The sequence below is a fragment of the Herpailurus yagouaroundi genome, unplaced genomic scaffold, assembly GCF_014898765.1.
Source record: "Herpailurus yagouaroundi ecotype Mexico unplaced genomic scaffold, PumYag 161, whole genome shotgun sequence".
Taxonomy (NCBI): domain Eukaryota; kingdom Metazoa; phylum Chordata; class Mammalia; order Carnivora; family Felidae; genus Herpailurus; species Herpailurus yagouaroundi.
In genome coordinates, this window is record NW_024412402.1 from 10,788,723 (window position 1) to 10,851,109 (window position 62,387).

The 62,387-nt window shown below is 43.6% G+C and overlaps 1 protein-coding gene, 1 long non-coding RNA gene and 1 other non-coding gene across 7 annotated transcripts in view; 1 reads left to right on the top strand and 2 right to left on the bottom strand.

Moving 5' to 3' along the window:
* The window catches only part of LOC121035483 (uncharacterized), a 4,832-nt gene extending 2,813 nt beyond the window's left edge, over window positions 1-2,019 (bottom strand). The window contains exons 1-2 of the long non-coding RNA XR_005792914.1: window positions 1,912-2,019; window positions 1,615-1,668 (exon numbers count right to left, since the gene is read on the bottom strand). This is a non-coding gene — a long non-coding RNA (uncharacterized LOC121035483). The remainder of the gene's footprint in view (window positions 1-1,614; window positions 1,669-1,911) is intronic.
* A 22,111-nt stretch (window positions 2,020-24,130) lies between these two features.
* On the bottom strand, window positions 24,131-60,588 carry DDX6 (DEAD-box helicase 6). 5 transcript variants are annotated; one of them, XM_040483225.1, is made up of 14 exons: window positions 60,572-60,588; window positions 56,746-57,219; window positions 52,134-52,197; window positions 50,683-50,787; window positions 42,058-42,187; window positions 40,549-40,695; window positions 39,345-39,439; window positions 37,367-37,489; window positions 36,753-36,881; window positions 35,407-35,523; window positions 33,971-34,034; window positions 30,766-30,867; window positions 29,785-29,994; window positions 24,131-28,548 (listed from the first exon to the last, which is right to left on the bottom strand). In XM_040483225.1, exons 2-13 carry the CDS (start codon window positions 56,943-56,945, stop codon window positions 29,819-29,821), a joined length of 1,452 nt encoding a protein of 483 aa, XP_040339159.1. In that variant the 5' UTR covers window positions 56,946-57,219; window positions 60,572-60,588; the 3' UTR covers window positions 24,131-28,548; window positions 29,785-29,818. The 5 variants fall into 5 exon arrangements, with proteins under 5 accessions (XP_040339159.1, XP_040339158.1, XP_040339161.1 ...); XM_040483224.1 differs by lacking the exon at window positions 60,572-60,588 and adding an exon at window positions 60,027-60,104; XM_040483227.1 differs by lacking the exon at window positions 60,572-60,588 and adding an exon at window positions 59,808-59,917 and having other exon boundaries at window positions 29,812-29,994.
* Window positions 32,999-33,083, top strand: TRNAR-GCG (transfer RNA arginine (anticodon GCG)). Its single transcript has one exon. It is a non-coding gene; the product is annotated as a tRNA-Arg (tRNA).
* Window positions 60,589-62,387: the final 1,799 nt, after the last annotated feature.

Consider the following 62,387-nt stretch of genomic DNA (forward strand, 5'->3'; position numbering starts at 1 on the left):
AGCTGAAGTTGGACGCTCAACCGACTGAGCCACCCAGGTGCCCCATAAACATTAAAAAAATTTTTTTAAATAAAATAAAAATTTCTGAGACTTGTTTTGTGGCCTAATCCTGGAGATCTTATCCTGGAGAATGTTCTGTGTACATTTGAGAAGAATATGTTTTCTACTATTGTTGGGTACAGAGTTCTATATATCTTAGGTCTAGCTATTTTACAGTTTTGGTCTCCTATTTCCTTATTGATTTCTGTCTAGTGTTCTATCCATTAAAGGGGCACTGAAGGCTCCGGCTATTAACAGAACTATTACTCCCTTCAATTCAACTTTTACACACACCTGGGATGACAGTGGTCTTAGCAGGCCTCTCTTCCTCTCTTTCCCTGAGCACACAAAGCTGATAAAAGAAGTGCTACTATGCCTGTATTGTTTTCCAAAGTTCCCAGGGGCATAAAATGATCTAGACTAACACATTCAAATTCGGACTCCTTTGGAAAGGACAGTTCAGGAAAACAGTGTTTGATGTTTGTTCTGATCCCACCTCCGGGCCCTCCTTCATAGCACTTGGGGCCCGTGGCAGCTGGGACCCTGGGGCTGGGTGATTTTCAGTATTCGTAAGCATCTCCACGGAACAATACAGCATTTGGAATATATGTGTTTGTGAAGCCAGGTTGTGTGGGTTATGGGAGGGGGTATGAGGGTAGGAGAGCTAGGTGTCGCCACAAAACAAGATTTCCTCCTTATTGATGTTCCAGGGGGATAAGGACCCATCCCATGACTTCTAGGTCGCTACCTTGACCCCACTGCACTGTGGCCAAGGATTGGCTGGGAGGGTAGAGCAATTAAAATTGCTCAGAACAAAAATCTCTGCATCATCCCAGGTAACCCCCTTCCCTTTATATTCCATGATCATTGGCTCCACCCTCAAAATACATCCCAGACTGAACCACTTCTCACCTTTCTGGTCCTACCACTGGCGCCCAAGCCCTGGTCCTCCTCTGTTCCCACCCCTGCCCCAGCCTTCTTCCTGACCCTTGAACGTGACCTCAGAGCTTTCACACTGCCCTTTCTGTGCCTGGATGGTCTTCCAGATATGCACAGAGACGGTTCCATCTACGATTCTGTTCAAACCTCTCCTCCTCACAGACGCCTTCCCTCTGCATCCCTCTGCACTGCTGTGCCCTCCGCTGGCCCCTAGCAGCCCCCTCACCTCATTTTACTTTTAGTTGTGCTTCGATCAGCACTCTCCCTGCTAATTACGTGAGGTCCAGGAAGATGGGGCCCTGGTTTCTCTGGCTCATTGCCATAGCCAGTCGGTCGCTGTAGTGGGCCAGGAGCATCAGGACCACTCCACTGGTCCAGCCAAAGCCCTCCTGGAGAGAGGAATGGCTAGTGGGGCAGGATCTCTGGGGAAGGCCCTCAAGCCCTATTTTAGGGGGTGTGAGATCTCCACCCAGGGGCTCTAGAACTGCCTAACCCCAGGAGGACAAAGGAGCTCCAGGCAGGCTCCTCCCTGTGGACCCACACCCACAGGAGGAAACCGGCCCAGACAGCGGAGGTCATGGCCAGTTGCGGGGACAGCAGAGCCCTGTAGTTCCTATGGGATGCGGGCCCACTCACCTGAACTTCATACTCCCCTCCACCACCTGGCTGACCACCGTTGCTGATGTCATACTGGGAACAAAAGGACAGGCTCTAAGGTCAGGCACTACCCACCCCACCCCCGCGCCCCCTCACCTCAGCCCTCTAGGGAAAGCCAGAAATGGGAGCCCCTGTGGGAGAAGCTGCCCTGGCCTGCAGTGCCCAAGAATGGCCACTGGGTGTCACCACTGTCCCCGGGCCTTGCAAAGCCTGGCAATTCCCCCATCTCCCCATGGGGAGGAGGCCCAGGAGGGTCAGGGCTCAGGAGCAGCTCACCTTCTCATACATGGCTGGCTTTCTGGAGTAGACCTCAAAGTTGGTTCGGATCCAATTCTGAGCCAGCTGGAAAGCCACTTCCTGAGCCCAAGGTGAAGGACACTTGGCCAGACCTAGACCCCACCCCGCCCCAGGCAGGACCCTGAGCCACCTGAGTCCCCAACCCAGAGGGAGCATAGGCCTGAACCTTACTCTCCTCAAGGAGGGAAAGAGGCCCGAGCCTCAAGACCTCCATCTTGAAACCACGTGAACAGCTCTTTCCCCAGGGCCTGGGTTTGGAGAGAGAAAGGAGGGCTGGTTCCCTGGACAGGTGGGGGCAGGTACAAATATCTGCTGAGGGGGAAGCCATGAGAACAGAAGAGCCAGAGAAGGACCTCACATCCTCTGTTCACACCTCCCCAGTACCAGGGGGCTGACCCTCTAGATGCAAGGAGGGCGGGCCCTGGGATGTGCCCCACTGCTGCCTCCCTACCTCTGATGACCAGGTCCTGCAAGGGGGCCCAGGCACTGGGGAAGTCCCACTGCTGGCCTGTCTTCTGGAGAGAGGTCGGGATCCCATACTGGTAGGTCAAGATCTGGCTGTCCTAGAAGGTTCCAGACATTTCTCGGACCGTGGGTGGGGACTGGATGAGGAGCCAAGGGGCCGGGCCCTCCTAAAGCCAGATGGTCCCTTTCCTGGACTTTCTCTTTTTGGCTCACTGCCGCCCCCTGGTGGCTCCAGCGGGACCTGCAGGCTCAGGCACAGGGGTGGAGCAGGAGGGAGTGGAGGTCACTAGCTCAGAGTCAGGGAGAGAGCAGGTGGTTCTGCCCCCAGTATACCAGCCCGCCCTGCTGCCCCTGCCCCCCCCCCCTCACCTCCATATATTTCAGAGCCTTGCCCACGACTCCTGGGACAGAAAAGCAACTGTCTCAGAAAGCAGTGTGGCTGAATGGATAAAAGTCCAAAGTCTTTCCATGTTCAAGCTCATAGTCAAACCAGGTATCTTTTTCCTCATCTCATAGGATGGCTTTCAAAACAGCCCAGTGCTATTTCTGCAAATTTCAGTAATTCATAGCTTTGGAGGCATATTCTTGGAACTAGTTTAGATAGAAAGTGCATACCCTTGTATTCTACTGCAGTTTTCTAGAAAGAAATTGACGGGGGGGGGGGAGGCGGTAGAAGGGGAAAGTTTACTTCTAACTCCTCATTGCCTCCCTGAAGCCCTTACCAGCCTCCTCCCAGGTAAACTCACGCAGACCTGCTTCTTAAACCTCTAATTGCTCACTCCCCAGCTGGGCTCTACCTTCCCTGAGCTAATCAGCTAGGCCTCGGCTCAGAAATATTTGCCACTGCTGATTGTGGCCTGTGGTCAGCACTGTCTGTTATGTACTTTCTCTCCTTTGTCTGAGGCTCAGAGAGGGCAGAGGTTTGCCCGAGGCTGCACAGCATCTGTCCTCCCAGCCGGCCCCCGGGGCCCTGGCACCCGCTGGCACAGAGTGGTGCTCCAGGACCCTTTCCCACCCAGCCCCACAGGAGCAAACCCAGCTCTGTTCCACGACGCCCCTCAAAATAACTGACAGCCCACCGCTCTCCCACTGAAACCACACTCACTGGGACAGAACCAGGAGGCCATGAACAGAGAAAGTACCTGAAGGAGGCAGCCATCTCTACTCTGGTCCTACAGTTGCTCTCCCGAGGCCACGTTCATGTACGCCTGTCTCACTGGGAAAGCAGTTTGGGGTTTCCTTTCTCCTTACAAATAAAACTGCCAGTTACTTCACCCGCAAAAGGGGGTTCGTTTAGGAACAGCAGAGAACGGCCATCTGGGCTGAGTAAACCACAGGGAAACCGTGGGCAAGTCAGCAGAACGCAGAACAGGAACGCTGCCTTGTGGAGGAAGGGGGGCATTGGGAAGGCTGCTGCGAACAACAAGCCCTTTGCGGTAAACTGGGGCCTTCTGAGTACGGTGGCTTTTCATTGGCTGAGTTGTGACAGCCTCTCATTGGCTGGGCTGTTGCTGGGGAGGAAGAAACCTACCCCTTCGGCTGGGAGAGTAAGGCAGCATCCACTTGCTAGTTGGGATCTGCACTTGACAAAGAGTCAGGGCAGGAGGGCTTCACCTGCCAGCCTCCCGGAGGTTGTGAATGAGGTTTCCTTTCATTCATTTTCACACTCCACGCCTGGGTCAGAGGATGCGGGCCCTGAGTCTCTGGGCCTGGCTTGGTGGTGGCCCCAGAGACGAGGCCAGGGGAGTGGAGGACGTGGTCCCCCTGGCCGGTCCTGATAATGGCCATTGTTTGGTGAGCACCTGCCAGGGCCGGGCTGGGTCAGTCAGGACTCCAGAGGCCCCCACGTGGGGCCGAGCAGACCAGGCTCCCGCAGCTCAGGCCTTGACCTCAGCTGTACCCGGCTGACCAGCAGCAGAGCCAGAACTCGTGCTCTGGCTCCCTGGCTCCAAAGCCTCAGCTGCCAGACCCACCCCCCCGCCGCCCGGCCTCTTCCGGACTCCACACCGTGGGGGTCCTGGGCTCCCTGTGCCCTCTCTCCTGACTGCAGGTGAAGCCAGAGGTCCTCAGCCACCCCGAGCAGTCCTGTCTACTCAGAACACCCCTTCGTTGTGTCTGGTGGACGCTTTGTCGAATTCTACTACTGGTGAGCGGCCGGGGCTTTAGGGTGGGAGTGGGGGAGCCCGGGGCCGGCGGGCTGTCCTGAGCAGGGTAGGGCACCCTGACTGGCCTGGGTGTGCAGGGCAGGGGGTGGCGGGGTCGGGGAGGGAGGGTGGGTGCCTGAGCTGCCCCTTTCCCCAGGGACTCCTACTGGGTGATGGAGGAGCTGTTCCTCTCTGAGATGCCCGAGACCGTGAAGGGCATGCTGCAGAACTTCCTGGACCTGGTGCGACTGTAAGAGGGGACGGGCTTGGCGCTGGATTGGCCTTGGCCTTGGCCTTGGCCGCTGGGCAGATGCCCCTCAGCAGGCCTCCTTCTCGGCAGCTATGGACATGTCCCCAACGGGGCCCATGTGTACTCCCTGCAGCGGAGCCAGCGCCCCCTGCTGACTCTCATGATGCACTCCTACATGGCTCACACCAAAGATAAGGCCTTCCTGAGGAGGGCACCCCGGCCCCCTGCTGCCCTGCAGGCCCCCGTCCCTGAGACCTCCCAGGGCGGGACTGAGGGGGCGTGCCTGGGGTAAGGCGGTATCTGGCTCCGCCCCAGGGACAACATGGGGACCTTAGCTTTGGAATTGGACTTCTGGACTGAGCACAGGAACGTCTCTGTGAGCTCGGGGGGGAAGAGCTACGTCCTGAATCACTATTCTGTCTCTTATGGGGGACCCAGGTAAGGAGCTGCTCTGTCAGCCTCTCAGTCTCTCATCGTTCACTCTGGTTTGAGGGCCAGTGACTTAACCCCACGTCTCGGATGGTGATGCCGAGGGGGTGGGTGCCTGTGTTGTCAGAAAAGCAGTGCCAATGGGAGCCAGGGGAACAGCGTGGCCCCCCCACTGGCGCAGTTCTCTCCCAGCTCCTTCCTACCTGGCCAGGCTGCGTAGCGACCACACGAAGGCTGCAGAGGAAACTTGCCCCAAGGTACTGGCCATGCAGTGGCTGCGTCCCCCTCTGCTGGGCCGTCCCTGGGGAAGGAGAGGCCCCAGAGGACAGAGACAGCAGACAGGGCACCACCAGGATCGCGGGCAGTGGCACGAAGAGAGGACCGCTGTGGGTGAGCTCTGTCCAGGCCAGAGGAGAAGGAGAGTGGCAGAGTGAGGATATGGAGGACAGGACGACAGACCAGGAAGACCACGGTGGGGGCTTTTCTCCTCTGTAGCATGGCCACCAGCCTGCATTGCAGGGTCCCCCTGCCCTCCTCCCAAGGCAAGACCGACCTGCTCGCCAAGGCCTGGAGCAAGACAAGGAGCCTCTCGGCCCCTCCCTCTGCACTCCTACTCAAACCACAGCCATCTGCGGACCAAAAACACCTCTCTCTCTTTCTTTTTAACCCCGAGTTGCCTGAAACATATGCGTGGTCGGGCTGGGCCTGTGTCACGAGGGCCGCCTGCATACACGGGAGGGCGGGGGACGACTCCTGGGCACTGGCTCTCAGACACTGCACGTTTCTCTATTTCTGCACATGGCAGCAATTTTTGCAGAAAGGGTGAAAAGGGCGCATCTGGGCCCAGGCACCAGCCTGCTGCAGCTGCCTGTGGCTGCCTCTGCCCGCCTCTGCCCACCCAGGGCAACCTCTTGTTCTCACCTCAACCACTGTGACTTCCTCTCCCCGTGGGAACAAGGTCAGGGGCTCCCGCCGCACCCAGACTCCTGGGCATCTCCCTGCCCGGCCAGGAGTCTCACAACCACAGCTCAGTGTCAACAAAATTCAGTGCTCCCAACTCATGGCCCTGTAAGCAATGTGATTAGCAGTGTTTGTAAGTGTCCATGAGAGATGCTTTAAGTCAGAACCGGGTCCCAGGAGACCCTGACTGAAGACCTGACTATGCCATTACAGGCCCTGTGCCCGGGGCCACTCACTCTATCATCCTAGGCCATTGCTACATAAATTGAAGGCTTTGTTCTCCATTAGGGATTGCAAACTCCAATTCTAGTAACACAAATGTGCAGAAATATGTGGGGGCAAGGGAACTAACAGTACAAGAGCATCTTCTTGGGGAGTTAGGAGAACTAGGGTGAGAAAATGCACTTTACTCTATAAAGAAGCTCTCCGCCTCAGAAGGTGGTTGACACAAGGGAATGTGGGCTCCTTATTTGCTAGATATTCTGATTTAAAAAAAAAATTTTTTTTTTGATGTTTTTATTTATTTTTGAAGGGGAGAGAGAGAGAGACAGAGCATGAGCGGGGGAGGAGCAGAGAGAGAGGGAGACACAGAATCCAAAGCAGGCTCCAGGCTCCGAGCTATCAGCACAGAGCCCGATGTGGGGCTCGAACTCACGAACTGTGAGATCATGACCTGAGCTGAAGCCGGACGCTCAACCGGCTGAGCCACCCAGGCGCCCCTAGAACTTCTGATTTTTTGAAGTAGGGTGGGACCCGATATTTTGATGCAAAATATCCCAATTTTTAAATTTCTCAATGTCCCAAATTCTGACTGGGGATGGTTCCTTGTGGGTGTGAGGAATGGTAAGGAGGAGGTTTGACCCAACTACGGCACCCCGTTCTCCCCGAAGCATTTAGGGCCCTTTGGTCCAGTTAAACCTCAGCCTGCATTGTTGACTCTTGACCGTCAGTGCCCCTTTATATTGAGATACTCTGTATGTATTGAGATCCTTAACATGTAGAGATCTCTTACAAATCAAAAAGTAAAAGAATAATACTGTCACGGGGCACCTGGGTGACTCAGTCATTTAACCATCCGACTCTTGATTTTGGCTCAGACCATGATCTCACAGTTTGTGAGACTGAGCCCCTGATAGTGCACAGCCTGCTTGGGATTCTCTTTCCCTCTCTCTGCCCCTTCCCCACTCGTTCTCTCTCCCTCCCTCCCTCTCTCTCAAATTAAATAAATAAATAAAAACTTCAAAAAAAAAAACCCCAATACTGTCACGCTTAGGAAACATCTATAGATGGGCGCCTGGGTGGCTCAGTCGGTTGAGTGTTCAACTTCGGCTCAGGTCATGATCTTGTGGTCACGAGTTCCATCCGCACGTGGGGCTCTGTGCTGACAGCTCAGAGCCTGGAGTCTGCTTCGGATTCTGTGCCTCTCCCTCTACCCCTCCCCCCCACATGCTCGCTCTCTTTCAAAAATAAATAAGCATTAAAAAAAATAATAATAATAAAAAAGAAAACATCTATAGAATAACTATGGATAGTCGATAAACATAATGCTCTGATTGTTCTTCTCTGGGTCTGGATGGGACCTCAGCCCACAAGGATGCAGCCTCTGGCTGCCCTCGGGGTGTCTTGGCTTTGACCTTCTGGGATGCCCTCACTCAAGCTTTACCACTTAGTTCGGCTTAATGCATTTACAAGCAGCCTCATCGGTGGGGAGACAACACTTTAAAGTATTTATTCAGCTTTGATTTTGTAGTGAGGCTGCAGGCTGTGTAGGAGAAGGACCGAGAAAGGGACCCGAGAGGCAGCTTAGCCTTTTCTAAATCCTCAGTAATTCAGTTCTGGGCCCAGACTTGCACCCTCACCGATCAGAAGTCCGGCTGCTACTTACTGGACCCACCGAACCTGGGAAGCAGCTGGCGGGGGTGGGGGTGGGCGTGGGGGATGGTTCTTACTGCCTCATGGCTCCAAAGTATTTCTTTGAGGAAGCACTCCCAGCTTCCTTCTCAGTGTCTATCCTCAGGGTAGCAATGTGACCTGCCCTTTCTCAAAGTTCATTTCCCAGGCTCCCCTGCAGGTAGGGGCGGCCAAGAAGGCAGTTCTGACAAATGAGAAGTGGAGGTCACTGGAAGAGGCTTCTTGAAAGGGGAAAGACTCAGCTGCCTTTGCCCTTTGCCCTTCCCCTTCCTGCCCGCCTTCAGCACGGATGAAGTCCTAGGAATGGCAGAGGCCACCCTGCGACCACGAGACGATGAAAGCTGAAAGCCTTCGTGAGGCTCAAAACCACACACTGAAGGTGGCGGGGCAGAAAGTTGGAGACTGTTGTCAGTGGCGCCTTTGAGTCATGAGAGCCCTGGGCCCCATTATATATATGAGGAAAACAAACCCCTCAGTTGTTTAAGCCACCGGTTTTCAGTTTTTTGTCGCTTGTGGCCGAATAAAGCCTCTAACAGGTCCTTCTGCTGAGGCCTTTTGGTCACTGTAGTTTCCTTCATTCCCATCACACGTCCAACCATGTTCTGATGTCCCAGCGATATCCTGGGGCTCCTGCCTGCCTGGCCTAATCTCAGGTGGGAGGGGCAGACCGATCCATCTGTGTGTCAGTCTGTCTGTCTACCTACCCACCCGGATCCATATGTATCAGGTGAGGCCGAGCAGGTGCATGGACCACCTTCCCCACAGCCTTGTCTCGTGGCAATCAGCTCCAGGCCCCTGGACTTCTCACCAGCATGCGTGCAAACAATTCCTGGAGTCTCCAGCAGCAGGAAGGCCAACCTGGGGAGTGACTGCCAGCTGGAAAGTGACAGGTCCAGCTTCCGGGGTGCTGTGAGTTCCATTTCATGACCCGATTACCAGCTGTTTGCTTTACAACCATCTGTGCCCTGGCCAACGTGTTTTACGCACTTTCCTGTATGGTGCTTTAGTTCGTGATAAAATCAGTTGGACGTTTACGCGAGAGTCCATCAACATGCTTGGTCTGGCCCACTTGGACAGGAGGGCAAAGGGCCTGTGGCGGCCGGCGCTGGGAGCGAAGCAGCCTCCGGGCTGAGCAGGCGGCAGCTGGGTTGACTGATCCACCCCAACGCGAAGGTTGGAGCTCTTAGAATAGCGGCACACCTGCAGGTAAGCAGTTTCTATTGTGGTGAGGCGTTAAAAAAACAAAAGGGCAGGCGAGGAACAAGTTCGCCTTTAAAGCGACAGCTGTGCGTGACTGCCGCCTCGGTGGCCCGCCCACTCCCCCTGCAAGCTCGGTGCTAGCCATGAGCTGGGCCTGGGGAGAGGTGGGGGGGCGCTCCCGGCACCTGCGCCTGAGCCCCGCCCTCGCCCCCCCACCAGCCGCCTTTGACCACTGACAGAGGCTGCCTCTGAGTGGGGGTCTCGGAGATCCTGACCTTGGTTCTGCCACATTTGTGGCATGAGTGCAGGCGAGCCGATGGTCCCTCTTTGAGCCTCAGTATCTTCATTTGTGAAGTGCGGATGGTATCTCTTCTAGAGGTCGTTGTAAGAATTAGAGAGGACGCGTTTCAGGCACGCAGGGAGCCAGCCAAGGGTAGTGCCTATTTGGTAATGGGTGGAGACGCCCCAGTTAACTCCATCCCAGCAGCCCAAGGCCGGGGGCGGTGACCGTGCTCTCCACTCCACCAGGCAGGTCTGACGTTGCACAAGCATTTTCCAGGCGTCCGAGAAGGTGCATTTAAGGCCAGGCCTCCACTGGAGGACCTCCTAGTCAGCCAGTCACCGCAGAGCTGCTCCTTCGGGACCCTTCATGCTCTGAGCCTCGTATGACACAAATCTGTGGCCTGAGGTAGGGCGCCAGCAACCACCTGAGCCTTACAGACGAGGACCACTGGTGCTCAGAGAGGCAAAGACCAGCGTCAAGGCAGGCCTCACGGCAACAAAGTCAGACTGTCCTTGGGCCGGAGTCCAGGTGAGCCTCTTGGCACAGCCATCTGCATGGCAGTGAGGAGGGACAAGAGGGGCTCCTCAGAGCCAGCCCCCCTGCAGAGACCTTCAGCTCGACGCACGAGGTGGAAACCCTTGTCGGAAACATGGGGATTCATCGTAGTCAACACCTCTGTCTCAGGCTGAGGCTCACGTGGGAAGGTTCTCATCATTCCTCATGGGGAAGGCTAAGCCCTGACATCGACCACCTTCCTCACAGCCTCATCAGTGTGGAAATCGACTCCAGACCCCCTGACCCAGTCCCTATAAGCTCTCATGAGGTGAGGCTTGCATGCTGTGAGGCCGCCCACTGGCAAGTAACATTTCCGCATTTCCCCACAGAAGGCGTCTTTTAGCTCACAGCTTGTCGGTAGCTTGGATTCCTCCAGCGGTTTCTCTGTCCTCCAATTCCCCGGGGTTCTTGCAAGAAGGATGTGCTTTGGCCAGCCTGGAGAGGGTGGGCCTGGAAGGATGTTCTGACGTCACAACTTCCGGGCTCTGCTCCAGACTTGGCAAATAAGTGGAGGCTGCTCAGGCCATGTGAGGAGGGTAGGCACTTATTCTTAACTTTTTAAATTTTTATTATTATTTATTACTCAGAGACAGAGCATGAGCATGGGAGGGGAAGAGAGAGAGGGAGACACAGAATCCGAAGCAGGCTCCAGGCTCCGAGCTGTCCGCACAGAGCCCGACGTGGGGCTCGAACCCACGAACTGTGAGATCATGACCTGAGCCAAAGTTGGACGCTTAACCAAATGAGCCACCCAGTTGGAGCTGAGCTCCCTGTAGGAGCTTATTCTTAAGGTCGGGTCTCTGAATGACTCCTACTTACCAGGCATACATAATATCTTGTTCCTTCAGATTATGAAAAACTCAAAGCATATTACAAAATTTAGAGTATAGGGCCCCTGGGTGGCTCCATCGGTCAAGTGTCCGACTCTTGGTTTCAGCACAGGTCACGATCTCACGGTTCATGGGTTCGAGCCCCAGGTCGGTTCATGGGGAAACTGAGGTTCAGAGAGTTTAAGTAACTTGTGCAGAGGTAGCACCGTTAGCAAGTGGCAGAGCTGGGATTTGAACCTACCACAGACTCCAGAGCCTGTATTGACCTCTATCATCCTCTGGAATTCTTCCAGGTCATTAGTGATCCGTAAACATGGGGAGTCCAGACTGGAAGGCCAGCCTCAAGACTGACTCAGACTGGGGGCGCCTGGGTGGCTCAGTCGGTTAAGCGTCCAACTTCGGCTCAGGTCATGATCTCACCGTTTGTGAATTCAAGTCCCACGTCAGGCTCTGTGTTGACAGTGTGGTGCCTGCTCGGGATTCTCTCTCTCCCCTTCTCGCTGTGCCTCTCCTGCGCGCACTCTCCCCAACCCGTCTCTCTCTCAAAATAATAAACAAACATTAAAAAAAAAAAAAAAAGACTGTAATCTAATCTGTATCAAAAGCCTAACATCCGTGAATCCTTTGACCTTGAGAATGCCTGGGAATCTCAGTCAGCCATAAGAAAGAATGAAATCTTGCCGTTTGTGACACTGTCCAACCACTGGATGGACAGTGAGGGCATTATGCTAAGTGAAAAAAGCCAGACACAGAAAGGCAAACGTTGTGTAATCCCACTTACATAAAGAACCAGGGGCGCCTGGGTGGCGCAGTCGGTTAAGCGTCCGACTTCAGCCAGGTCACGATCTCGCGGTCCGTGAGTTCGAGCCCCGCGTCGGGCTCTGGGCTGATGGCTCGGAGCCTGGAGCCTGTTTCCGATTCTGTGTCTCCCTCTCTCTCTGCCCCTCCCCCGTTCGGGCTCTGTCTCTCTCTGTCCCAAAAATAAATAAAAACGTTGAAAAAAAAATTAAAAATAAAAAAATAAAAAAAATAATAAAAAAAAAGAACCATAAATTCCCAGTGACCGATAGTAGAATCCAATGATGGTTGCCAGGGGCTGTGGGGAAGGGGATCGGAGTTCAATGGGCACAGATTTTCCGTTTGGAAAGATGAAACAGGTCTACGGACGGAGAATGGTGATGGTTGCACAACACTGTGAATGCAACTTACTACTACTGAAACATACACTTAAAAATGGTGGAAACGGTAAACTGTGCGTTATGTATATTTTCCCACAATAAGAATAACATGCAAAGCAATACTATACATAGCTTGTAGGTGTATACAGCAAAAGCATAAAGACATGCATGAGAATGGTAAATTGCTAAAGGAGGAGAGCAGTTACACTGAGGGGGGCAGGGATCCCAGTAGGCATGAGTGGAAAGAATGCTTCAGCTGCCTCTGGGATGTTTCCATTCTAAAAACAAAATATGAAGGAAAGAGGACAAAGCTAGTTGGTAGGCATACGTCGGTTTCCCATAATTGTACTCTAACTTTTTTTAAACAGAGAGTTAAAATTTTTTTAAAATTTATTTTGAGAGAGACAGAGTGAGTGGGGGAGGGGCAGAGACTGAGGGAGAGAGAGAATCCCAAGCAGGTTCCACACTGTCAGCACAGAGCCTGACCCGGGGCTTGATCTCACAAACCGTGAGATCATGACCTGAGCGAGCCAAGACCAAGAGTAGGACGCTTAATCCACTGAGCCACCCAGGCGTGCCACACCCCCCCCCAACATTATTTTTGAATAACAAAGAGTTGAGGCCTTTGGCCCCGAGTGGAGGGTGGGGGAGGGGGTGCCGCTGCGGGCGGGGGGGGGGTGGGGGGGTCGCGTAGCTGAGGACAACTCTTGTGCCATAAAGTAAAGCAGCAGTGGTCAGAGGTCGTGGGGAATGGTTGTTGAGATGCATGAGTTCTCACTGGGAAGTCAGATAACTGCCAGCGTTCTGGAAGGTGCGTGCCTGCGGCCCCAGGCCCTGCCCCCGTAGAAGCTGGGGAAGAGTGCCTGTCGCACGGCATGGCACACATCTGCCAGAGGCCCCTATTCTGGTTGGATTCATCCAGGACGCATGTGGCTTCTGTTGATGTGAGCTGACAGTGCCCCAAACAGAATTTCAGTGTGCCCCAGAGAGGACACAGAATGTAGTATCTTCCCTGCAGGGGGGATCTCCAGGTTTTGTGGGGCCTGAAGCCGAAACAATTTGGAGGGCTCGGACCATCAAGGGGCCTCATGTGCGCGAGGGGCCCTGGAGCTTCAGTGTCATTAACTTGGTAGGAAGTCTGCTTGCCTGGTGAGACTGGGTTTGCCCTGCCTACAGCCCAGTTTTGCTTCCAAATGACTTAAATTACATGTTTTCCCTTCTTGCCTTTTGCAAATGCATTAAAATTTACGAATTGAACAATAAAATCATCATTCAATAAAGTAGTCATTTTTGGCAAAATGGCTCGTTTAACCCTCCCCTACTCAAATTGCTAACAATGCATGACGGAACGAAAGAGGCCAAACCCCACGAACCTCGTCTGCAGTGTGGAGCCGGGTAGGGCGGTGGGAGGTGGGGGGATTCTTCTAGGATTTATTGAGTCTGCCTGTACAGACATCGTGCTGGGTGCTTGCACTGTATTATTTCACCCTTTTGCCTGCTATGGGGCAGCAGACCCTCCCAGGGGGCTCAAAACAGCTCCCCTATAAGGGCGTGGGGGGAAATGTCAGGACACCACGAGTTGAAGTTCAAATAATGAAACTGTTAGCAGGGTAATTTTGGCATAAAACCCACTGCATCAGCCAGTCTCCCAACAGGAAACAGATGGCACATTCAAAATAGGATAATTTGAGGAGGGTTTATTTACAAAAACGATGTGGGTGTCAGGGAACCACAAAGGATAGGGCAGCAATCCAAGTTCAGTAGCAGCCAAGCATTGCCCCCATGATGCGGGAAGGGACGAGGGAGGGAATGGCCACTGGCCTCCGCAGGGAGAGAAAGGCACCACAAGGCCCGTGAGAGAAGACATGATCGTGGTTGATCACAAGAGGAAGTAAGCCACCTGACCTCTGCCTCTGTCTCCGATCTCCTGTGGGGCTCCACCAGGACACAGAAGATACTGGACGTGGGCCACAAGGGCGGCCTCCTGGGGCAGAGGGCTGAGTGGAGAAGGTGGCAGGGGCGGAGGTGGTTCTAAAGGACAAAGAAATGTAAACGGCACAGGCTACCTCTTTGGCCCCTCAGCATCCACCCTAGGCCTTTTCCCAGGTGAACATCTTGTCTCTCCTACATAGCGGACCCGCCATTTCTCACCAGCTATCATACCACCGTGGGGTAATGATAGCTGGTCATTCTCTCAGCCGAAATCACCGGTGTTCCTCAGATAGAGTAACGGGCCAAAGGGAGAAAAAGAAACAAGAACATCTCACGAAATAGGGACGCGACGGTCTCCACTCCTATGGCTGGCCCCAAGGCCAAGGTAACCCTAGATGCCTTCTTCTCACTTCCATTCCCTTTCACCTCTGCTGGCACTTTTCGGGACAGGGTTCTTGACCAAGCAGGGTGACCCAAATCTTCACATTTGCGGGATCTGAGTCCTTGGTTGCCTTATTTTTGGGGTTCCCACAGTTTTCCGCTGACTTGGACGGTTAGGCACAGGGGTGCTCCAGTGATGCCCCTCACTTCACACACTGTCCTCCTTGTCCCCATTCAGTAGCAGCAAGCCCGTTTTGCCCTGGTAGCCAGGATCAATCATGCCACCCAGGGCTGTTAACCCCTTTCTTTGTCTGTTGGTTTAGTGGCACGTGGAGCCCCAAATGAGCCAGGGCCATTTCAGCTTCTGACTCATCAGAATCAAGGCTGTGTACCCTGGAAACAGCGTTTCTTCTTTGGGCACCAGAACCTCTAGCTCACCAATCCGAAGGTTGGGGGGCGGGGAGATAGGAAGCAAGCATTTTTCCAGGGGGTTATTAGGAATCGTAGTGAAAGAGGCCATTCTCACCTCTACCCCTTGGTTCTTGGACCCACATAAGGCACCATACATATATTGGCCACTGGTTTCAAGCATATAGTGGGTCTTGTACAACAGCACCCCAACCTTGCAGAATAATTCCACCACTCCATGAAGCCAGAATCTCCCAGGGGTCTCAGTGAGACTGGGTGCAAAAAGCTAATCTCCCTGTAATCAGTCAACAGTGCTAACAACCAGTACCAACCTCCCTGAAAGTCACGAGAGCCATAGTTGTAAAGCCATACCATTAATCGTTATGTTTCATGCCTTCACCAAGGATCAGTGCCATGCGAATACTTTAGCTAAACCAACAGCTCAGGCCAATGCCAGGCTTGCTGGAATTGACCTTCACGGCACGGTCCTCCTCGGTCCGTTACCTGGTCATGGAGGAACACCCCGAGGCATTAGGTGTCATTCGGCAGCACTCGAGAAGGTTGCAGTGTTAGTAGAGACGCTGTGGTCATCTGCCCACGACCACAGATCCACACGGTTCAAAACACTCGATGACCATTGTTGACCTAAATAAAGAGGTAATCTGAGGTAAGCCAGGACAACAGTGTATTCGGGAATAGCAGAGGAATTGCAGTTGAGGGCAAGCAAACAGAGAGCTGCTGGTGAGTCTGTTGAGGGTTTGGCTGTACTCATGGGCAGGGACTACAGAGAGGGGGGAGCTCAGTTAGAGCCCGTTAAAATAAAACAACAAATGGAGAGGAGACTTTGACATTTTCCTAAGCAGATCAGATCAGTCACCCAAGCAAACCTCAATTCAGCCCACTTGGTGAGACCAGCCCAACCTGGGTCATCTCCTCTTCCCGCCTCTAACAAAAGCTCCCGAGATCGATAGGAGACATCCTCTCATCAGCCCGTCATCACCCAAGAAAATTCCAATGCTATCTATTTTCTTCAAATCAGACATTTACTGGAAACCAGTCCTTTAGTCCCGAAGCTTTGTCTTCCTGACGGCACATCGGATTGTCTATATTATGTCCTCCGGTTCTATTTTATTTTATTTTTCTTTATTTAGTTTTAAAGACAAATGGTTAGTTTATTCAAATTGTTTAACCTTGTGGTTACAGGCTTCAGTTCAAGGTACATATTGGTTTGAGAGTGATGGGTGGTGGTAAAAATTACCCAAAATAACGAGTCATGAGATACCTGAGGTTGAAAAAGATACGGCACTCCTAAAAATACCAATTTTTATCTTTTAGAAGTTGATCAAATTTAGGGGCGCCTGGGTGGCGCAGTCGGTTAAGTGTCCGACTTCAGCCAGGTCACGATCTCGCGGTCCGTGAGTTCGAGCCCCGCGTCAGGCTCTGGGCTGATGGCTCGGAGCCTGGAGCCTGTTTCCGATTCTGTGTCTCCCTCTCTCTCTGCCCCTCCCCCGTTCATGCTCTGTCTCTCTCTGTCCCAAAAATAAATAAAAACATTGAAAAAAAAAATTTTTTTTTAAATAAAAAAATAAAAAATAAAAAAGAAGTTGATCAAATTTAAATACATGTTTTACATTATATGTGTCAGTCTACCTAGTTTATTTCTCATAATAGTTTCTGAAAACTACCACCGTAACAGGGTTCATTTCCCAGAGGGACTTAGACAGTGAAACCACAGCCATCAAGCACCTCGGTCACTCATACTCATTTTTATGTGGTCTATGGTCTCTCTATCGCCCCATCTGATCGCCACACTCTCCACCCTTAAGAAAATTCATTTTCGGGGGCACCTGGGTGGCTCAGTCGGTTGAGCGTCCGACTTCGGCTCAGGTCATGATCCTGCTGTCCGTGAGTTCGAGCCCCGCATCAGGCTCTGTGCTGACCGTTCAGAGCCTGGAGCCTGCTTTAGATTCTGCGTCTCCCTCTCTCTCTGCTCCTCTCCCGCTCATGCTCTGTCTCTGTCAATTATAAATAAACACTAAAAAAAAAAAAAAAAATTAAAAAAAAAAAAAGAAAATTCGTTTTCATAACTAATGTCCAGACTATGGGATCTATCAACCTTCGGCACTTCTGCTGCCCCAACCCTCCCTCCCCAACCCCACCACACACACTTCATTACAAATTGGTACATGCACAGAGCAACCTTAAGGAATTTAAAATCTGCTGGTCTAACATCAGGTCGCTCTTTAAAAACTTTAGCAAGCATAAGGTTACACAGAATTTGTTACTCAAGGCAGATTTTCATGCCTACTCTCAGAGCTTTTGTTTCATTTATTTTAAAGATTTTATTCTTTTCAGTAATCTCTACCCCCAGTGTGGGGCTTGAACTCACGACCCTGAGATCAAGAGTCGCACGCTCCACTGAGGGAACCAACCAGGTGCCGCCCCAGAGCTTTTAATTTCATAGTTCTCGGTGAGGAATCAGCATTTTTGACATTTTATTTTATTATTATTTTTTAAAATTTTTTGAAAGGAGAGAGCGAGCGAGCAAGCACGAGTGAGGGAGGGACAGAGAGAGAGAGAGACAGAGACACAGGAACAGAAGCAGGCTCTGGGATCTGAGCTGTCAGCACAGAACCTGAAGCGGAGCTCGAACCCACCAACTGTGAGATCATGACCTGAGCTGAAGTCAGACACTTAACAGACTGAGCCACCCAGGCACCCCAGTTGTTGCCCTTTTAAACCGCAGCTTTTCTTCTGTGCCCCAGGGTGGGTCCCTCAGTCCTATTCCTCCCAGCTGCAGTTCACAGCTTGGAGTGGGGTTCCCTTCCTTACTTGCCTCCTGCTCTCTTGCCCTTCTCGGTGTGGTCTCCCTACCTTTTTTTAAGCAGAAGGTGTTCCGTCAGCCCTCAGTTCTTCCTCAGGAGGACTTGCTCTCAAGTCAGTGTAGAGTTGGTGTGTCCGCGGAGGAGGTGAGTTCAGGGCCTTCCTGCATCGCCGCCATCTTGCCCTGGAACAGAGCCCTCCTCCAGTTCTGCGTCAGCCTGAGTCTCTCTCACACCACCTCGGCTCCGGGGCTCACTGTGGTAACGAGGCTTACCTTGTCTCTGATGGTGAAGCACCTGGCCTTTGCCAATGAGTCTCCATTATTCCTGCTGAAATTAGGGAACCGATCCCAGCACCTGCTGTCACCTCCAGTGGCCATCACAGGGTACTTCGAGGAGGCTGGCCCTCGCCTCACCAACTGACACCTTAACAAAGCGTGAGTCTTTCAGCTCTCCCAGGGAATCCAAGTTGGATCCAGTTCCAACATACTCATTACCTGGAGCCTTAGGAATTCTTTCCTGATGACCTTATGCTGGGGAAGACCTGGTATTTCGACCTCAGTGATTGCAGGCCCGTGGTTCTCAACCTTCAGTGTCCATCACAATCACCTGAAGGGCTTGCAACACACATTGCTGGGCCCCTTCCCCACGGTTTCAGATTTGGGAGGTCTGGGTTGGGGTCGGTGATTCTGCATTTCTAACAACTTCTAGAGTGGTGTTGGTATTGCTACTCTCGGAACCCCCACTAAGCAGGTCCCCGCTTTCATTAGCCAATTTAGCAAATTACGAATACTACTCAAGTCTGCTTCGGTCAAACCATTAGTGGCTGCACCCGTATCAACGGACGTGGCTGGATCAAGTCTTATATTCTATCCCTTATCGGTCTGATATGCCTAGACTTCACTCCCATGTGTATCCCCCAGATTCTTGCTAATACAGAGTAGCAAGACATTGTAACTCTTTGGTGTATAACCAGGCCTTCTACCTCTCTCACTGAGTTATTTTGGGGTCTGATGGTCATCATTGGCCGAGGGGCGATGAGAGGTGGAGCCTGAGGAGAGTCATAGCAGCTTGTGAGATAATTAGCTCTTGGGACATGCCCATTTAAAAGCCTTTACACAGGGGTGCCTGGGTGGCTCAGTCGGTTGAACATCTGACTTCAGCTCATGATCCCGCAGTTGGCGAGTTCAAGTCCCATGTCGGGCTCTGTGCTAACAGCCGGGAGCCTGCTTTGGAGTCTGTGTCTGCCCCTCCCCCACTTACACTCTGTCTTCCCCCCCCCCTCAAAAATGAACAAACTTAAATAAATTTTTTTTAAATAAGTAAACATTAAAAATACAAAAGCTTTGAGGCGACTGGGTGGCCCAGTCGGTTAAGTGTCTGACTTCGGCTCAGGTCACGATCTCACAGTTTGTGAGTTCGAGCCCCGCATCGGGTTCTGTGCTGACAGCTCAGAGCCTGGAGTCTGCTTCGGATTCTGTGTCTCCTTCTCTCTCTGCCCCTCCCCCACTTGTGCTCTGTCTCTCTCTGTCTCTCAAAAAATAAATAAATGGAAAAAAAATTTTTTTAATAAAAAAAATAAAATAAAAAAATAAAAGCTTTTATGTAGAGAAAAGTTTACTTCTTGGCAGGGCAGGGTTAAGGAAGGTTGGGAAAGCATGTGTCAGGGGAATTTGGAGGCTCAGGAATTTGTTCATTAAGACTTTGAGAGATTTCATTGGCCTTAGAATTTGAAAGTCTCCCCACACCCACCTAATTCCAAGAGAGAGGCATTTGTGAGGCTTTTCAGTTAAAAACAAAAAACACTTAATTTTAGAATCATTTTAGATTTACAGAGAAGTTACAAAGATAATACAGAGACTTTCCATACACTCTATACCCAGCTTCCCCTATTACTAACGTTTTACATTCATATGGCATATTTGTCACAATTGATAAACCAATATTGATACATTATTAGTAACTAAAGTCTATACTCAGATTTCCTCAGTTTCTCACTTATCCCTCTTTTTTTCCAAGATACCATCCAGGATACCAGTTTGTATTTAGTAGGAATGTTTCCCTAGGTTCCTCTTGGGTTCAACAGTTTCTCAGACTTGCCTTGTTTTTTGTTTTTGTTTTTGTTTTTGTTTTTAATTTATTTTTGGGACAGAGAGAGACAGAGCATGAACGGGGGAGGGGCAGAGAGAGAGGGAGACACAGAATCGGAAACAGGCTCCAGGCTCTGAGCCATCAGCCCAGAGCCCGACGCGGGGCTCGAACTCACGGACCGCGAGATCGTGACCTGGCTGAAGTCGGACGCTTAACCAACTGCGCAACCCAGGCGCCCCTTGTTTTTGTTTTTATTTAATGTAATTTACTTTTTATTTTTTTAATGTTTATTTATTTTTGAGAGAGGGAGAGAGACAGAGCAAAAGCAGGGAAGGGGCAGAGAGAGAAGGAGACACAGAACTGGAAGCAGGCTCCAGGCTCTGAGCTGTCAGCACAGAGCCCGACACAGGGCTCGAACTCTCGAACTGCGAGATCATGACCTGAGCCAAAGCTGGACGCTTAACTGACTAGAGCCACCCAGCGTGGGTAAAAAAATAATGTAATTTATTTTTTTAAGTAAACTCTACATCCAGCGTGGGACTCCAACTCACGAGCCAGAGATCAAGAGTAGCATGCTCTACCAACTGAGCCAGCCAGGTGCCCCAGACTTTCCTTGTCTTTTGTTGTTGTTGTTGTTGTTGTTGTTGTTTGTTTACAACCTTTACTGTTTTGGGGGTACTGGCCAAGTATTTTGTAGAATGTCCCTTAATTTGAGGTGTCTGGTATTTTTCTCATGGTTATACTCGGGTCGTGGTTTTGAGAGAGGAAGAACCACAAGAGGTGAAGTGCCATTCTCATCATGTCCTATCACAGTACATAATGTCAACATGACCTTTCACATGATCCTGACCTTGATCACCTGACCGAGGTTGTGCTTGTCAGTGTTTATTGATTTATTTTGAGAGGGAGGGAGGGAGGGAGAGAGAGAGAGAATGAGAGCAGAGGAGAGGGACACAAGGAGAGGTAGAAACCCAAGTAGGCTCCGCGCTCGGCATGGCCAGATGCAGGGCTTGCTTGATATCATAACCGTGGGATCATGACCCAAGCCAAAATCAGGAGTCAGATGCTCCGGGCCCCTGGATGGGTCCGTTGGTTAAGTGTCTGACTCTTTTTTTAAAAACATTATTTATATTTTTAAATTTACATCCAAATTAGCATATAGTGGAACAATGATTTCAGGGGTAGATTCCTTAAGGCCCCTGACCCATTTAGCCCATCCCCCCCTCCCACACCCCCTCCCATAACCCTCTGTTTGTTCTCCACATTTAAGAATCTCTTATGTCTTGTCCCCCTCCCTGTTTTTTATATTATTTTTGCTTCCCTTCCCTGTGTTCACCTGTTCTGTGTCTTAAAGTCCTCATATGAGTGAAGTCATATGATATTTGTCTTTCTCTGACTAATTTCGCTTAGCGTAATTCCCTTTCGTTCCACCCACATAGTTGTAAATGGCAAGATTTCATTCTTTTTGATTGCCGAGTAATACTCCATTGTATATATACACCACATCTTCTTAATCCATTCATCCATCGATGGGCACTTGAGCTCTTTCCATACTTTGGCTATTGTTGATAGTGCTGCTATAAACATTGAGGTGCATGTGTCCCTTCGAAACAGCACACCTGTATCCCTTGGATAAATACCTTGTAGTGCAATTGCTGGGTCATAGAGTATTTCTATTTGTAATTTTTTGAGGAACCTCCATATTATTTTCCAGAGTGGCTGCACCAGCTTGCATTCTCACCAGCAGTGCAAAAGAGATCCTCTTTCTCCGCGTCCTCGCCAACATCTGTTGTTGCCTGAGTTGTTAATGTGAGCCATTCTGACAGGTGTAAGGTGATATCTCATGGTGGTTTTGATTTGTATTCCATGATGATGAGTGATGTGGAGCGTTTTTTCATGTGTCGGTTGGCCATCTGGATGTCTTCTTTGGAGAAGTGTCTATTCATGTCTTTTGCCCATTTCTTCACTGGATTATTTGTTTTTTAGAGTGTCTGACTCTTGGTTTTGGCACAGGTCATGATCTCATGGTTTGTGAGTTCGAGCCCCACATCAGGCTCTGTGCTGACAGTGCAGACCCTGCTTGGGATTCTCTCTCCCTTGCTCTCTGCCCTTCCCCAGCTTACACTCATTCCCTCTCTCTCAAAATAAATAAGTAAACTTAAAAAAATAAAAAAAAAAGAGTCAGACACTCAATTGACTGAGCCACCCAGGCGTCTATATTATCTTTCAAAGGTATTAAAATAATAATAAGAATGTCATGTTTACCCATGTAAATTACCCTTCTTAGAGATTTTTATTTCCTTTCTGTAGATCCATATTTCCACATGATTTTATTTCATTTTGGCTTCTCCTTTAACATTTCTTATGTTGTGGGTCTGGTGATAATGAATTCTTTTAGCTTCTGTATGTCTGAAAATATTTTATTTAGCCTTCATTTTTGAAATGTATTTTAATGGGTATAGAATTCAAGGTCAATTTTTTTTTCTTTCAGTACTTTAAATGTTGCTCTGCTGACTTCTCACTTGAATTCTTTCTGATAAGAATTCTACTCTCATTTTTATCTTTGCTCCTCTGCACATAGTGTGTGTGTGAGTGTGTGTGTGTGTGTGTGTGTGTGTGTGTGTGTGTGTGTGTTTCTGGCTGCTTGTAAGATTTTCCTTTATCATTAGTTTTGAGCGATTTGATTGTGATATACCTTATAGTTTTCTCCATATTTCTTGTGCTTGGGGTTTATTGAGACATTTTGGATAGCTTCTATTGTTGTGTCTTCAAGGTTACTCATCTTTTTTTTTTTCTGCAGTGTCTAATCTGCTGTCAATCTGTTCAGTATATTTTTCATCTCAGACATTGTAGTTTTCACCTCTAGAAGTTTGCATGGTTTTTGTTTTTAACTTCTTCTGTCTCTTATGTTTTGGACTATGTGGGACAGACTTACAATTGTTTTAATGTCCTTGTCTGGTAACTCTAATATGAGTCAATTCTGCTGGACTGATAATTCTCCTTATTCTGGGTTTTACTTTTCTGCTTTTTTGCATGCTTTTTTTTTTTTTTTTTAAATCAGCTTCCAGATATTATGAATCTCACTTTGTTGGGTGCTACAGTTTTTACATTCCTATAAATATTCTTGAACCGTGGTCCTATGGATCCCTAGAATTCCACTGACGCAGGTCCATGATGTTTTGTTAAATCTATTTCCTATCCTCTAGCATGCTTGAGTTTTTATTAAAGTATCTAGGTAGATGCTATATATCATCACATCCATAATATAGTGGGCCAGCATGATATCCTGTAGAATTCAGAGGTGACCAAAGTCTCTGTAGACCAGTAAGAGCGGTAATAGAGCCCTGATGTAGGACAATGAAGTCATATTGCTGGTCTTTGCTATGGGGTCGCGGGTCTGTGCCCCGGGGGCGGGGCCCCCCCCGGCAAGTATTCAACACATCAATAGCTACATACCAGGCCTAAGAGGATGTGATTTTCTCCAGAAAAAAACAAAAAAGCACTTGCAGGATAGCAGTTGAAGTCATCATCATCCACTATCAATCTCTAGAATCCATTTGTCTTCTGCATAAACCAAACGCACAGGTGTTGAAAGATATGGTAGGAACAACCAATGTTTCAACTTTCAAGTCTCTGTTGGTGGCACTTTTACAATTTTATCTTTGCTCTTTAGATGGGAAGGTTGATGTCATGTCCCCCTACATTTCCTCACACACACTGTATTGTAGTGAAAGAAGTAGATTTACAACTTTGCTGTAGCTGAGTTTTCAAATCCGGTAATAAGCCCTTTAATTTTTTCAAAATTGTTATGGTATTCCACGAACACAGCACACCTCAAATTTTTCAGCATTTTTGCAGCTTTTGGCATACAATTCTTGCACACTTTTTGTTAGTTAAACCTATTTTTTTGGAGGTTGGGACAAAGCTGTGTGTTCAGCTGTTAAGTATCTAAATTTCTCATTTAGGTCTTTGATTTCTCTCATCAGTGTTTTGTGCTTCTAAACATACAAATTCTGTTCATACCATTAGATTCACTCCTAAGTGAACTCCGTGGGTATGTTTAGCTTACTGAAACATCTGATACCTCACTTCCATGTAGCCCGGACTAACATCTCTCCAAATGATTACTATCTTGGTTCGGTTTAGGTAACGAGAACTGAAAAACTGAAATGAAGATGGTAGACGTTTTCTACGCTGAATGAGGGTGCCCACTCAGATTTTATTCAACTGGGCTTACAGAAGTAGTGCTGGGAATGTCTTAACACCACATCATGTGAATTACTTTAGTAAAATGTTCTCAAATGCAAGCTTCCTAAACACACACACACACACACACACACACACACACACACACACACATTTGGAGTTCCAGTGGGCTTTTATTGAGATAAATTAACAAAAACCAAGATTTTATCAACCATTTTTTTCTGAACCTTCTAAACTCAGCAGAGACTCTGGTCCATATATGTGTACATACAACATAACACATCCCAACAAAAACAGAGTCCCACTGGAACATTTGCCAATTAACAAAAAGCCAATTTTCCCTTTCCCCGAATGTTTTCAAAATTTTGAGTCCCCACTGTTCACTTCTCAGTGGAACTGGTCCCTTGTGGCTAGGGACATTAGAATTCCATTCCATTTTTACTGAACAAAAAAATATTTTTTCAAGTTTTAGTTTTGTTTCAAAAAAGGGAAGTGACTTTGTTTTCTCCAGGCACCCCTCCCACACAACCACTGGTTAAAATACAGTAGCCTGTATCTTAATAACCCAGCCCCTACCCCCTCCCTTTCCCTGCCCAGTATTGTCTACTGGAGAATTTAAACACACTTCTGCTGGAATCTGTCAGCTGTGGAGGGGCAGAGTCCAGGTGCCAGGCTAGCTCCCTCTAACCTCATGAACTGTTATAACCTTTGGACACTTAACCCTTTACCCCAAAGATGAGTTTTTAGACCAGAGATTTTTCTTTGGGAGTTTTAAAAAGCAATTCTTAAGGATATAAAGTAGGATACAAGCTCACCAAAGTCCACTTAAGTTCACCTAAAAGTTGACTGACTTCAGCTCCCATGAAGCCAAAATTTTGCTGGACAAAAGTGTTTTGTCACAAAATGATTCCACAGTAACAATTTTTAACATACACAGAACGTTGAAAAAAGTAGCAAATTAAAATAACATGGCTTAGTTCCCCCAAAATTATTTCATCTTTTTTTACTCATCTATAAGGTCAGGAGTGTGGCTAAAGGCCATTTCTGATGAGGTTATGAGCTTCCAAAGTGTTTCTAAATCCTTAGTGCAGACACCCTCCCTTTTGGGACATAGTAACCTCCCTCCCACCCCTATTAAAAAAAAAAAAAAAAAAAAAAAAAAGAAAAAGAAAAAAAAAAAAACTAAACAAAGTGATCAGAATGAGATGTTTTGATTCCAACCAATTTACACTCAAGGCTTTGTGCTGAATTGTCTGGTTCTGACCCAAGCATGATGGTATCAAACACAAAGCACACAGCAAAGGAAAGATGCTCCCATCTCATTCTGAAAAAAATAATATTGATAACCAATTGCCTCCCCCCTCCCTCCAGCCACTGGGACCCACTCATATGATGATGCTGGGACCAACTTGAAAATAATTAAGAGACATATTTAGATTTCCTTCTCCCTTAACTTCTTCCCATGGGAGATCATTTTAGAATAAGTTTATTCCATTCCCAAAGGAAAGCCAAGAAAGTTTCTCCATCAAAATATACGGGAAGAGAAAAACAGGCCCAGAGGCATCAAGGTGTGTAATGATCCATAAACCATTACACAACTACTACACCACAGGCAAAACCATGAGTTGGACATAATTTAAGTATTAAAAATAGGGAAGTCTCATTCAAATGAACCACTGGAAAAAAAATACCGCCATTACTTAAAACAGCCAATATTGGAAAGAACACAAAAACAATTTCCAGTAACAATACCCCTTAATAGCCCGGGGGGTGGAGGGGTGTTAAAAAAAAAAAAAAAAAAAAAAAAAAAAAAAAAAAGGAGACTAGGCTTTGACCTAGTCTTTAGAGCATCTTTCCATTTAGCAATTCCTATTCAAGAGTCAAGCACCAAAACTGGACAGCTGCCTCTACAGGACTGTGTCCAATAGTGGTGTCCCAGATAGTTTAAGTGCCACTCCTCATCAGAGGCTATATACTTCAGTAATACTTTCAGTTAAGTCTGTGCTTTAAGAGGGACCCACAGGCATGTGGCACCAGGCACAGTCTGAGGATGGCAAAGGAGACTGCGCAGTTTGTTGTCACCCACACACTCTCTAGCGAGATACCAATTTGCATTTACAAGCTTTTCTTCTATAATGAATGATCCCTCTTATCTCGCCAGAGGTGGGGGAGAAAGAGAGAGCTGCATCAGTACAAGGACAAGATTTTTTGGTCAAAAGTTGATGCCTTCTAAATTCCCTCCCCCCACCCCTCCCCGGAAGAAAAGGATTCCTTAATTAGGGTTTGTATTTAGTAACCAACATTGGCTGGAAAGAACATAGCTTGGATACCAAATATTTGAGCATATTCTTTTTGGGGTTTGTACTGTGCAGCTCTTGCTACAGTTTTTTTAAGGAGTTAGGGCTATGTCTGATCAGGAGGCATCTGCAGGATTTTGATCCTAAGGAGTTTTGGGTGAGTCACAAATAGTTTTGCTTAGAACTAGGCAAGAGTCAAAAAAAAAAAAAGCAACTTTGAATAATTGATTTCTTTACCCAGATGAGTTAAGCATGAAAGCGTATGCAGGATTTATCTTGTAATATTTTAGGGTCTGGAAAAAAATGCAGTATGGAAATCAGATTTTTTTCATATTATTTTTTTGCTTTTTTTTAAAACCCTAGATGCCTCCTGACTGACCTAGTACACTGGGTTAAAAGGGAATTAAAAACATTAAAAAAAAAAAAGTTCACTGGTTTTGATTCATCTCACTCCTTTTGCCTGGAGATCAGGCCAAACATCAAGCATGTTGGGAGGGGCACAATTTAAAGCAACACTATTAACTGTAAAGCATTTGCCAGCAATTTACAATGCAAAATGACAGATAATTCTTGTCACAAAGCAAGAGGATGGCAAGCAGCTTTCTGTAGCGTGAAAGTTAACAGCTCTCAGGAGTTGCCCATTCCTGGAAGTTTATGTATCAAGGTGGGCGGAGGGCAACACACTTACAGAGTATAGGAAGTGATCCAGAGAAAGTAAGCTCCAGAACTGCTAACGTTACCAAAGCTGGTACTGGCTAGTATTCTGAAATGCAAATCCATGCTTTGTACATACACTGCTCAGACACTGCCACTCAACTGAATCCCCACACTGCAAGGGAGATTAATCTTTGTCCCCTTTTGCTGAGCTTGAAAAGTTCCTCAAACTTTTTTTTAAGAAGGGGGAAGAAGCACAATCAGAGAGAGCTTCTCAAAACTAGCATCTTGAATCAGAGGTTTTTGAGGTTTCCTTGCTCTCTCTCGCAGGTGTTCTCCAAAGGTATCAGATGATACAGTGTGGCAGCAAACAGTGAATCCCAGACTTCTGGGTCCCTCTTCCAACACAGGGTCCCCACAGAGGTCTGCTCTCTACAGCAAGAGGCCAAAAGTACTTTTTAGAATTTAGTGTTGCGGAAAACTGAGCCCCTCTCATCTTTAGCTGCTCCCATAATCACTCTAATCCCCTTAATCCCAGCAACCTTCATCCAAAAAAAAAATATATATATATGTATATATATATATGAACCCAGAAAAAAACTTATTTACAAAGTTTATACAAGTATACACACCCAATTTTCTATGGGACACGCTCTGCCACAGAGGAAAGAGGGTCAAGGCTCTGACATGTCTACACATCAAGTGCCATAACTGCTAATGGAAGCGTATGTAAACCAGTCTTTAGTGTTCTGCTATAGAGCACAAAGGCGTGTCATATGGCTCCTGCAATGATAGACTGCTCTTTCCTTTGGGAGCGATGATGTTGGAATCTACTCAGCCCAGAAGAAATTTTTACTTGGGATTGTTTTTTTTTTTTTAAATACATGTATTTACAGTGCGGATGAACTGCAGTTGCATATCAACTCCTCCACATAAACAAAAAGAAAATGGTGTTTAACATTACTAATATGTTTCATCTTCCAGCCCTGGGCTTGAGTACTGGGTAAAAAGGGAAGGGAGAGACTTCAACTTGAAACCAAAATGAAAAGACAAAAAATTTTTAAAAGATAGGAAAAAGAAAAAAGAAAAAAAGCAAAGAATTACTATGTTGATTCCTTGGGCTGTGTCTAAAAGATGATACTCTGAATGGTCTCATAGCATAAGGCACTTCGCACAAATAAGTAATAAGCTCTTCAGGCTTAAAAAACGGATGAGTAATTAGGGAGAAGTTGAAATGCACTCAAGAGTCAGCTGTTGGAGAATTTTGAAATTGTAGACAAGCTTGTGTGTTCATCAAGATTCTTCTCTTGTTAGGGTTTCTCCCCTTCTCTTCTTTCTCCTCCTTCCTTGTCCCCCTTCCCCAGAAAACATTTTTTAAAAACCAGCAGTTAGTGCAACTAATGTTCAGTCAGCACACAGTGCAAACAAGTGGAACAAAAAAGGTAAATTCCTTCTTTTCAGCTTTTTCTCTTCACCAGTTAAAAAAAGAAAAAATGTCTGAGCTCTTTTAAGTCTTCATAGTTCCAAAATAAAAGAAGATGAAAAACCCACAAAGAGAAGAGCATCCCCCCCAAACGATGTGTCACAGATCCAAACGAGCCTTCTGTAGTTTGTCAAAGCCTAAAGAAAGAAGGAAGAAACCTAAAATTAACTTTTGTGAAAGCAACGAACTAGGGTACCTACTTTTTCACAATCTCCATCCCAAATGCTCTTAGTAGCTTCTACTGAGCCTGTGCCTCCCACAGAATCCATTTAGGATGAAGGAATTTCTGCTAGGCATCCCAGAGATAGAATGAGAGCCTGAAAGTTCTGGTATCCAAAACAAATAAAATCAAGAATTTTTTTTTTTTTAACCTTCCACGAACTCAACAGCCTACCAATACACCAGCAAACATTGCCTACTTCTAGGTTTGCCTGAGGGCTTTGTGTTTGACATTTCAATTAAGGAGGGGAGGGGAAAGAAAGACTAAAGCGAAGAGAGGATCTTAGAAACTTAAAAATAACAGGTAAAAGGTTTATTGCTAATTTGGAAACAATCATCTCTCAAATCAGATTTTCCTTACAAAAAACCCTGCAAAATAGCCTATATTCCTTTATGTTGAGCTTTCTTTTGAGCATCAGTATTAGAGCCTGATAGTTGATAGTCATCAAACAATGAAATGAAATGGTGCAGGAAACCAGAGTAGGCAGTTAAAAAAAAAGACAATTATCCTCACAGCCTGATTACACATTTGGCAATGAGGCAGTGTAGGTAATTTAACCTGATTTATTAAGGAGGTGCCTGGGTGGCTCAGTTAGTTAAGCGGCCAACTTAGGGCCAGGTCATGATCTCACTCGGTTCATGAGTTCGAGCCCCATGTCGGGCTCTGTGCTGACAGCCTGGAGCCTGCCTCAGATTCTGGGTCTCCCTCTCTCTCTGCCCCTCCCCTGCTCACATGCACACACTCTCTCTCAAAAATAAACATAAAAAAAAATTTTTTAACCTGATTTATTAAGGTGGCCAGTAGAAATTAAGAGTGATGCTAACAACAGAGAGATGACTGAGTGATAGGAAAGACAAGAAATATTTTCATATTCAAACTGCTAAAAAAGATTCTTTGCTTTCATTATTTTGGAAGTATGGATTTGTCTTAAGTACTCCTCATATATCACATTACACAGGAAGACTGCATTCAAGAACAGCATTTACAGATTCTCTAATGAGACCACAACTTCACCCAAGCAACAGGTCCCAGTTTATTTATTTATGCCAACCGGTGTTTTACTCTATCATTGTTATTATATGTAGCGCCACATCAGATTTTCCCCAGGAAAGAGGATTTTGGTTTCTTTCTTTTCTTTAAACATTACACTCACTTAGCTACTGTTCTGTCAGGTACGCACATGCTTGTTAAGGTTTCTCATCTTCTACAGGCTCGCTATGGTATTCTGCCACATACAGACTCTTGTCAATGTTGCTTGGGATCGGTTTAATTTCTGTTCCCAGCTGCTCCTCAATACTTTTCAGGTTGAAGCGATCATCATATGTGATCAAGTTGATGGCTAAGCCAAGATGACCAAAGCGACCTAAAGAAAAACAGTTTTTAATAAAAATGAGTTAAATATGAGAATCAATGTGTGCACGCAAGTCTATTAGTGGCAAAACCATACAGGACTGTTTTTGTTCACTGCCACTGTGAGTGTACGAAACCACTTATGGTCTCATACACACATTACAACTTTGTTTCACGCCCTAAGTAGTACCCTCATTTACCTTTTTCAAATGACAAAACAGATGTTCATTTATGTCAAAAGTTGCCACAAAACATCAACAGTAGTTTGCACCACCTGAGAAAAGCATGCCTCTCATGCTTTATATATATATATATATATACATATATATATATATATATATGCTTAAATTTTCCCTCACCTTAAGCACATATAAAGTTATTTTAACTTTTCTTAAATGCTCTAGAATAGAAATCAGTTTTAAATATCAAACAACTAAATTAGTTTTAATTCACTGTTCTCACTGCTAGTATACTCTATTTCACAAAAGAACAGAATTTAGTGATTACACTTCTCAAAACACTTCCATGAAGAACATCTTCCTGGGGTGCCTGGGTGGCTCAGTCGGTTGAGCGTCCGACTTCGGCCCAGGTCATGATCTCGCGGTCCGTGGGTTCGAGCCCCGCATTGGGCTCTGTGCTGACAGCTCAGAGCCCGGAGCCTGTTTCGGATTCTGTGTCTCCCTCTCTCTGACCCTCCCCTGTTCATACTCTGTCTCTCTCTGTCTCAAAAATAAATAAACATTAAAAAAAAAAAAAAAAAGAAGAACATCTTCCTTTTCCTCACCTGATCTTCCAATACGATGGAGATAGGTCTCTGCCAGCTTTGGGAAGTCAAAGTTTATTACCACATTCACAGCTTGTATATCAATACCTCGGGTAAACAAATCTTAAAAAAGAAAGAGAGAATCTCCATTATATCTTACAATTTAAGCATGTTTCTTGGTACCACAATACTCTTTAACATGTCTTTCTAGTGCAACCTAAGTTCTAATTCATTAGGTATTTTAAATGTACTTGCAAATTACTAGCATTATCTTTACTGCACATTATCATAAATAATTTTCTGCTAGACAAGTTACCTTTTCCTAAGTCCCATAAATTTTTTTTTGAAACGGTGTTAAGGTAACTGCAAATGCAGGAAGAGATCAGAATGACTGTTAAGCTACAAACTCATTATAAATGAGTCTCAGGAGTAACCAGTAATTTTTAGTATTCAATCAAGATCAAAATAGATTAACCAAGAATACTTTGAAAAGACGAGATAAGCCACTAAGAGTAATTACTTACACTTTTAGAATTCATTCATCTCATTCTAAGTGATTCACAAGTCTGAGGTTAGCGCCAAGGCCACACCTTCTCTTTTCTAGTTCCCCAATTACTACGCTAATTTAGGCTATGAAAACTACAAGTAGAAACAATTACAATAGACTAATAACTAGGTTTTAGGGCTTCTATCAGTTCCACACTCCAAAATAATCCACAATGGTGACTACGGTTTCCAAAATACCACTTTGAATTTGTAACTCATTAATTTGCCTCTGGATAAAATGTAAGACTGACATACAAGGTCCTCCACCCTACACGTGTTGATCCTAATATACTTCTCTAACACATGTCCTCAAACCCCCTCCATGAAATTCATCCACTTATCTTTCCTTAAATGCATGTTCTTGAAGCCATCTATGGATCATGTTTTATACCAGTCCCCTAACTGAAAACTCCTTATTCAAGTCTAAAACTTATATAGTTTATGAAGCCAGTTAAAATTCCAGCTCTTCTCAGATCACCACAGCTAATTAATTTCCCTTCCTATGAAAATTTAGGACTTTTTTCCTACACACACCTCACATTTGCAAATTACCTTTACCCCCTTGAAGACCCAACCCAAAGCCTGTTTTAATAAAGTTTTACTGCCACAGGACCATGCCTGTGTGTTTATGTACTGTTTAAGGGTGTTTTTAAGCTAGAATGGCAGAGCTGAGTAACTTGTTTCAGAGACCTTATGGTATACGAGGTCTAAAATACCTACTATCTGGCACTTTAAAGAAAAAGGTTGCAGGGCCTGCTTTAGACTCTCAAGGTTGTTTATCTTTTTTACCTCTGATTAAACCATTGGTCCTTGAAATAAAGAGTGATACTTCGCATGTATTTATACACTTTGTACACATACGTTATTCAGTACTTAATGACATTAAACACTCTTCTGTTTTCTGTCTGCACATGCTGAATTTGCTTAACAACTCTCAACATTTCACCAGTGAACTAGTTCCTTTTCTACATTATAGGTTCCCCAAGGGCAGGGAGTATGTGTGTATATATCTGAAAATTTTTAATTATGGTAAAATAGACATAAAACTGAGGAGTAATATTTTTCCAGCACCAACTAACTAAATACCTGGCAGAATATTGGTTGAATATCAAAAACTATTTTTGAATAAATAAAACACATATTTGTTCAGAATTTGGTTTAAAGCATTCTCATTTTACAGATTAAAAAAAAGGCATAAAAGAAAAGCATGACTTGTCCAAGGTCGTATGATTACAGGTTAAAAAGGGTAGGACTTGAACCCTAATCTTAAAATTCTAAAAGTCTATGCTTCAATTTTGTGTCAGCCTCTCTCTCTGCCCCTCCCCTGCTCACGCTCTCTTTCTCTCTCTCAAAAACAAACCAACATTAAAAAAAATTTTTAAATAAAAATAAAAATTCTAGAAGTCTAATATCCTTTCCATTTATTTCAATATAAAGGTTAGAATTGCTGGTAAAGTAAACACACATGTATTAATTCACAGCTGTATTGTTAGACATAAGACAGAAAAAGGTAAACTGGAAGCACCAAGGATACCTGATAGTCTTTTTTTGGTTCTTGTAGATTAGCAAATTCAATATTCCGTTAGTAAAAATTTGGAGTTTATTTCTAGAGCAGCATTTTAACAAATTCAAATTGTGAACTACTCTACATTTTGATCTGGATGATAGTTGTATGGGTGTATACATATGCAAAAAGTCACTGGGGGGTGCCTGGATGGCTCAGTCGGTTGAGTGTCTGACTGCGGCTCAGATCATGATTTCGTGGTTCGTGGGTTCGAGCCCCGCATCAGGCTCTGTGCTGACAGCTCAGAGCCTGCAGCCGGCTTCCGATTCTGTCTCTGGCTCTCTCTGCCCCTCCCTCACTTGTGCTCTGTCTCTAAAATAAATATTAAAAAAAATTTTTTAGATGTAAAAAAAAGTCACTGAATGATATCCTTACAATTACTGTATTTCTCTGTGTATGTGTACCTCAATTACAGAAAAAAGTCCTTGGGCCGCCTGATTTGTGGGTTCAGGCTCCACATCACGTTCTGTGCTGACAGCTCGGAGCCTGGAGCCTGCTCCAGATTCTGTGTCTCCCTCTCTGTCTGCCCCTCCCCTGCTGTCTCTCTCTCTCAAAATTAAGCACTAAAAAAAAATTTTTTTTTAAATCCAGATTCTTCTCTACCCAGAAGCCTAGTTTAGATGATTAATCTCATACCAATACTAAGATTGTACTTCCAGTGTAGAGATGGAAGGATACTCATTGTCTGTTCTGAATGTCCACCTGGCGGCCGAGTTGAAGTTCAGTACACTAAATATACACCAAAATATAGACTAGTCTGTTTCTGGCCAAAAAATTAAGAGGCCACAGTAAATAATTTCCAAAACATAGTTTCTTAATGTTAATTTATTTTGCATGTACTACATACATCTCATTCCTGTATGCTAAGGTTATTCAGAAAACACACAAATTCCACAACTGTTTAAAACACAGACATGAGGTATGAGCGCCAACAAGTGTTCTGCAGTTTCAGATATGGAAACTAGTTTCAGGAATTAAGCTCATTTCAACTTCAGAAATTCCAGAAATGGTATTAGGGTGAGCTGAACTCTGTCACAGACTCTGATGGAAGATATGGATAGAGAAAGCAGAGCAGAACTAAAGAGAAAACCAAGGGGTAAATACGGAAATACTTACCAGTGCAAACAAGATTGCGGCATAAGCCATTTCGGAAATCATGAAATACACGATTTCGATGTTCCTAGGAACAAAGTAATGCACTTGGTTTGTTTAAATCTCATACACATAACCCTAATTTTAATTTCTCCTATCCAAACAGTTTAGTATACCCGAAATTTACACAAATGAGAGAGGAGCCAATTCAAAACCCCTAAGTTAAAAACAAAAGATAAAAAAGTTAACCATATATTAGTTTCCCATGGGAATTAATAAGCAACTAAAACATATTTTAATACGTATCTTCATGTACCATTTATCTTAACTCTTAAGGGTATTTTTTATCTTTTTTTGCTGGGTTTTAAGCAACAATTTTCACCATGTTTTTGTGTATATATTTTTTCAATGTTTCAAACAGAAAATGACAGAAGTTTGGCCTGATCTAAACATCTACTACTTGTCTTTTGAGTTACCTGTATACAAAAACAAAAATTTACTTTTCAATTAAAATACAAAAGTGAAAACACATACATAATGACTCTAAAAAAAGTGAAATAAATCTATCATCTGGCAAACTCATCTTTCCTTTCATTCAAAGCAACATTTTTCCAGTTGGAAATATTCTCTACACCTTAATACATTCATTTCCTGTGACAATTTCTAATATTAGGGTCCACATGATGATATCTGATCCATTTTCAAGCTGCTTTGAAAACCGTATGTGTGCTGATTAACTTAAGCTCTTAATCTGTTAGTCTACAGGAACTGCTTTCTTTCACAAAATTTCACAATGTTTAATTAGCAGACACACAAAAATCTTATTTTTATAGTTCTGCATTTCTTTAAACTCTTGATTTAGTTCTAAAATTTAGAGATTGTGCCCTTAAGGCAAACAGTGAAGAAAAACATAAGGGCTGAGGTACATAAATTAAAAATCTAGAGCAGTGTTATCCAATAGAACCTTCTGCAATGATGGAAGTGTTCTATATCTGTACTTTCTAAAACTGTAGTTGCTAGTCACATGTAACATGGCACTTAAAATGTGGTTAGTGTGACAGAGAAACTAAATTTTAAACTTTAATTTTAACTCCTTTAATTGCCAAATGTGACTAGTGGTTACTGTATTAAACAGTGCAAATCTGCATTACCTGGGAAAGGGAGTAAAATCTCATATTTGTATCATGCTCAATAGTTTACAATAGTTACTCATTTATAAACTCATTTATAAACTATCTCCATCTTCCTAACAACCTTGTGAGGGAAGAGTGTGAATACCATGTTTTATAGCCAGAAAACTGAATCACGGAGGTCACAATGAAAGGTCCCTTGCTTACTAAGGAATAATTCATTCTTATGTTTAGGACATATGGAGGAGCATTAAAACAAAAAACAGAATCCAAGAAATACTTAGAAAAAGATTTTAAAAATCCGCACACAAGTTCCAGTTTTATACTCACCTGCCTCATTTTAGCATGGATATAGAAGCAAGAATAACCCAGTTGAGAAATCTTCTTGGCTAGCAATTCAACTCGCTGAGAGGAGTTACAGAAAATGATCGACTGGTTTATCTGAAGCTAAAGGGAAAAAAAAAAAAAGATACGAGAAAGAAAAACAAAAACTTTCACTTTACTTTGCCAAATCTTGAAAATAGTGACCGACAGATGTTAAAAATACGGTCTAAGACTTAGAATCTCATGACACAACAGAGATGCAAAACTGTAAAAATCATCAAGACTAAAACACATTCAATTCTCATTATATGCAATAATTATGTTCTATAAAGTTGCCACAAACACTGGATATGTGAAAAAAACAAAAAATACTGAACACGTGAATACAAAACCACTGCTCCCAGGAGAGATAAAGGATTAGGTTCCTGTGAGCCTCTAGTCACATCTTTTTCACCAATCCATCAACAGATAATCTTATGTGTGTTGCTATTCAAAGACCCCTTATTTACTCATGGCCAACAGTGTAACTCCTGCCTGGCTGTAAAGAGTTTATCCAATACACATTTTCTCTGCAAGGCACATCAGTTTTCTTGTGCTTAGGAGCGACAGAGAGCACTAAGCTTACGAGCCATTTAAAACTGTGAAACAGGGGCGCCTGGGTGGCTCAGACGGTTAAGCGTCCGACTTCGGCTCAGGTCATGATCTCGCGGTTTGTGAGTTCAGGCCCCGCGTTGGGCTCTGTGCTGACAGCTCAGAGCCTGGAGCCTGTTTCAGATTCTGTGTCTCCCTCTCTCTCTGACCCTCCCCTGTTCATGCTCTGTCTCCCTCTGTCTCAAAAATAAATAAATGCTAATAAATAAATAAATAAATAAAACCATGAAATAAACAAAAACCAAAACATTAAAATGCAAAAAACGTGGCATTAATGTGGCACAGACTACAAGAAAGACAAGTATGAGAGCTGAAATAAGAAGGCAGTGTGTCACCTTGTTCAATCTCAGTTGGGATTATGCACAACTGCTGTTATTTTCCATTGTACTACTAGTATCCACAAATGACTTCAGTAGCACGTGCGTATTGATCACAAGTTACAAATAAATTTTGGGGAGCAGCCAAATTTGCAAATACAGAATATGCAGATAATGAGAGCAACTATAAAATCAAGGTCAAATTATTTTAGGATTTAATTAAAAGTACCTTTGACATCATACTGTATCAACTTCAGATCAACAACCCAAACTACCTTTTAAGAAAAAGCTGTGGACTGTTTTTTACGTTGAGAATGGTAGGAAAAATAGACACAACTGTTTAATTGGGGTTATAATATTCAGTAGCTGAAGCCCATTACTTACCCTGGAGAAAAGTGTGTTGAGGCAGTGTACTTTTTGGCGCTCAGTTACATAGGCATAGTACTGGGTTACTCCCTTCAAAGTTAGTTCCTCCATCAGGTTAATCTCATAGGGTTTCTGCAAATGGGAATTCTGAAAAAAAGAAGAGTCATATAATTCAATGAAAGCAGAGTGTATCTCTGGAACTCAAAATATACCTTACAATTTTCTGATAAAACTATCGCTTTAAAGGGATGCAGATCTCTTCTCTTCAAAGTATACATAATCTATGATGGAAACAAGTTACCATATAATGGAAGATCTAACATTCAGATATGTAGCTAAGTTCCTATTTTGTGCTTTGTATATAGGATCACACTATAATCAATTTATCCAGTATCAATGATTATATGTCAGCCTGACACCAAACGCTAAGTGAATAATTTAATCAAATTACTATTACAACTAAAAAAATAAGTTAATTTATGCACAACAAATCTTAACTGATCAGCTGATGAAAAAGCCAACAACTTGAAACAATCAGCATAACGTAGAGACTGATTACAGGATGTAATTATGAATAAAGGTATACTTGTGGGCAACAGAATGGCACTGCTTCCATGTAGATTTATACTCACCATGAACTTCTGTACACTAAGAGGAAAAGTAGCGGAGTATAATAAAATCTGTCTGTTTTTAGGTAGCGTGAGAATAATATCCTCCATTATCTGCACAAAATCCTGTGACAGCAACTTATCTGCCTGCAGTACAAAGAAAAGACAATTTCAAAAACAATTAGTGTTTAAGGTCTTTGGTTAGTAAGGCATCATCCAAGAGCATTCATGTAATACTCCTGGTTGTAAAACAGTAAATTCTCTAACATCATCCAGTCCGATGGCACCAAGACACAGTCCCAGGGATTCAGAAGGTGGATAATCTAGAATACCATATTCTAGATAGGCAAAAAAAAATCCTAGAACAGAATTTTAATTTAGTTTGAGAGACAGTGAGAGAGAAAAATGAGCATGCGTGGGAGGGGCAGCAAGAGAATCCCAAGCAGGCTCCGTGCTCAGTGCAGAGCCCCACTTGGGGCTCTGTCTCACTGTGAGGTCATGACTTAAGCCAAAATCAAAAGTCAGATGCTAAGCTACCTAAGCGTCCCCCATAACAGAATTTTAATGTGATTTCCATGAGAGACAGTACATGGCTGAGAGTACAATCTGCAGAGTCAAATTACCTGAGTTGAAATCTAGTCTCTTTGACTTTTTAGCTATGTTGGCAGGTTATTTACACCCAATACTTCAGTCCACAACTTTAAAATTAGAAATTTCACTTATTGTTAACTACTTTATAGGATACCTACCTTACAGGGTTGGTGTAAAAAGTAAATGAAGAAACATGTTCAGTACTTATTGCTAGCCAATAGTCATTAATAAACATTCTCTCTCCTTACTCAAAGATAAAAAAACCTGTCTGATAGACTACAATAACCTGATCTAGTTATCTAAGACACAAATCAAATAGGAAAGCAACTTTACTTCAAAAACATTAACACCCATAGACTTTATATACAAAAACACTGCCAGATCCCACAAATGCAGAGCCAGAGTAAGTTCTTAAAAGGCACTTACAACCTGGTGAGATAACACATATACTGGAGATGAAAAACCAAACAGTACAAAGGACATACTAGGGGCATCTGGGTAGTTCAGTCAGTTAAGCATCTTGACTGATCTCACGGTTTGTGAGATTGAGCCCTGCATGGAGCCTGCTTGGGACTCTCACTTGCTCTTTCTCAAAACAGATAAACTTAAGAAAGAAAGAAAAGAAAGAGAAGAGAAGAGAAGAGAAGAGAAAAAGAAAAGAAAAGAAAAGAAAAGAAAAGAAAAGAAAAGAAAAAAGAAAAGAAAAGAAAAGAAAAGAAAAGAAAAGAAAAGAAAAGAAAAGAAAAGAAAAGAAAAGAAAAGAAAAGAAAAGAAAAAAGAAAAAGAAAAGAAGACATACTAAACGAGGAGTGAGAGACATTACATGTCTTTTAAGACGTATTACTGATTGGAAAGAGACTTAGAATGAATTTGGCTTTAAGGTATTCAACAATTACTTTTCTTGAAAAATAAAAACAAAACTTACAAACTATCTGGCATCCCTAAGAAAAAGACCCAAGGCTGAACTTTTCCTATAAATACCTATCACCTATTGCCTTTAAAAAGTTAAATGGGTTTTATAAGCAAATTAGTTTGAATTGACAAGAGTCATGCATTTATTAAAGGTTCACAGGGGCGCCTGGGTGGCGCAGTCGGTTAAGCGTCCGACTTCAGCCAGGTCACGATCTCGTGATCCATGAGTTCGAGCCCCGCGTCAGGCTCTGGGCTGATGGCTCAGAGCCTGGAGCCTGTTTCCGATTCTGTGTCTCCCTCTCTCTCTGCCCTTCCCCCGTTCATGCTCTGTCTCTCTCTGTCCCCCAAAAAGTAAAAATAAACGTTGAAAAAATAAATAAATAAATAAATAAATAAATAAATAAATAAAAAGGTTCACAAACACAAAGAGCTTTTGCTTCATTCACTGACAGTTCTAAACAAAGCACAAAATAATACTTTCCAAATAAAGAGACATTACCTCATCCAACACTATCATCTGGACATGATCAACTTTTGCTACTCCTTTCTTGATAAGATCCAGGATTCTTCCAGGGGTAGCTATCACCACATGCACTACACAAAATTAGAAAATATGTATTCTCATTAATTTTAGCTTAGGCAAACATGATACAATAAAGATTTATCATACATATTTTATCAGAAACACTGCTGTAAAGGTAGGAATAATACAAACAGGAAAAGACATGTTTTAGGATATGGATTTTCATTTCATCTTAGGTTGGCCAGAAAATACTTGTTTCACTTCTACATGGGGTGAGCTAACAGATTCCCAAATCACCTGCTCCAAATAAGGGGCATACTTGTATTAAAACAATCCCCAATGAATAACAAAGGCATACCAGGCTTTTGGTACAGTTGCTTCCCTCTAATCTAGAGGAATGGCCTTCAGAAGATTATTACAAAGATGAAATGAGACAATCATTTTAAGTAACTGTGCAGTATGAAGCACATGGTAAGTAATTTACCAGATGACAACCATATATAAGATTCTGACTCGAACTTTATGTATAATTTTATATAAGTTAATTTCATGCTTGGTGTTTTGTTATCTTTTTTCACTTAATGATGTATCCTGGAGAACTCTTAATGAAAATGAATACAGTTCAGCTTAATTTTTTAACAGCTTTGGGGAATTCCATTCAGACTACACCCCGATGTATTTAGCCAATCTCCACTAACGTTTAGGATGTTCCAATTTTTTTAGTACTACAAACCATACTGCACTAACCTGGCCCTGCATTTGCCTATTTCTTCAGGAAAGATTCTTGAATATATACACTCCTAATTTCAAAACATAATCACAAACTGCTCACCATAAAGACTGTATCAATTTATACCCCCATGCTACAAGATAGACTGTTTCTTCTCAAACTTTTATTATTGGTTACTACTATTTCTTAGTCTTGCCAATTGGATAGGCATGGTATCAAATTGCTGTTTTCATTTACATTAAAAAAATTACCAGGAAGGCTGAATATCCTTCCAATTAATATCAATTTGTCTTTTTTCTCGAATGAAATGGTCATTTCCTTTACTCATTTTTCTACTGCAATGTTTCTGGTCCTTAATTCTCAAAAACAATTTTTAGTAAGTTTAAAAGGAAACACCTGTGTCTGTAATTCCACTTAGAGCCAGGCCACCTTAGAGCAATCATTTCCTACCTGTGTCATCAAGCCTCATTATGTCATCCCGTAAATTGGTTCCTCCTGTGGTTGCCATCACTTTGGCCCCTCCCATGTGTTTGCTGACCTGGATGCAAATTTGACTGACCTGTAGAGCAAGTTCTCTAGTGGGAACAATCACCATTGCTAGAAAACAGAAAAAAAAGAAAACATATTTTAAGAGTTTTTAATAAGCTACAGAAATACTGCCCCTTGCAATCTAGATACTCAGGACATTTTAGAAAATTGAATCATAATAGGCCTGATTCTGAAAAGTCAAGTAAGTAAATTTCCTTTACCAAAAAAACAAACAAAAAAACAAAAAAACCCACCTATTACAGTATTGCAGATTCAGACTTTTCCTCAGCAGCACTGCTATATAAACCTGGTACTCCTTAGTTACAAACCTTTAAAGGGTTCTTTGAGTTGGTAAAAACTAGCCCAAAGTTTATTAATTTTTCACCAAAAGATTCACTAGTCTAAACACCTGAATAGAAAACTCTTGCTGCCCAGGTTCCATTTAAATCACATGAAAGTAGGTAAAAGGAAAATGGAAGAAATGATCATTATAGATCAAGACCAATTTATGAAAATTTAAGAAAAAGCTTTAGAGGTCAAAAACTATGGGATGCCTGGGTGGCTCAGTTGGTGGAGTGTCTGACGTCATCATCTCATGGCTTGTAAATTCGAGTCCTGCATCCGGCTCTGTGCTGACAGCTCAGAGCCTGGAGCCTGGTTTGGATTCTGTGTCTCCATCTCTCTCTGCCCCTCCCCCACTTGCGTTCTGTTTCTCTTAAAAATAAACTTAAAAAAAAAAAAAAAAAACTAACTCTATTAGCTTGCTCTGCGTACAACTGTGGAAATTTCTTTCTTCTCTACTTCCTAAGCTCTTAAAATTCCAAAACCACAAGGCTTTATACAGAAGAAAAAGTTCATGAGCTCTTGCAGACACACAGGTGCCACAAGAAACAACTCAGTTCCATAATTTCTAAGTAGCAATGTCAGATAACTTCTCATGATCTTAGCTTTCCTATCTATAAGGCAATAATGCTTATTTTGCCTATTTCACTGGAATGTTATCAAAACTGTGTAATATGTAAAACTCTTCTGAAAACTAGAAATCTTTCCAAAAACTGGATATTTTGTAAGACAACTGGGCCCCAAGCTGTGAAAGGATAGGTAAATACTAACTCCAGATTATATAAATTCTGACTAAAAAAAAGATGGTAACATCTTCCACATAGCTCCAAGGTGCAAACTGCAATTTTTAGTTTAAACAAACAACTAACTGGGACACCTGGGTGGCTCAGTCAGTTGAGCCTCCAGCTCTTGATTTCCGCTCAGGTCATGATCTCACACTTCATGACTTTTGAGCCCCTCATTGGGCTGTGCGCTGGCAGTGCAGAGCCTGCTTGGGATTCGCTCTTTCTCCCTCTCTGTTCCTCCCCAGCTTGTGCTCTCTCTCAAAATAAATAAATAAACTTAAAAAAAAAAACAAACAAAACTAACCTTGTATATTGTCCTTCTTCAGGTCTAGCCGTTCAAGTAAGGGAATGAGGTAGGCACCGCTCTTGCCTGTTCCATTTTTTGCTCTAGCTAAGATATCCCTACCAGATAAAGCAATGGGAATGCTCTCCTCCTAAGAGACAAGAAAATGAAAATTACTCATGAATAAAAACAATTAATAAGGAAATTATTCTTTAAATGCACTGAAGGTATACCTCTTTGGTACAACTTTAAAGTGTCTCACATTTGCATTTTACAAGAATAGGCAGAGGTAAATTACCAGCCAATGTCATCAACATTGCCAACCAATACTGATCAGAACTGCATACAGTATAAGCTGTATCCCAATGTAATACAAACTGTATATGTGAATTTGTACGTGCAAGAATGTGTATGCCTAAGGAAGCTGGGCATCTAAACAAAGAAAACAACAAATGAAAAGGAGGAACCTGGGCTGACACACAAATAAGACTTGAATAAACAAAAAAAGCAAAGGACATCTCACAATTAAAAACTGGAGAAGAAGTGATACAAAGAATACAAAGGTAAGACTGTACGTTTTGAGACTAGGAAGCCAATTTAAATTTAAACACAATGAAAAATTGTGCCTTGGGCAGCCCATCCTTGCAAAAAATAGGAATCAGCTAGAAAGTTTAACTTTAGTTCCTATTTGATTTTATTACATAAGTTCACAATGTCAATGTCAATGTTTTCACATGCAACTTCTCTGTCCTGAAGCGTGCTCAACTGGAGGCCCAATTCTATTCCAGTTATCTCCATCGATGGTCACATCAGAGACTTTTCACTTTCACATTTAGCTTACTGTGTCAAGTGTATTTTGTAAAGATAACATTTCCTATTTGGACAAATCACCTAAATAGCAAAGGCCTCCCCAAAATTACTGAAAATTATTCATATACGGAGAGAAATTTAAAAATGAGAATAGGTATCAACAGGGAGGAAGCAGAACACTTCCATTTCTAAAACTAAAAATTTTAATTTCTAAAACCAAAAAATTAGGAAAATAAATTAGGAAAGAGATTTATTAACACTTTAACAGTTTCTATGCCTGAGCTAATAACCAAAAGAAGTATCTCTAGCACTTTAAAGTTATTATACAAACATTTAAGTAATAAACATCATTACTTGCATTTTTTTCCACTGTGGTACTCATTCTACCTAGAACCCATCACAGGAGTCAGATGGGTTCCATATTATCAGAAAAAGAAACACAGCTGCCAAAACAACGTAAAAAATGGTCCAATGACAATACTCTGTTACCCTCTCTTCCTACAACCAGCATTAAGCACTCTGCTTATCACAGTAAAGCAGGTCAAAGAAAAATCCTTGGCTTTGACTCTTTGGTCTTAATCTCCTCCTACTTTGAGTCAACTCTGTTAATCTTCAGTTGCTCTGGAGGCCTATTACCTCCATGGTTCATTTTATTTATTTATTTACTCACTCACTCTCTACCCCCAATATGGGGCTCGAACTCACAACCCCGAAATCAAGAGATGCATGCTCTCCAACTGAGCCAGTCAGGTGCCCTATCTTCTACAGTTTTTAATAGGCTACATGCACACTACTCAGTTCTAGGCAGGATAAAAGGGTCTCCCAGTGACATCCTGAGTCAGGTTCTTTATTTTTCTTTATTACTTTATTTGTTTAAGCAGGCTTCACACCCAGCCCTGAGCCCAACATGGAGCTTGAATTTACGACCCTAAGATCAAGACCTGAGCTGAGATCAAGAGTTGGGACACTTAACTGACCCAAGCCACCCAAGCAGCCCTGGAGTCAGGTTCTTTAAAAGAATAAAACTTTTGGGGCGCCTGGGTGGCGCAGTCGGTTAAGCGTCCGACTTCAACCAGGTCACGATCTCACGGTCCGTGAGTTCGAGCCCTGCGTCGGGCTCTGGGCTGATGGCTCAGAGCCTGGAGCCTGTTTCCGATTCTCTGTCTCCCTCTCTCTCTGACCCTCCCCCATTCATGCTCTGTCTCTCCCTGTCCCAAAAATAAATAAACGTTGAATAAAAAAAAATTTAAAAAAAAAAAAAAAAGAATAAAACTTTTAATGAAGTGAGGCAGGTCAGAATTAGCTTAGGGGTATCCTAATTCCCATTTTGGGTTCACCTTTTAACTTGGATTAAGGCACTGACTTCTGTTCCCCTGCACTCTCTGATAAGGGCTTATAGTCTACAGAAACTGTTTAAAGTTTTTTTGTTTTTTAAACCAAGTAAACTAGTCTTTAAGATACACATATATTTGCCCCATATGGTAACCATTATGATTAGCAAGCAGGGAATTCAATACATCCACACAGTCTCTCACCACTGTTTCCTAGGAAGATTAGGTAATATGAAGAAAGAGAATTCAAGTCAGGTTCAGACAGCTTTGAAACCCAAGAGAAAATCATGGGAGCTACCAGGGAGAAAAGAAAGAAGGAACGAAACAAAAAACTTTAAAAACTTACTGTGTGTCCGGCACTCAGATACTTTATATTATTTATATCCTTTCAAGTTAGGTACTTTGTTTTATAATGAAAACTTCTCCACACAAAAACGTGTCCGTGAATGTTCACAGTAGCATTATTCAAAATAGCTAATAGCAGAAAAAAACCCTGTCGACTGATAAACCAAATGTAGTATAGCCATACAACAGAATTATTATTCAGCAATACAAACGCAAGGACTGATACATGTTACAACATGGATGAACCCTAAAAAATGCTAAGTCAAAGAAGCCACTCACAAAAAACCATATATGCTAGGATTCCATCTAGATGAAATGTGGGGAACAGGCAAATCCATGGAGACACTAAGATTAGTGGCTGGTTAGGGCTAGGGGAAAATGAAGTGAGACTGCTAAAGCAGCTTCTTTCTGAGGTGATGAAAATTTTCTAAAATTGATTGCAGTAACAGTTGCACAACTGTGAATATACTATCCCACTGAATTATATGCTTTAAATGTGTGAATTCTGTGATATGGGATTTGTATCTCAATCAAGTTATCAAAAAACCCATGACAACCCTACAATCTGAGGTCTGATTTTGCCACCTTATCTCCCCAAGTCCATGTTCCACTGTAAGGTCTAGGGACTTATCCACTAAGTATTCGTTGTGTTTTGGTTACCCTAGGATTCATTTTCCCTTTCCCAGTAGCACCCTAACTTCCATCTGAGGAACTGCATCTCCCCACCGGACACTCTAGCCAAAGAGGAGACATCAACTGAAGCCAGGCCAGCTCCATGCTCCCTTCTTAGAATTTAAATTGTTAAAGTACATCCTATAACAATTTGTAGCTTTCTAAGCCCTTCACAGCTGACTCAGTTCTTGGTCTATTCCAAGTGTGTTTCTCCAGATTTTTCTCACTCTTGTGAACTCCTCTGATACTCTTTCAAGAAATTTCCCTTTGCTTAAGTCAGCCCAAGTTGGTTTCTGTTGCCTACAACCAAAGCACAGTATACTTCCCAATTTCCTAATACTGAGAGGCATTTGACAAAAGTGTCTTACCTAAAAAAACTGAAAATTGCCCAATTAGCTGTTTTTGGAGTAGCTGCTTCTTTTTACCTCCTAGTGCTAGGGAGCCTTAACAATATTAATCTCAGGGGAAAAGATAGTAGGACTATGGTGGAGAAGATGGCAATGGTTCTCCCATCCAAGTACTAACCAGGCCCAAACCTGCTTAGCTTCTGAAATCAGATGAGATCAGGCATGTTCAGGGTGGTATGGTCACAGACAACGGCAATGGTTCTCATAGGTATCTAGTGCTACCCAAAAAAAAGGATATGGAAGATAATAATTTCAAAAATATCTCTAACTTAGGAACACACTCCAATTTTGCCACAGTAACCAATGAGGAAATACTTTTAAAACACTTTTCTGCAAAGTTAGGAAACCAATTCCTAGAGTCATAAGAAATCTACATTAGCAAAAGGAATGATTTGCAAAGGATTAAGGATGCTATAATTCCTAGCTATCAACAATAAACTATCAATTTTTATTAGACCTGGTTGACAAAATAATTTCTCAAAATAGTTGAGAAATTTTGTTGCCAACAATAAGGAACTTCCATGTTTCCCTCAATAATGGACTACTTGCCATTTCGTCATTACCTAAAAAGTCTTCAAAGGTTGTACGTAGGGTCTGGAAGCAGTAAGAGCTGTCATTTTCAACCATCTCGAAGTAAACAGTTGACCCTTGAATGAGGGAATTACAGGCACTGTTACCCTCCCTCCCGTTCCATCCCTCTGCATCGCGGCAGACTCAAAAATCCATGTATAAATAACTTTTGACTCCTCTACAACTACGAACAGCCTACCGTTGACTGGAAGCCTGATATTGGTAAGGTAAACAATCAACACATTTTGTACGTTATATGTAAATAAATAAAGTAAGCTAGAGAAAATACTAAGTTCGTTCTAAGGAAAACACATTTACAATACTGAAAAAAAAATCTGTGTATAAGTGGATCCATGCAGTTCAAACCCTTGTTGTTCAAGAGTTGACTCTGTAAGGCTTCACGATGTTAAGCAGAATAAAACAGTAGATTCTTAGGCCTTCCAAAGAAGTCTGTGCTCCTATAAAGCTATGCCTTTAGAAAGGCATAGTTATGCTAGCTCTGGGGGATAGCATTCAGAACTAGAACTAGAGTCACAGATGGTTGCACCAAAGAAAGATGTGTGGAAGCAATCTGTAGTATATATGGTTCCAGACTGTCAGGGTACAATCTTTTTTGAGAATGTAATTTTAAGTGCTTCATTGTCCAATAATCTTACAGCCAACAAAGTCACCATCTCTTAAAAAAAGATTCAAATGCAGATGACACCCATCTGATCCAAAAGGCTTTTGTATTTGGGGAAAAAATGTCTGGACAACATTGTAAAACTAAGTATTATAGAACACCTTAAAAACAACTGGAAAACAAGGAGAGAAAAGTAGGTAAGAACAGAATGAATAGAAGACATCCAGTCATGAGGTTAGATTTTACTAGAGGGTTTCTAAATTTCTTTGTTTCAAAATCTTAATATTTATGGTTTGTTAAACTGAATTAATTCTAAGGACCATCTTGTATTTTCCACAGATTCTCAGGCAAAACAACAGTGAAGAAAAAGACAATGGGAATTGTGGTCCCAGGTATCTAAAATAATACTTTGTATCTGTACACTGCTTTACTATGTCAAAATAGTTTGTTTACAGGGGTACCTGGGTGGCTTAGTCAGTTGAGTGTTTTACTTCGGCTCAGATCATGATCCCATGCTTTGTGGGTTCGAGTCCCACGCGGGGCTCTGTGCTGACAGCTCAGAGCCTGGAGCCTGCTTCAGATTCTGTGTCTACCTCTCCCTATACCCTTCCCCCACTCTATCTCCCCAAAATAAATAAACATTAAAAAATATATATTTTGTTTACAAACTGCATTTGATTCTCACAAAAACCCTGTGAGGAAGATCACTTATTTTTATTTTACAGAGAAAGCTAGATGTGAGACTAGTTAAGTGGCTAGAGAGATAACGATCTCTATGTTATATTAATACTCAGACACGAACAACAATGTCAATTTTAGGGGTGCCTCGGTGGCTCAGTTGGTTTAGTATCCAACTTTTGATTTCCGCTCAGGTCATGATCTCACGGTTTGTGAGATCAAGCCCTGCATTAGGTGGGAAACAGGAGCTAGCAAGGCTCCATTAAGAATTCAGTCTCCTAAATGAACCACTGTCTCTTTTTTTTTTCTTTTTGAGGAAGGCAGGGGCATTTATTCCTTCCTGCCTCCCCCATTTCCTTTGTTCATAAAACAAGTCTATGGAATAACAACCCATACCAATTATAGAGCATTCAACATCTACGAGGCACTATACCAAGCATACTAACATGAATGACCTCACTTAACCTTCACAACAACTCTATAATATATATCATATATACTGTTATATCAATTTTACAGGCCAGGAAACTGATGATTAGAGAGATACCTCAAATAATCAACTTAGAAAGGAGGGGAGTTGGGAATTCAACCTGGACAGTCTGACTGCAAAGCTAGTGCTGTTCAATAGTTCTACAGACCAAGGTTGCATGTGGACATGCAAACCATAATTTCACAACATTCTAAATAAATACTACTGAGTATCAGAAGGCCCATTTCCTGCCATGCACCTGAATACTGGAGATACAAAGTTGAATGATACAGTCCCTATAACAGAAGACTCATAAAACTTTCATCCCTGTAGATAAAATGGATTAACATGAACTACATTATATAAAAATAAATTCCGAAGTATTTTTAATGTATGTACTCAAATTGTCTGATGATATATAACCTTATCTTGATACTTTCTCCAACCATAATAAACCTCTTTAGTTCGTCCAGAAAGGCACACAAAGTTTAGAATCTCTAGGCAATCGCTATCCCAGTATCTCTGGCTTAGAATATGGATCACTTCTTCCAGGTCATTCCATCTTCTTTTAATGGCTACACATATACACAATTTCAACTAGAAGAGGGCTCATCACAGCACACTGAAATTATCTGTACAGTTAGTAGTCTCATCCACCTGGCTGTGAGGGCAGGAACCCTATCTGTCTTGTTCATCACAGTATCTCCAGTGTCTAACATTTTCTGGGTCACTCAGTACATGTTTGCTCAACGAAAAAGTGCTCATTGTCACAGGGTTTGTCCTTACTACAGCCTGGAACCAACACTGTCAATTAACATGCATGTTTATGCCTACATGTATGTGTGTGCACATACACATTTCCACCTAAAGAGTCAAGGAGCAAACAGTGCACTCAGTACTCAGATGTAAGTCTCTAATACTGCTGTCCCACTGACAATCAGGGTTCCCTGGAGAAATGACTGATTCCAAGGCTGGGATAGCATAGGTGCAGATAAGCTTGACACCATGATATACCAAAAAGGAAGTACTCAAGGAAAAAGAGGGGATAGTGAGGAGTGGACAGGCAGAGCACAGAGGATTTTTAGGGCAGTAAAACTACTATGTGTGATACTACAATGATGGGTACATGTCAGCATACATTTGTACAGCATATTATAGAAAGTACACCACCAAGAGTGAACACTAATGCATACTATAAACACACTACAAACTTTAGGTAAGGTTAAAAGAGGTTCCTTAGTTATAATAAATATATCACTCATGTGAGGGATGTTGAAAATGGGAAGTTATGCATGAGTAGGGACCAGGGTTTATGGGAAATACCTTTTCTGCTCAATTGCTATGAACTTAAAATTGCTCCAAAAGATAGTCTATCAGAAAAAAAGCGGGGGGGGCCGGGGGCGCGGCGGGATATTACAAAAACACAGAAACCAGCTTGAAGGAGCTCACCATAGCCAAATATGGGACAATTTGGCCACAAAAATACCACCAGGGGAAAAAAAATTCATGTGTCCACACTGATAACACATAGCTACATGAAAAGATATGGGAAGGCTCTTCTTCACAAGGCCAAACGTGCAAGGAGCACTACCATTGGAAATCCATCATTACCCACCAGAGTAAAGATTAAAGTATGCAAGAATCAACAATGGATACTAAGACTAAGGGGAAATTTTGATGGAAGAGTAAGATACCTGCATGGTCTTAAAGGCTCCCCATAGACTGCTTATTAGTTTTAAGGGAAGGGGGAAAAAACAGTTAATTAGGGGTGCCTGGGTGGCTCAGTCAGTTAAGCGTCCAACTTGATTTCAGCTCAGGTCATCATCTCACAGTGAGATTGAGCCCTGCATTGGGCTCCACACTCACAGCATGGAGCCTGCTTGGGATTCTCTCTCTCCTCTCTGTGCCCCTTCCCTGCTCACGCATGTGCACACACTCTCTCTCTCAAAATAAAAACTTAAAAAAAAAAAAAAATCAGGCACCACCTTGAGAGGGTAACCAAAATTAAATTCACCATTGAGAAACAGATGGACACTGTATATACCTCCCAATGAGGTAGCTTGAGAAGGCTAGACCATGACTTCTACAGTATCCTGGCTAAGAATGCATAGCTTGAGTCTCATCACATACAGACAGGAGACAAACCCAAAATGAGGAATGTTCTACATTTAAAAAAAAAAAAAAAAAGACTAGGGAAATGCTCACAACTGTAAAACGTTAAAGAAATGTAACTAATTATATGTAATACAGGCTCATAATATGAAAAACCTGATTCTAGGATGCATCCTGTACAGAAAAGAAAAAAAATCCTATAAAGGATATTTTAGAGTCAATTAAAAATCAGAATACAAATGACAGATGAGATAAAAATACTGTATTAAACTGACCAAAGGTAAGTATACTACGGTTACTCACAGGCACCTAGGGGCGCCTGGCTGGCACAGTTGGTAAACAGGTTACTCTTCATCTCAGGGTTGTGAGTTTAAGCTGCACGCCGGGCACAGAGCTTATTTAAAAAAAAAAAAAAAAAAAAAAAGTCCTATTCTCAGGAAATACACACTGAAATATTTAGAGGCAATGGGCCATGATTCTGTGACTTATCCTTAAAAGGTTCAGAAAAAGTGCCTATGTGTATACACACACACACACAAAAGTCTTGGATAACTGTATCACCCACACAGATCAAAAAGTATAGATTGCTTAACTCACAATATTTTATATGGATAAAAACAAGAAACATACCTGAATAGGAGATGGCTTTTCCCAGCCCATTTCAAAAATTCCCATCAGTAACTCCCGTTTCAAACAGTAATCTTCAAACTCATTTCCTTTTGTGGAGGTTACATCCTACTCAGACAAACAAAAGAAATAAAACAACAACAAAATAATAAAGTACAACTGTGTTCCTTAGGTAGCTAGTATGCTTAAGAAAATTTGTTTCAGGGACTAATTTTTTATCTACCCCATTTAAAATATAAATATATGCAAATTGCTTGTCTCGATCTATATTTCAAGTATTCCTAAAGAGTAATTCCTAAAGAATAAATAACTACTCTTTAACACACACACAAATCGTTTAAAAATTGTTTTGGGGTGGGGGGTGCCCGGGTGGCTCAGTTGGTTAAGTGGCTGACTTTGGCTCAGGTCATGATCTCACGGTTCCTCTAGCCCCATGTCACACCCTGTGCGGACAGCTCAGAGCCTGGAGCCTGCTTCAGATTCTGTGTCTTCCTCTCTCTCTGCACCCCCACCCCCCAACTCATGCTCTGTCTCTCTCTCTCAAGAATAAACATTAAATTTAAAGAATTAAAATAAAATGAAAATTGTTTTGGGGAGTGGTGCCTGGATAGCTCAGTGGGTTAAGCAGCTAACTCTTGATTTCAGCTCAAGTCATGATCTCACAGGTTCATGAGTTGGGCCCAGCACTGACAGCGCAGAGCCTGCTTGGGATTCATTCTCTCTCTCTCTCTCTCTCAAAATAAAGACATAACCATTTAAAAAATAAAATAAATTGTTTTGGGGAAAGGCCACCCTACGGTCATATTCTTCTGAGGACTGGTAGAATACTGTTATTTTTACAAATCACAAGATGTGAAGTCAAACCCTAACTCCCACTCACTGCCTACAAATATCCTATCCTAAATAAAGGTTTCTCACACTTAGCACTATTGACATTTGGGCCAGAAAATTCTCTGTTGTAAGGGGATGTCCTGTAGCATCCCCCCAGTTGAGTTTAACCAGCTGAGTTAACCAAAAATGTCTCTAGCTACTGCTAAATGACCCCTAAGGGACAAAAATCACCCCTAGCTGGGAACACTGTGCTAAGAGAACTAACCTTTCAACCTTCCTTGTTCTCATCCACTGAACAGGGTTAATACCTAACCTGAATCTTACTATGTCGGTGGGAGCAAAAGAGAATTTTGAGAAAATGCCTTGCAAATCATGAAAGTACTCTGTAAGTTAGATAAAATACACACGTGTAAACACAGTATTTAATATACAGACACACATTACTGCATTAATAGAATTCCTCCAAACAGTGAAAAATTTTGGCAATTCATCATATATAATCTATATAATTTCAACCATTTCAACCTATTTCAGAGTAAATACACAATGCCTATTGTTAAGTAACTACCTCATTTTTAGAGTTTCCACACCATTTTTCCACTTGAATTTTACAACCAACTTACCGAAGTTTTGATTCTTAGATCCTTTGGAGGGAGTTTTAAAGTCTTTTTCCAGTCATCACCAGGTCTACAGAGAATACAGTAAAATTGAAGCATGAGAATTCACAGCATCACTCTTTTCTTTTTTAATTTTTTTTTTATGTTTATTCACTTTTGAGAGACAGAGCATGAGCGGGGAAGGGGCAGAGGGAGGGAGACACAGAATCTGAAGGAGGCTCCAGGCTCTGAGCTGTCAGCACAGAGCCCAACGTGGGGCTCGAACTCACGAACTGCGAGATCACCTGAGGCGAAGTCGGACACTCAACCGACTGAACCACCCAGGCGCCCCCACAGTATCACTCTTCTAATAATACAAAGATGATTCACCATAATTATAATAAACAGTAAGTGTAACGTATTGCTATTTACTTCAGAATACGGTTAACAGACAAACAGCTTTAGAAAAACCTCTCTTCTTACAAAAGAACAACAATCTAGAGAGGATTTAAAAATAATCAAAAATAGAAGGGAACAGGTAGGGGCACCATGGGTGGCTCAGCTGGAAGGACATGTGACTCTTTGATCTCAGGGTCATAAGTTTGAGCCCCAAGTTGGGTATAGAGATTACTTAAATGAATAAAACCTAAAAAATAAAAAAATAAATAAAAAGAAGGGAATAAGGCACTTAACCACCCCCCACCCCCACTTTTTTTGGACAGAGAGTACCCGGGCCAGGGAGATGGACAGAGGAAGGGAGAGAAAGAGAGAATCCTGAGCAGGCTCCACACTGAGCGCAAAGCCCAACACAGGGCTCTATTCCATGATTCCAGAATCATGACCTGGGCCGAAATCAAGAGTCAGCAGTGTAATATACAGTACAACTGTTCTCAAAACTGGTAACCCACGTGTTTTGTTTGATGTACATAGTGTGTTTTCATTTAAATTAGTTGCCAACATTTAAACATTAAAAGATTTCATATAAAAGTCCACATTCTGGCTTTTCTTGAAAAAAGTGGAAGCTTCATCAACACTAGTTCCAAACTTCTGCATGTCAACAGTTTGAAAGAGCTTAATAACTGGGAGTTTAAATCAAGCAGCAGACTCCTTTAGTCAGAACAAGTAAGTACCCTCTCATTTGGCACAGTCTCCTGTAAGTTAGCATCTGAGTTTCTAACTTCTGATGACTAGTTAAAACTAAGCGCTCTAAAGTTTCAAAACTTTAGGTTTCAAACCAGGTCAAGCCCTGACTCTACTATTTATTATTTCTGTGATTTGCAGCAGTTACCTTTCTAAGCCTCTAATTCTCTCCTATATAAAATGGGTTAAGAATTATATCAAATAGGGGATGCCTGGGCGGCTCAGTCGGGTAAGTGTCAGACTCTTGATTTCAGCTCAGGTCATGATCTCATGGCTCCTCAGATCAAGCCCTGTGTCTGGCTTGCACTGACAGTGCAGAGCCTGCTTGGGATTCTCTCTCTCTCTCCCTCTCTCTCTGCCCTTCCCCACTCCTGCATGCACTCTCAAAATAACCATCAAAAAAAAAAAAAAAATTATGGGGCACCTGAGTGTCTCAGTTGGCTGAGCGCCTGAGTTTGGCTCAGGTCATGACCTCACGGTTTGGGAGTTCAAGCCCCGCGTTGGGCTCTGTGCTGATAGCTCAGAGCCTAGAGGCTGTTTCGGATTCTGTGTTTCCCTCTCTCTCTCTGCTCCTCTCCTGCTCATGTTCTGTCTCTCTCTCTCTCTCTCTCAAAAATAAATAAACATTAAAAATAATAATAATTATAGCAAATAATTTATACAAAGCACTCAGCACAGTGCCTGGCAAAATAAGAAGCCAGCGTTAGCTGTTAATGAACAACTCCCAATCTATTTTACTGAGAATGTTTGAAATCATGAAAGAGAAACATGTAAAACAAATTTCCCTTTTGCTCAGGTGAAAACTTCAAATTACACCCAAAGCATCTAACAGGGAAAAAAAATGTCAATAAAGCAGACAATGCTTTCCACTGTGTCATTTTTATAAAATAAACAAAAGTTTTCACTGATTTCATTACAGCAATTCTTATATGATCAGAGCCCTCAAAACATCTCAAGAGTCTTGATTTAGAAAGATGAGCCATTTTCCTTAAAGCTAAGACCCATGTAATTTAAGATACTGTAACACAGGTAACTATTTGCTACTAATTCCAAGGGTACCAAAGTCTTTCACCTCTGCCTACAAAACACACCAAGGTTTTTGAACAAAAAATTTAGTTGTACATCCTAGTAGGCTAACTTGCCGCTGTCAAATTCAATATAAAGTGAATAAAAATGCAGAAATACAATGGAAAATCTTACCACATGGAACTTGTAATCTTAGAAGAGAAAAAACCCAAACTATTTAAAAAGAGAAAATAAGTGATAAAGATAAGTATTAGAAGATTTCTGAAGACAGTGATGGGATCTAGAAAGCTTCACAGGAAGAGGACAAACTGAGATTTAAGGAACCTAAAGAATTAGGGGCACCTGGGTGGCTAGTTGGTTAAGCATCCAACTTCGTCTCAGGTCATGATCTCATAGTTCTTGAGTTTGAGCCCCATACTGGGCTCTCTATTGTCACGGAAGCCTGCTTCAGATCCTCTAGATCCTCTGTCTCCCTTCCTCTCTGCCCCTCTCCTGCTCACTCACTCTCAAAAACAAACAAACATTAGGGGCGCCTGGGTGGCTCAGTCGGTTAAGCTTTCTACTTCAGGTCAGGTCATGAACTTGTGGTTCTTGAGTTTGAGCTCCGCGTCAGGCTCTGTGCTGACAGTTCAGAGCCTGGGGCCTGTTTCGGATTCTGTCTCTCCCTCTCTCTCTGCCCCTCCCCCGGCTCTCTCTCTCTTAAAAATAAACATTAAAAAAAAAAAATTAAAAAAAAACAAAAAAAACCCAGAATTAAAAAGAAACCATTAATCCCAGGATGAGCAAAAGAGAGAAAGCAAAATCTACTGTTGTCTCAAGCCAGAATTTAAGTAGAAAATAATGAAATAACACAGCTTTATGTTTAAAAATAGCCTAGGAGCTCCTGGGTGGCTCAGCTGGTTAAGCGCCTGACTTCAGCTCAGGTCACGAAAGTTCGTGAGTTCGAGCCCCACGTCGGGCTCTGTGCTGACAGCTCAGAATCTGGAACCTGCTTCAGATGCTGTGTCTCCCTCTCTGCTCCTCCACAACTCATGCTCTGTCTCCCTCTCTCTCAAAAATAAACATTAAAAAAATTTTTTTTAAAGATGTCCTAAATTTTGCTAACCTATTCATATTTTGTCAAGAGAAACTACAATTTAGAAAATATTTTTGATTTCTATACTAAAGCATTCACCTTAAAAATCATAAAATATGCACAAGAAATAACAACATGTATTGATGCCAATTCTCTCAATGACCAAATCAATTCCATTGGAAGTTAATTTCTACAGGTCACTAGCAAATCACATACCAGTAACCATCTCTATGATATTCAAGGGCTTCTTTTCTTTAGAAGTGCTTCTTAGGTACGGAGAAGATCTAGGTTTTAGTAATACATACACTTTAGTTCAGTGAAGCAGTTTCATCATATGAAGATTTCAAGAGTAAATCAATCTCTATGACTAGAATCTTAATAAAGCCAAACATAGGGTGGGATCAAGAGTCGAACTAACTGAATCTCTAGTCTATTAACTGAATGTCTAGAGTGATAGTTATCATTCAAATAATTTAAAGTGTACACTTAGATGACAAATAGCAGATTTAAAAGAAAAAATTATTCTGTGGTAAGATGAGGCTCCTAAGTTTTTAAGAGTCAACAAAGGGAATTGGGACTATTCAGAGATGTACATTTCCATGAGTTCAAAATCTTGAGTTCCCTATGATACATAACAGCTTGTAATACTGTATATGTGTAAAACGAGAAAGCTTATAAAACAAAACTAAACTACAGGTAACATAATCTTAAAAAAAAATAAAGTAACATTATCTTAAAAAAGAAAAAGTTATTGGGGCGCCTGGGTGGCGCAGTCGGTTAAGCGTCCGACTTCAGCCAGGTCACGATCTCGCGGTCCGTGAGTTCGAGCCCCGCGTCAGGCTCTGGGCTGATGGCTCGGAGCCTGGAGCCTGTTTCCGATTCTGTGTCTCCCTCTCTCTCTGCCCCTCCCCTGTTCATGCTCTGTCTCTCTCTGTCCCAAAAATAAATAAAAAATGTTGAAAAAAAAATAATAAAAAAGTTATGGATAAATTTCCTCTCAGTAAGTATGACTCAGAAGGCTGGATAAGTCTTTAAATTTAAAACTTGAAATTGGCTCTAACTGCCACTTCATCTAGGGTAAGGTACAGTTACAACACTAGGGAAAAAGCCATACTGGCAAAAACAAGATGAATCTGAGCTAATTATGAAAGCCAGAAATGTTTCAAAAAGTAATGTATACAAAATTAATATATATCATCTGTGTCTGTTATTTAACAAGCCTGTATTAATTACGACAAAAATACATTATTCCATTGCAAATACCCACTGCCCATAATACAAAGCCATCTGTCCTCTATTTGCAATCAAAATGGTTAAATAAGGTATAAAGTAGTCAACAAAGTAACAAAAAGAAATCTCCTTGGTCTCCCAAGTGTGTTGATTTATTCTAACACTTACTTAATAGTGGTGGTCATACTCTGTGCTTGCTGCTGAGTGCCATTATTGATTGTGTTGGTATTTTTCAGCTGGTTCATCTGTTGCTGTGTCTGTGTGCCCCCTCCTCCGGGGCCACCACTGGGCTTCACAGGGCCCCTCAGCTGACCATTTTGACTGGAAAGACCCATTATAACAGGGTTCTCTGTTCTGGCCGTGCTCATGCTGTATTAATTGTAAAGGTGTCTCTTTCAAACTTCAAAACTTTTGAAAGTCAGTAGAGAAACTGTAATAACAGTTTATTAGGCTCTCCAAAACGAAGAGATAAATATAAGTCTTGCTCAATATATGAGTCCTTTATTGCAATGCAGGCAAGCACCTGTAAGTCTCTGAACGGTAAGCAGCAGTAACTTGCTCTCATGCACCGAATCAACTTTTTATTTTTTAAAAAGCCCTCTAACAAGGTTGAGTTATGTATCTGAATTCACTCACTTCAATCTGAAACAAAGAGAAAGTTTAATTAGCAAACACAGGAAAGTTAGAAACTTTCCCTTTTAAACAACCCCTTTAGAGGAAATCACTCTATTAAAGAATTAAAAATATAGATCTACTTAGACCAAAACTAACCATGCTACGAGAGACACACAAAGATTAACTGCCTCAAAAACCAGGCCAAATGAGACCAATCTCAAACATCTTAAATTGTCAGTTCAAGGCAACCCAAAGATGATTAGGTAAAAAGACATTGTGATTAAATTAGCATTAGTTGTCAAATGATAATATCTTCCCTTCAGTTTCCTCCCTCATGAATTCTTTAAAAGTCCCTGACACCTCTAAAAGTCAATGATTCATTACACTTAATTGCATTACAACTCAAAGAAGTATCACACAATTTTGCTAATTGTAAAATTAGTAAAATTTACAATACACATCTTAGAACAAGGCAAGACAATGTGTTAATTTTTTTCCCCTACTTCTGACAGCAACTGAGAATTCTTGAAATTGAGCTTTTGACTTCACTTTATGCTTTCAGGGAGAAAACCCCACATTTGTGCCTTTATGAATTTCAACCATAGAAGTTGAACTTCATGAAGAAAAATAAATTTTCTTTTTTCTCTTAGGTTTTGCCCTTTAAAACTATAGCTGAAGTAGTCAAGAGATACGTCTGTATGTCACAATCTTTTGCTTGAGAAAGAGCCAAGAAAATCTTTAGCCACCTTAATAAAATTTGAATACTAAAAAACTATTAGCCACATACATTGCCAGTAACACTTTTCAAAAAGTATATCCTAACTTGAAATATTTGCTTTGTTATTAAATATACTTATCTATAAAAACACAAAAAGGAAATTGCCTGTTGAAAAAAAATGTGGTAAAAACTAAAATACACTAGTAACTTTAACCAAACTTTCCAAGAAATCCAGAGTACTAATTAATAGTTGTTTTAAAAAAGAACTGGCCAAACTGCCATTTTTAATTATTTCCCAAATCAAACTCTTATTTTACAATGTACTAAATAAAACAATTCACAAAGGCCAGAAAATAAAGGACTACTCTCTTGGGTTCTTTTTAAACTCCTTCATATTTCTTAACAAAAATACACCAGCTTATTGATTGGTGTTGATTTTCTGGCCAAACACCAAGGATTCAAAAACAATAGAACTTTTCTAAAAGACAACTGGTTATGTCTTTTTTAAAAATTGTAAATAAAGTTGCTGACAAGCAAATCCTGATTATTATATATACAAAGCTGTCTATTCTAAGTCTCTTAGAATCTGATCCCTTATGCAGACCGTGGTTAATAGCATTTCAAGGCATTAAACAGTTTCCTGTATTGACAGGTTTATATTATGATCAACAATATCACGGAGTTCACACAAGACTTGTTCGCTTGCAAAGCAATAAGAGGATGAAGAGGGCAGCCTCTAAAGATTAAAAGATATCATTATTGTCCCTCCAGCACGTAAGAACTCCTATCTCCCTAGATCCAAAATGTAACTAGTACTCCCTTCTTACTTGAACCAAAACCTGCACTGCAGCTTTATGTCTCAGAGAAGGAAATAATCCTCCTACCCCTTCCCAATTTAGCCTTGCAAGTTACATTCTACATTTTCAAAAATACGAACGAAACGTAGACTAGCTGGGAGGAGCCCCTTGCCGAGTTAATTACAGCGCTTCCCAGATTGTAGTTAGCAATTGACAGTTTCACACCCAAAACAGTATCGTCATCTCAGACAAGAGCTTTTGTTTGCAAATGCGGCGCAGTTTCTGTAAGCTTGGTCTGCAAGTTGGAGTGACTGTTTTATTTCGAGGGGAAGAGGGGACCGTGGAAGAGAAAAGGGGGCGAGCGCTAAGGGAAAGAAACAAGCCAGTGATTTGAGCCCCGTAATAGTGGAGCAATAATTTCTCGCTCCCCCCGTACGCCCCCCCACCCCAAAAATCCTCACACACTTCAACTGAGCCCCCTGTGACCATCAACACAAAGGGGTTGGGGCCCTGTAATCGCATCTGCGCCACAAGAGCAGGGAACCAACTCCGCGGACAGAAAACAATAGGGATTCCCCCTGTAAGGCCCCAAAGAGAAACCCTTAAAGTCAGAAAGCCCCTCTTTTCCTCCACGACTCGGGGGCTCCACAATCGGTCTCTTGTTACCGACCTACGAGGCCTTATTCCAACCAAACAGCAGCGGGTCCTCTTCCAAAGCGAGCCCTCCGACACTGCATATCCCTGCCGCCCCCTATAGGGCCGCCTCGTACCCTATAACCTCCACCATCCCCCTAAGTCCTTGCCGCCCCTGTGGTCCCACATCCCCTCGACTTCCATAAAGCTCCTCCGAGCACTCCGCCCGCTCCCTCTCCGGACCCCGCCGCGCACGACATTCCCATATTCGACTCCTCTCAGGCGCCCCCACCCCACACGGCAGCCGTCCGCCGCCCGCCTTCCTCCCCGGGGCCCGGCCAGGCCTCAGGCCTCCGCCTCAGAGCGCCCCCCACGCCAGCCGAGGGGCTTCTCGCGGCCCCGACCGCACCGCTGGCCTCGACCCCACCACCTCACCCCACTCCCCGCGGCTCGGGCCCGAGTCCTACCACCGAGGCCACTCCCGCTCGGCACCCTCGGTCCTTTATTGTTGACTCGAAGCTCCCAAAATGGCGGCGGCTCCTTCCTCCTCGGAAACCTCCGCCCGCCCCCACTCGGCCCCTCGCCGCTGCCTCCTCCTCCCGCCCCCGCCCCCGCCCCCGCCCCGCTCCGGGGGCCGCTCCGCAGGGCCGCCCGCGCCCGCCGGCTCTCCGGCCGCCCAGCCCTACCTCCGCCGCTGCCCGCTCTCATGGCGCCGCCAGAGTCGCCGCCCGGGCTGAGCTAACTCGGCTGCTCTGCCCCTCCCCCGCCCGCCCGCCGCCCCCTCCCCCTCGCCTCCCCCTTCCCCCTGCCTGTCCGCATGGCGGCGGCGGCGGCCGCGGCTCCTCCTACAGACAAGATGGCGAGAGCTCCGCCACCGGCGCGCCAGCCTCGGAGTCACGGCCTCCCGGCTTCGCGGCCGGAGGAACGCGGGCCGGGGAACCTCCCTGAGGAGAAAATGGACGGCCGTGCTCTCACACAGATGGGGGCCCCGAGGACGGAGACTCGAGGGGGCAATACGGGTTCCTTTCTGAGCGGGAAGCGGGGCTGGCTTTTTCCACAGCTGAGGAGAAACGAGGGGGACACGGTGGCCGGGAAGAGTCCACCCTGTCTTCGCCCCTTGGCAGTGGAAATCGGGGGTTGTGACCAGAGGAGGAGCTGCTTGTTCCTGAGCAAGGACTCGTTCCGAGAACGAGCCGTCCGGGCCGCGCGGCGGGGGGACAGGAGAGCTGACCTGACGTCCCCCGCGGGCCGCGGAGGCTGCTGCAGGACCGGGGTGTCGCGTCCGAGCCCCTCCGGGCGCGGCTCCATCCAGGAACGCGCGGAACTGGTGGCCCGGAGGTGTCGGCGCGCGCCCGGGAGTGGGGACCGGAAGGGGCACGCGGGATGGGGGCGCGCGGGGGCCCGGGGCTGCGACCTGCCTGGCCCCGGGAGGCCAGGCCAGGAGACGCGGCGGGGGGGGGAGCCGGCCTGTCCCGAGGGGAAGGGAGAGCTGCTGAGGAGTCACTTCTGGTGGAAGTAGGAACCAGAAGGCGGAGGGCGATTCTTCCCCAGGCCTGACTCTCCCTAGGAAGCTATTCCAGTATTTGTGCCCATAAATACTTGTCGTGTCCTGATGCGTCGGGAGCGCTATTTTGTCCCAGCTAAAACAAAAATTTGAAGCTGGGAAGCTTCCTAGGTCAAGAGAAGAGAAAAACCTGGGTCTCCCCCAGCCGAGAGACAGTACAGGACAGTGGCCAGACCGTGTGCGACAACAGAACTCCGACCCTCCACCTCTGCAGCAACCGGCTTGGGAAGCCAGACCACAGCCTCTGCAGTGACGGGCCCAGAACGAGCAGCGCTTGGTCACTGACTGCCAGCTTCCCCGGTTTTTTGCCCCTGCTTCCAACCCGGGGCCAATCAGAGAAAGCCAAATATGTTCCCCAAACCAATCACAGAACAGCGCCTCTTCCGGTTAGCCGGCCTCCGGCTTCTCAGGCCAACAACCTCCAATCAGAGCACACCTCAAGCCTCCCCGTTTTCCCTGCCTGCCGTTGAGTACCAAACTAAGTGAAGGTGGCCGGCTCCCTCGCTTAGCAAGCAGTGAATAAATAGCCTGTTCTTTGGTCGTCTTTGTTTATTTTCACACAGCCAATGGAAAGGTAGTACAGAAGTGTAAAGAGCCTATTCTTGAGATCACGAAGAAAGTTCCCCTTACAACTTTTTTGTTATAAATTTAAATTTAGAATGTCATCTCCCACCCAGATTTTAAAACATCCACTCATGCAAGGGAATAACCCTGCACCTTGTGCCCGTCCTAGGGAGAGAATGGCTAAGTTGTTCCTTTTTTTTTTTTTTAATGTTTATTTATTTATTTTGAGAGAGAGGGAGTGGCACAATTGGGGGAGGGACAAAGAGAGGGACACAGAGAGAGAGAGCATCCCAAGCATGCTCAGCTCTGTCAGCGCAGAGCAGGGATGTGGGGGCTGGATCTCAGGAACCAGTGAGATCATGATCTGAGCCCAAATCAAGAGACGGTCGCTTAACGAACTGAGCCACCCAGGTGCCCCTGTTCCTTAAAAAAATATTAAAGCGTGAGGCCTTGTTTGCCTCACTGCCTTTCCAAGTAGCAGGAATGTAAAGGGAAGGAGGGCAAAAATAAGTGGGAGGGAGAGGAGCCTAAGAATTTAAAACAGGCCGCTGCTTGCTGGTGGGTCTCTTTGCCCAGGCCACTCAAGAAATGAGACCAGGGGCGCCTGGATGGCTCAGTCATTTAAGCCTCTGACTTCAGGTCAGGTCATGATCTCACCGTTCCTGCGTCTGAGCCCCGCATCAGGCTCTGTGCTGACAGCTCAGAGCCTGAAGCCCACTTCAGATTCTGTCTCCCTCTCTTTCTGACCCTCTCCTGCTTGCACTCTGTGTCTCTCTCAAAACCAAAGAAACTGAAAGAAAGAAAGAAAGAAAGAAAGAAAGAAAGAAAGAAAGAAAGAAAGAAAAAAAGAAATGAGACCAGGCAAAGGAAACGGTTTTGTGTTTACAAATAAGTGATTACTTTCTTTTTTTTTTTTTTT

What these genes read in the sequence shown, in the direction of transcription:
- DDX6 (XM_040483225.1), bottom strand. Translation starts at nt 56,945, where the DNA reads ATGAGCACGGCCAGAACAGAGAACCCTGTTATAATGGGTCTTTCCAGT. An exon ending in ATCTAAGAATCAAAACTTCG is followed by an intron (nt 50,788 to 52,133) that starts GTAAGTTGGTTG and finishes TTGTCTGAGTAG; the next exon opens with GATGTAACCTCCACAAAAGG. An exon ending in CCATCGTATTGGAAGATCAG is followed by an intron (nt 29,995 to 30,765) that starts GTGAGGAAAAGG and finishes GTTTTTCTTTAG; the next exon opens with GTCGCTTTGGTCATCTTGGC.